The sequence below is a fragment of the Ranitomeya variabilis genome, chromosome 5 (assembly GCF_051348905.1).
Source record: "Ranitomeya variabilis isolate aRanVar5 chromosome 5, aRanVar5.hap1, whole genome shotgun sequence".
Taxonomy (NCBI): Eukaryota; Metazoa; Chordata; class Amphibia; order Anura; family Dendrobatidae; genus Ranitomeya; species Ranitomeya variabilis.
The window spans coordinates 357,505,485-357,577,573 of NC_135236.1; positions in this window are offsets into that span (position 1 = coordinate 357,505,485).

The following is a 72,089-nucleotide window of genomic DNA, read 5'->3' on the forward strand; positions in this document are numbered from 1 at the left end:
TCTCTGCCTTTCTGATGTTTTTCTTGGCCTGCCACTTCTGGCCTTAACAAGAACTGTACCTGTGTTCTTCCATTTCCTTACTATGTTCCTCACAGTGGAAATTGACAGGTTAAATCTCTGAGACAGCTTTTTGTATCCTTCCCCTGAACAACTATGTTGAATAATCTTTGTTTTCAGATCATTTGACAGTTGATTTGAGGAGCCCATGATGTCACTCTTCAGAGGAGATTCAAACAGGAGAACAACTTGCAAGTGGCCACTTTAAGTAGCTTTTCTCATGATTGCATACACCTGGCTATGAAGTTCAAAGCTCAATGAGGTTACAAAACCAAAAAAAGTGCTTTAGTAAGTCAGTAAAAAGTGGGTAGGAGTATTTAAAACAAGAAAATGATAAGGGTGCCCATACTTATGCACCTGTCAAATTTTGTTTGAATGCAAATTGCACATTTTCTGTTAGTACAATAAACTTCATTTCAAGGCAGAAACATTACTGTGTCCAACAGTTATTAGATATATGAAACTGAAATAACTGTTGCAAAAAAAGCAATTTTTATAAAACATTAAGCTTAAGATTAATAGGGGTGCCCAAACTTTTTAATATAACTGTATTTATTTGCTGCACATGTATTCATATTATTAAGTTTGGTTATCTGTGATTTCCTTGCACATTCTGTTTGGAACACAGAAGAAAAAAGTATTAAAAGGAATCTGTCTGGTGGTAATAGACTTCTCCCTCCATTACTACACTATTCTGCTCCTGTATTTTCCAAAGTTGAGCTTAATATCCCAATCAGATGCCTTATTTTCATCATAAAATGTTTAAAGGGGTCCTTCTCTGGATCTAATTGTTTCATTTCCATCTATTGCTTGCTGAAGTCCAACCTGTGTGTTGGCTCTCTCACGTGTGTTTAAATTTCTACAGTACATGACTAATAATAATAAATAATAATTTTTATTTATATAGCGCCAACATATTCCGCAGCGCTTTACAACTTATAGAGGGGACTTGTACAGACAATAGACATTACAGCATAACAGAAATCACAGTTCAAAACAGATACCAGTATGAGGGCCCTGCTCGCAAGCTTACAAACTATGAGGAAAAGGGGAGACACGAGAGGTGGATGGTAACAATTGCTTTAGTTATTCGGACCAGCCATAGTGTAAGGCTCGGGTGTTCATGTAAAGCTGCATGAACCAGTTAACAGCCTAAGTATGTAGCAGTACAGACACAGAGGCTATTGACTGCATAAAGTGTATGAGAACATGATGCGAGGAACCTGATTATGTTTTGGTTTTTTTTGTTTGTTTGTTTTTTATTAGGCCACACAGGGATAGTTAGGTTAATGCGTTGAGGTGGTAGGCCAGTCTGAACAAATGCGTTTTTAGGGCACGCTTAAAACTGTGGGGATTGGGGATTAATCGTATTAACCTGGGTAGTGCATTCCAAAGAATCGGCGCAGCACGTGTAAAGTCTTGGAGACGGGAATGGGAGGTTCTGATTATTGAGGATGCTAACCTGAGGTCATTAGCGGAGCGGAGGGCACGGGTAGGGTGGTAGACTGTTACCAGAGAGGAGATGTAGGGTGGTGCTGAGCCATGGAGTGCTTTGTGGATGAGGGTAGTAGTTTTGTACTGGATTCTGGAGTGGATGGGTAGCCAGTGTAATAACTGGCACAAGGTAGAGGCATCGGTGTAACGGTTGGTGAGGAATATGATCCTGGCAGCAGCATTCAGGACAGATTGGAGCAGGGAGAGTTTGGTAAGAGGGAGGCCGATGACTATCCTCATGTTGGAACACATTGCTCCGTTGAGGTAGGTTACACCTTTTTTATCATTAATACTTGTTTCTATATATGTTATGTTTATATCATTATTTTTGTACTATTTTATGTAGTACATAAAACAGAAAAAGAGAACTCATGCAATAAACAAATCAGTCAAGCACCAGATATACAGTAAATGGAGCCCATTGATCAAGGTGACGTACCATTAAAACAATGTGAAAATATAGTAACATCCCACTAATTAAAAAGTTTTGATTACTATATTACATACAGTGGGGGGAAATAAGTATTTGATCTCTTGCTGATTTTGAAAGTTTCCAAATGGGCACTGGAGATGGGTCCAGTATAATTTAGACCAATGACCCATCTCCAGTGCCCATTTTTTTAGTTTTTTTAATCTATTATCTTTCAGAAAAGGCTAACAGAGACCTTTTCAATGCCTATAACGAATCAACCAAAATTATAATTTTGTGGAATGTCCCATAGATTATCTTGGCTAAGAAACCCACTTTTTCTATATGTAATACATGTTCATTTTTTAAAACTACCTGGTTAAAAAAAAAACCACTACTACGGCTAGTACAGGGATTAAGAGCAATAATTGGGGCAATAAATAACATATTGGTTCTATTGTCACAATTATTTAAGTCCCGTGCCACACATTGCGTCCACAGTTGTGCCCAGAATGTACCTGTAACTCTGGATAGGTCTTTCAGCTGTGCAGATATGGTCAATGTATGTTTAACCTCAGAGTATCTATATTTCTATATAAAGATACTTTCATATGTCTAAAAGTGGCTATACTCAAAGGACACATGAAATCAGACAGGCTTTCTTTTAGAAGTACAATCATGTTGGATCATTTCTTCTGCATTGTCTTAAGGCCATTATATCTGTCAGAAGGAACAGTAGCTCCAACATCATTATCCAGTGTTTCAATCTTTTGCCTAAGCAATTTATGAAACAAGATAAGGTCACGCTGTGCAAAATCTCAACAATACATCTCAGCCTAAAGCAAAATAATAGCCACCTTGACTACTAACAAGCAACCTTATCAAACTAGTAGGAAATAATTTTCAAAGCCTAATTGCCCTATTGCTGGTGGATAATCGCAAACCGATGATGAAAGGAAAAGATTAAATTTACAGAAGGATAACGACATTACTTTTTTATCTTTAATTTTGTGATCAGTAACATTAAATGCAATCTAGAATGCTATCCTTGGACCAGTAAGGATGAAAATACCTTCACAGCTAAAACACTTTTTTTTATTATTTTATATGGTGTCAACATAATTTATTCTGCATTTCCATAGATATACTTAGACTTTATCTACTGCGCTCCTCATATTTGATATTTGAGGTTTCATTCGAAGAGTCTCCGTTAACGGGGCTTCCATAATGCATTTGTGCCAACAAAATGTAGACATCGCCTTAACAGTAATGTTCATACAGGGAGTCCAAAAATTCAATGGGCGGCAGATGTCACTGTATGCCGCTACAACATAATTTATTCTGCATTTCCATAGATATACTTAGACTTTATCTACTGCGCTCCTCATATTTGATATTTGAGGTTTCATTCGAAGAGTCTCCATTAACGGGGCTTCCATAATGCATTTGTGCCAACAAAATGTAGACATCGCCTTAACAGTAATGTTCATACAGGGAGTCCAAAAATTCAATGGGCGGCAGATGTCACTGTATGCCGCTAGAAAGCTATGCATTGCAGCTTCCCTACGAAGGCATAGGTAAGGCAATGTTTCTGTCATATCTCTAACTGACGGCAAAAACACATGATGTGAATAGAGACTTACTCATTTCACTGTATAATGTGCTCTCTTGCAGAATGGGAAACTGTTTCTACATGTTACCTAAACAGGAAAACAGACAATTGAAGACAGAAATTCAACCAATCAATTGCAAAGGGAAATTTCTTTTTAATTTTTATGGAATGCACTAGAACTAGGCCTGATGCTATTGCATCGGGAGTGCGGTGAAATGAGCGTCCCCCTGGCGCTCAGCCAATAAGTGGCGCAAGCATACGAGCAGCCATGGTGCCGTCGAACTTCCGATGTAATAGCGGTGCCATTTTTGTCACAGCTTCTGGCCAAATTCTGGTGAATTGTGGGATAGCGACACAATCACCGGAAGCTGTGACAGAGCAGATTGGCAATTATATATTAGACAAGGTAAATTGTCAATGCCTACTATATATACTGACAATTGTCAAGTTGAACTCCCTGCTGTAGCATCTTAATAAAAGGGATGATATTCCATACTGATCCTGAACAAAGCTTTCGCTGGACTGTGTTCACACATTAAGGATTTATTGTATGCATATAAAGTCTGTTCAAAAATGTTAAGAAAGTGTAGATGTACAATAACAAATTGTATTGTGGTACCGTGTTAGCCAGAAAAATCGATGTGAATACTTTTCTGCCCAATGATGACAGAAGTATTCTAGGAGTGATACCTTTATTGGCTAACCATTTTCTGGTTAGCCAATAAAGGTATCACTCCTAGAATACTTCTGTCATCATTGGGCAGAAAAGTATTCACAAGAAAGTGTAGAAAAAGGTTGCAACGTAGAAATACAAAACCAAAGTCTTAATAGTTTATTTTTATAAATTAGTAAAATTTCTGTTGCTATGTTACTATATCAAATCAATGTTTGCTGTGACCACTCTCAGACTTTAAAACATCATCAATTCTACTAGATATACTTGCCCAAAGTCACAGAATTTGTAATATTAGTTTAAGGTGCCACAATAAGATCTTGACGCTGTGTATTTTCACTGCACAAAAAGTTCAGCGTCTTACAGCTCCAGCAAAGTGAATGGGATTTATAAAAATCTCATGCCCACTTCATTTTTTTTACACATCAAAAAGCTGACCTCCAGTGTATAATTAAAAAATACAACATGTCAATGTCTTTTGCAGATATGCTGAATTTTATATGTGAGCATTCCCCATGAAATTGCATTAGATGTGGAGAATTCACAGGTAAAAAGTTCATTTTCGTTTTTAGTGTGTTTCTGCTGTGGATGTACCCTAAAAAGTGGGGTTAATCCAAACATGGCTGTATTAACAAAAGTTTTTTCAAAGCCAAATACCAGAAATATAAAAATAAGATTAATATCAAACATGACACAAAAAAACACAGCATTAAAAACACAATGAAAATCCATGAAATAAAGCACTTAATTTAGGTGATAGTGGCAGAAATGCTGCAGAAAGTCTGAAACATCAAGAACACATTAAAAACTCATTGTGGGAAGTTAGGATTATAGTTAGATATACTGGTAACCAATTATAGCAAGCAAGTGATAAGTGAAGTATGGTGGAGGCTTCTTTGGGATTTGGTCTAAAATAAAGGAGTCTTACATGCTGAGAAATAAAGGTAGATTCATATCCATTATGCAATACAATCAAGAAGGCGTCTGTTTGGCTCCAACTTTGTTCTCCAGTCAAACATCTCATTAATGAGGACCTTTCGCTACATTTTACATGCTAAACTAGCCACATGATGAAGTTGCTGAAAATCTGAATAAAATATATTTTCACATTTCTCAACTCTATTTTGGAGATATAAGCTTGTGAAGTTTATATGCTAATTTCCACTTTAGCCAAGTTTGCAAGTAGCAGAGATTCTTCACTGGGGCATTTACGTTTTCCCTTGTATGACGTTGGCCAATCATAAGCAGAAGACCTCATGCAGGGATAAAAAACAGAAAACAACCTAGGGGAAAGTGAGAACCAGCTTTCTTTGTGTGATAAGACTCATGTCCAACCTGGTATCACAGATCTAACTTCCAGTGATTACTGTGCAGGGTGAGGTGTCATGTAAAACACTGCTCTATGTCTATCCCTGGTATCAGGGAATAATGCCTATGTACCTGAGATAGATGCACAGTGCTGTATGTGACAAAAGCTGCTCGCACACTAGAGCTGCTTCTATCCCAGGCACAGGAGCATTAATCCCCGATACCTCCGACTGATTCCGAGCACTGTTTTTGACATGTGCTGCTCACACATTTCAGCTCTCATCTCACAGTGCTGTCCTGCTGTGAGATGAGAGAGGTAGTTTGCGAACAGCGCTTGCTGCATTTATCCCAGGTATTGAGCCATTATTCCTTGATACCTGGGATAGATGCAGAGGGTTGTTTGTAATGGTACACAGCTCTGATCTTTTCACCTACACAATAACTGTCAGCTTTTAGATCTGTGTGACAAAGAAAGATGGTTCTCATATTCTACGGGGTTCGATTTCTTTATTTTTTTCCTCTGAAAGACACCTCCTGCTTATGATTGGGCAATGTCATATACGGGGGAAAGTAAATGCCCCCAATGAATAATCTATGCTAACACCCACTATATTATAGTGGAAATTTACATATAAAGTTTACAAACTAAGATCTTTGCAATGGAGATCAGAAATAAGAAAATAAGACACGTTTTATTCAAATCTTCAACCATTTTATTATCATATGGCCAGTTTAGCATGTAAAATTTGATGAAAGGTCCCCCTTATCTTTAGTCTGAAGAAGAACCAGGAGTTTTTTAAGTGAAGATATGGCCCCCACCCAGCACTGAGCTAATTATAATCTAGTCTCTTTGGGGTTACATGAAAAGACAGAAGGGTTTACACAAGCCTACATCCACAGAAGATCTAGTGTTAATTATCCAAAGTATCTGGAACAATCTCCCTGACTAGAGATGATCAAATTTATTTGAGTGGAATTTAATTCTAGGCTAATATACAAAAAAATCCACATTTTTTGGGAAAACATATTTTTACTAATTCAATTTACAGTGATTCAGCAAAATGTCAGCTGGCTAACTACCATTTTGTTGAATCATAGATGGACAGCAACAGTAAAAGAAAAAATATACTAATCTCACTGCTCACCTGTCCAGCCCCTTTCCTGCTTGCTGCCTGGTGTCTGGTCCTCAGAGCTGCATCTGCTATCTCTCATCATGAACTGCTTGTGCACTCCAGGAGGGGATTCCTGGCTACAACCAAGTCTCGGAGGTCACCACATGTTACACATTGTGACATCATGGACATGTGACATGCAGTGAGCTCTAAGGTGTGGGAGCAGTATTGGCAGAGATTGTTTACATTGAAGATGCAACAGCGGAAATAGGACCATATGGCGGGTAGAGCAGCTTATTGACTGCTCGGCTCATCAGAGCTTCTTCTTGCTGCCGTCTTTTGTTCACTTTAGACCGGTTCTTCCGGCCGTGACCATGCCTAAGAGGTCAAATCACATGTCCTGCTGGAAGTCTTAAGCTAGACGTTAACAGACCCAAAAATATGTGGCTTGTGATGGGGGAAAGAAAAAGCTCTGAGGACTGTACGATGGGCAGAGAGTGAAGAGGTGAGTATAATTTGTTGTTGTTTTTTAGTCTTACGTTTATTCTCTGCAAATTGAATGTCTGTGTAGACCCCAAAGCATAATAACGTCACTGCAAACCAAATTCCCCAGTAAAATCCATGCATCTCTATATCTGAGGAATTCCTTCAAAAACTGTGTGCAAGTGTACCTAGAAAAATTGATTTTTGTTATGCTTTTTTGAAACAAAGAGTGATCACACCGAATATTGTTCTGATTTAGATTTCTCTTTTGTTCAATTAACTTTGCATTTTGTTCATTGTTAAAAATATACTATTTGACACTTCTATTTTTGAGAACTTTCTTAATTTATGTATTTTTTCCGCATCTGCCTAAAAAAAATCATATTATACAGTATATTATACAGTATATTGTAATTGAATTATGTTTAAAATAATCTTGAAAAGCATAGCTGTAAGTTCATATCCAAAGCATGCCTATCTATTGCCTTGATTTAAAATAGACTGCAGATATAGCATTCTTTTACCTAACACACAATGAGTCTACTATACCATGATGCACAAAGAAATTTTGCTCCAGAATATGGAAATGCTGAATCTGTAAATTCTCTGCCACATACACAACAAATCTGGATGTAAGACATATATCTTTAGTTTGAGATTTGAAGTGGTTTAAATCACTTCTCAGTTACAGTTATAGCAGCGGGTTTCAAAAATTCACAATTCTCACTTTCCCTGCTTCGCCTTTTTCGGCCTCAAGTATGTGCCCGGGTCGTACCTCTTCCTGTGGTAATGCAGTGTTCTCCCTGTCCACACTCACTGTGCCTGGGGTCTCCTCAGCCATTTCACCCCAGTTCTGAGGGCATCAGCCCATACAACAAGTTGCCACATCATGGAGCCACCAGCGTCCCCGTACTGTCCGGGCCCTGCTTTCATCTTCCGATTCTTCACTTCTGCCAGCTCACTGCACTGCTGTATCTCTAGCCGGTGATCCCTGGATGGATAGGCACTGCACTCTAACGTTGCGCAGCTGCTGGGTAACTTGGGCTTTGGCGCCCGACCAAGCTACCTGGGCACCCTGGCCCTAGTGACTCAAACTAGGAAGCTGTTCCTCGCTTATTGTTTTATGTAGCCGTAAAAGCGCTAATATATGTATTACCTAAGGCTGAACCTTCTGTAGTATATCATAGGCCCCGTATAGCCACTGCTGACGGGGGAGTTGAGTGTCCACACTGAGGGTGGATGCGGGAAGCAGGTAGAAAGCCCCCTTGTGGGTACTAGACCCATGAGACAGTAGCTCCTTTGTGGACATCAGATGACCCTATAGCAAAGGTTATACCATTTACAAAAGGGGGAAATTGTTATAGAAGGGTTAATAGTTTGCCTTTAAGTGCCTCTTGCCTTTAAGTGTTAGAATTACTAGAATCTGTTGACGCAGTAGTCTGATGGTCTCCTCTTCAAGAAGACTATACTTCTTATCATGTATGCTTTCAATAGTCAGCCACCACATGCTCTGAGTTATGGTAAATAAAGTATGACCCTGGGTGATGGTGGGGGCTACATGAGTTACATTGAAATGCATTTGTTGTAAATGGTATAAAAACATTGCTTTGGCTTTTAATATATCAGATAAAAGAGACTTGCTCACAGGATATGTGTGAGGTGTCTTTTGTCTCCAAGCGCTTGTCAATTAAGGGCGTAATTCAACAATTAGGCCTCACTGGTGATCTGACGTATTGACTCTGGGTCAGAGCGAAAACAGCTACGACAGTAGCTAGCTCCTCCTATGCTGAACTATTTCTTAAACTACTATCCATTACTACGGTTGCTATAGTGGTGCCCCATCTAGTGGCCAAAATTGGGTCCTACGCTTTCCCTAACACACATATACATTATATAGCAAATATATATATATATAAAATTATTATTATTATTATTATTATAAATATATATCTTACAGTACATACATAGCAGAATAATATACAATGTCAAATACACGGTACATATACATACGTGCACATAGCAACATTAAATACGCTTAAATATGGGTTTGTCATATAAGGAAAGGAGTAGAGCATAAACCAGTCCCGGTACACTCCTTACACTCCCCCTTCCTTTTAAGATAGTTGTCCCTGACCATTAAACACTTTGCATTTTATTGCATACAGACACGTACTCCATGCAGGGAGAAATACGTTAAATACAGTTATATTGACTCAAGGTAAGCCGAGTCCATACTAAGTCGCATAAGAATCCATGCTCCAAAAATTAACCACCTGGCTCACAGTCCTCCGGGCGAAGTCTATTAAACTATGACTCATATACATGATGACCCTTCTGTTGGGTCTTACAGTTCTTAATGGGGGAAAAGTACATCCCCCTCCCTTTGAAGATAACACTGCCCTTAAAGGCTACATAAACTGCCTGTTCAAAAACAGTCTGTTGCTGCAGTTGCACAAAGTTCATTGCACATATCCCTACTTTCCAGCAGAAATGGCGCAACAAAACACAAAGGGAAAAAAAACAAACAATTTTACTGACATGTCCTTAGTGTCCCCTTCCGGTCACATTACCCCTACCCTTTGGGGTGATGAGGGCTCCTTCTGCCCACAGGGATGCAGAACAGTCCCGAAATTAAGTAAGGTGCAACGAGCATGATGTCTATTATCCACACCAGTAACAGTTCAGTGACACGCATCCCGTGCCACTGTATCGGTAGTGGAATCCCATGGCCCAGGTTCGGACTGGGGACAACTCTGCAGCCACAGAAGTCAAGGGGTGCCAAGATGTGTCAGGTGCAGGGTCCGGCCTAGCAATGGCCCGGGAACAAGGTGCTGACTGTGCCTGTTCTAGCCTGTATTTGTGTCCAGGTCATCCCCATAGGACAAAGTGACAGCCACTGCAAAGTAGCCTTGTGGGCTGTCTTTCTTGTAGAAGGAGACCCAATCCCCTTCTTCATGTAAGGGTCTCCTGTTCTTCATGGAGGCAGCATTAAGGTAGATCTTATTATCTATGCTGACCTCCCAGATAAAGCCAAAACCGCATTCAACATTGGTTTAAACAAATTGGCCTCAAATGCGGTGGCCGGCCATAGTGCCCCCTCCTGGCCAATGCAGCTCTACCCAGACTTCCCTCTCTCACTGCTTCTTCCCTTGTATCACATTCTCTATCCAGGTGGCTTGCCCTGGAGAGGAGTAGGAGTAGGGACCAACCACTGCATTATGGAACCTGGACGCACCAAGGGCCGACCCATTACTGGACATGGGTCTGGGTCCCGGGATCTAAGAACATAAGGTGGACTGATCTTCTGAGGTGAGGGGTCACACATGAGCTTCTGAAGTAAGGGGCCGAGGTTTGGACCATCCTTCAGGGGTTAAGGGCCATGGCTCACTCACCCTCACTTGCGCTTGGACACTGATCGCTCCCGTGTCAGCATCGCTGTATCTCTCCGCGGCTGTGCACTGCAGTGCTTGGGGGTAAAGTTCCAACTCTGAATCCATCTCCTCCTCTGGTTCCTCTAGGGCAGGCACCACTTCTGGCTCTCTGGCCTCCAGCTCTTGACGGGAAGGTTCTGGCTAACGCTGTAGCAGTTCTGGCTCTTAAGGATGTTGAGATTCCGACTCCTGTGGAAAGCGTTCTGACTCGGTCTTCATCGTGGGTTCCTCCTTTAGCCGCAGGCACCGCTCCACCAACTCCACTGGGATCTGGTGAGTCCAGAACTCATCCTCGACTCCGCGTATCGGTCCAGGTCAGGTCCTCTCTTCCTCCTGCCACCATTTTAGCTCCACGCTGTGTATGCCTCTGCAATGATGAGTGCAAGAGTGATCCATGGCTGCCGGTGCCATGTCTCATAATGGCACCACGCAGCAGCACGCAGGGTCCTCCTGTGGTCCCCGCCCATTCCAAGGTGGGGTCAAGTCCGGCCATTCCACCCATTTCCTAGCTATCTGTTATAGAGGGCAGGATCTTCATCTTCTCCAGCACACCCACCAAGGGCGGGCGCCATGATTAGGCCACAGTCTTTGCCAGACAGTTTCTCATGCCATTTCTCCATTAGGATGCCCACAAAGGGTGGGATCAGAGCTGTCTTCGTCCATTTGCGCGCCAACCTCCACCATCTGCAAAGCCTCCATTTTGGCCACCACCATATCGGTCACATTCAAAGTATTAGTCAAGTCCAGCATTTGAAGCACGTCCACATTCTCTTCATACTTTCTTTCCACATCAGCGATATCTTTCGCTGTGTTTCCTGCAGCACAATTGCGGCATCCTGCTGACAATGCCAAGTGTGAGAGAGGAACAGGGGTGTAGTCATGGCTGAGGACAGCATTGTATCTGTACCCTGGCCTCCCATCATATACATACGGTGTCCATTACTCAGCATACCTGTGACTTCAGGGTTAGCGCCATCCAGGTCTCCTCTCTAGTGTTGAGCGATACCGTCCGATACTTGAAAGTATCGGTATCGGAAAGTATCAGCCAATACCGGCAAAGTATCGGATCTAATCCGATACCGATACCCGATACCAATACAAGTCAATGGGACTCATGTATCGGACGGTATTCCTGATGGTTCCCAGGGTCTGAAGGAGAGGAAACTCTCCTTCAGGCCCTGGGAACCATATTAATGTGTAAAATTAAGAATTAAAATAAAAAATATTGCTATACTCACCTCTCCGACGCAGCCTGGACCTCACCGAGGGAACCGGCAGCATTCTTTGCTTAAAATGCGCGCTTTTCCTTCCTTCCGTGACGTCACGGCTTCTGATTGGTCGCGTGCCGCCCATGTGACCGCGACGCGACCAATCACAGCAAGCCGTGACGTAATTTCAGGTCCTGATGCCTATTTCTGCATTGAGGACCTGAAATTACGTCACGGCTTGCTGTGATTGGTCGCGTCGCGGTCACATGGGCGGCACGCAACCAATCACAAGCCGCGACGTAATTTTAAAAATGCGCGCATTTCCAGCCTCCCGAGACGTCACGGTTTGTGATTGGTCGCGTCGCCCATGTGACCGCGACGCGACCAATCACAAAGCCGGAACGTAATTTTAAAATACTGAATGCCTAGAAGGACCTGAAAATTACATCACGGCTTGCTGTGATTGGTCGCGTCGTGGCCACATGGGCGGCACGCGACCAATCAGAAGCCGTGACGTCACGGAAGGAAGGAAAAGCACGCATTTTAAGCAAAGAACGCTGCCGGTTCCCTCGGTGAGGTCCAGGCTGCGTCGGAGAGGTGAGTATAGCAATATTTTTTATTTTAATTCTTTATTTTACACATTAATGTTGTATTTTACACATTAATGTTGTTTCGATACCGATACCCGATACCACAAAAGTATCGGATCTCGGTATCGGAATTCCGATACAGCAAATATCGGCCGATACCCGATACTTGCGGTATCGGAATGCTCAACACTACTCCTCTCTGTTTCAGGAGACTTTCTTCAGACGGTTTCGCATAAACGGAGACACAGTCCAGCTTTAACTTCAAACAACAAACTTTACTTTTTACGGTTCGCAGAGCATCCTTCTCAGTTACAGTTATAGCAGAGGGTTTCAAACAATTCACAATTCTCACCTTCCCTGCTTCTCCTATTTTGGCCTCGAGTAAGTGCCCGGGTTGTACCACTTCCTGCGGTAATGCAGTGTTTTCCCTGTCCACACTCACTGTGCCTGGGGTGTTTGTGAACTCTGTTTTCAGGCTCCCTCTTGTGGTCACAGGTGGTATTGTGTGACTTTTGTTTTGGGCTCCCCCTGGTGGCTTTGTTTGTTATCCTGCGGGTCTGTGGCTGATCAGCTGCCTCGTTATTCACTTGGGAGTTTCCTATTTAGCTCTGTTTCACTTCCACTTGTTGCCAGCTGTCAATGTATTCAGTGCTATTCTGATTACTCCTGATTATCTTTGGTTTCAGTCTCTTCAGGAGAAGCTAAGTTCTGTTTAATTATTTTTTGCTCATCAGTCTGCAATATGATTTCTATGTATGATGAGTTTAGTCCAGTTTGCTAATATGTAATTTCTTGCTCTGGTTTGCTCTGGGATAAAGAGTTGCTTCCCTCGCACCGTTAGTTGGTGCGGGGGCTCGAGCAATCTCTGTGTGGATATTTTGAATAGGGTTTTTAATTGACCGCACAGTTCCCTTTCTATTTTCTGCTATCTAGTGTTAGCGGGCCTCATTTGCTAAATCTAATTTCATCTCTGCGTTTTTGCTTTCCCCTTAACTCACCGTTAATATTTGTGGGGGGCTATTCTATATCTTTGGGGTCATTTCACTGAGGCAAGTGAGGACTTTCGTTCCCTCTAGGAATAGTCAGTTTCTCAGGCCGTGACGAGACGTCTAGGATTTTCAGGTAACGTTCCACGGCTGCCTATAGTTGTTTGCGGATAGGATCAGGTTGTGGTCAATTCAGTTACCACTTCCCAGAGTTTGTAGTCGGTTTAGTTACTTAGCTAGTCCTACTTGCGATCCTTGCCACTAGGATCATAACAGTACAGCCGGCCAGTAAAGTGTTAATTGCATGGCAGAAGCAGGAGAAAAGAAGCCTTGAGAATTTTTTTTTTTTTGCTGTGTGTCTAGCTGCTGTGTCTAGCTTCACTCCAACTCTTAATCTTGGTGTGGCTCTGAACTCAGCTGCTGATATGGATATTCAGAGTTTGGCCTCCAGTGTAGATCATCTTGCTGCAAGGGTACAAAGTATTCAGGATTTTGTTGTTCACAGTCCTATGTCAGAGCCTAGAATACCTATTCCGGAGTTGTTTTCTGGAGATAGATCTAGGTTCCTGAATTTTAAGAACAATTGTAAATTGTTTCTTTCTTTGAAACCTCGTTCCTCTGGTGATTCCGTTCAGCAAGTTAAAATTATAATTTCTTTCTTGCGTGGTGACCCTCAAGATTGGGCCTTCGCATTGGCGCCAGGGGATCCTGCATTGCTCAGTGTGGATGCGTTTTTTCTGGCCCTTGGATTGCTCTATGAGGAACCTAATCTTGAGAACCAGGCTGAAAAAGCGTTGTTGGCCCTCTCTCAGGGGCAAGATGAAGCAGAGGTGTACTGCCAGAAATTTCGGAAATGGTCGGTGCTTACTCAGTGGAATGAGTGTGCCCTGGCTGCAAATTTCAGAAAAGGTCTTTCTGAGGCCATTAAGAATGTCATGGTGGGGTTCCCTACGCCTGCAGGTCTGAATGAGTCAATGACTCTGGTCATTCAGATTGATCGGCGTTTGCGGGAGCGCAAACCTGCGCACCATTTGGCGGTGTCTTCTGAACAGACACCTGAGTCTATGCAATGTGATAGAATTCTGACCAGAAGTGAACGGCAAAATTATAGACGGCAAAATGGGTTGTGCTTTTACTGTGGTGACTCAGCTCATGTTATCTCAGCATGCTCTAAGCGCAAAAAAAAGGTTGATAAATCTGTCACCATCGGTACTTTACAGCCTAAGTTCATTTTGTCTGTTACCCTGATTTGTTCCCTGTCATCTTACCCGGTTATGGCTTTTGTAGATTCAGGTGCTGCCCTGAGTCTGATGGACTTGTCATTTGCCAGGCGCTGTGGTTTTGTTTTGGAGCCTTTAAAATTCCCTATTCCACTAAGGGGAATTGATGCTACACCATTGGCTACGAATAAACCTCAGTACTGGACACAAGTGACCATGTGCATGACTCCTGTTCATCAGGAGGTGATTCGCTTTCTTGTACTGCATAATTTGCATGATGTTGTCGTGTTGGGTCTGCCATGGTTGCAGACTCATAATCCAGTCCTGGATTGGAAAGCAATGTCTGTGTCAAGTTGGGGTTGTCAGGGAATTCATGGCGACGCTCCTGTGGTGTCAATTGCTTCATCCACTCCTTCTGAAGTCCCTGCGTTTTTGTCAGACTACCAGGATGTATTTGATGAGCCCAAACTCAGTTCTCTACCTCCTCATAGGGATTGTGATTGTGCTATAAATTTGATTCCTGGTAGTAAGTTTCCTAAGGGACGACTTTTCAATTTGTCAGTGCCGGAGCATGCTGCCATGCGGAGTTATATAAAGGAGTCTTTGGAGAAAGGACTTATTCGCCCCTCCTCCTCCCCTCTTGGTGCGGGGTTCTTTTTTGTGGCTAAGAAGGATGGTTCTCTGAGACCTTGTATTGATTATCGCCTTTTAAATAAAATCACGGTCAAATTTCAGTATCCTTTGCCATTGTTATCTGATCTGTTTGCTCGCATTAAGGGGTCTAGTTGGTTCACCAAGATAGATCTTCGTGGTGCGTATAACCTTGTGCGTATTAAGTAGGGTGATGAATGGAAAACTGCATTTAATGCGCCCGAAGGCCATTTTGAGTACTTGGTGATGCCTTTTGGACTTTCTAACGCTCCTTCTGTCTTTCAGTCCTTTATGCACGACATCTTCCGCGAATATCTGGATAAATTTATGATTGTGTATCTGGATGATATTCTGGTTTTTTCTGATGATTGGGAGTCCCATGTTAAGCAGGTCAGGATGGTGTTTCAGGTCCTGCGTGCCAATGCTTTATTTGTGAAGGGCTAAAAATGTCTTTTTGGAGTCCAGAAGGTTTCTTTTTTGGGTTTCATTTTTTCTCCTTCTACTATTGAGATGGACCCAGTCAAGGTTCAGGCTATTCATGACTGGACGCAGCCTACATCTGTTAAGAGTCTTCAGAAGTTCTTGAGTTTTGCTAATTTTTACCGTCGCTTCATCGCTAATTTTTCTGGTGTTGTTAAGCCTTTGACGGATTTGACCAAGAAAGGTTCTGATGTTACTAACTGGTCTCCTGTGGCTGTGGAGGCCTTTCGGGAGCTGAAGCGCCGGTTTTCTTCGGCTCCGGTCTTATGTCAGCCAGATGTCTCTCTTCCTTTCCAGGTCGAGGTTGATGCTTCCGAGATTGGAGCGGGGGCTGTTTTGTCGCAGAGAAGCTCCGATGGCTCTGTGATGAAGCCATGTGCTTTCTTTTCAAGAAAGTTTTCGCCTGCCGAGCGGAATTATGATGTCGGTAATCGGTAGTTGTTGGCTATGAAGTGGGCATTTGAGGAGTGGCGACATTGGCTCGAGGGAGCTAAGCATCGTGTGGTGGTCTTGACTGATCACAAGAATCTGATTTATCTCGAGTCGGCCAAGCGGCTGAATCCTAGACAGGCTCGTTGGTCGTTGTTTTTCTCTCGTTTTGATTTCGTGGTCTCGTACCTGCCTGGTTCGAAGAATGTAAAGGCTGATGCTCTTTCTAGGAGTTTTGTGCCTGACTCTCCTGGAGATTCAGAGCCGGCTGGTATTCTCAGAGAAGGGGTGATTTTGTCTGCCATCTCCCCAGATTTGCGACGAGTGCTGCAGGAGTTTCAGGCGGATAGACCTGACCGTTGTCCACCAGAGAGACTGTTTGTCCCAGATAGATGGACCAGCAGAGTTATTTCCGAGGTTCATTCTTCGGTGTTGGCGGGCCATCCTGGAATATTTGGTACCAGAGATTTGGTGGCCAGGTCCTTTTGGTGGCCTTCCTTGTCGCGGGATGTGCGTTCCTTTGTGCAGTCTTGTGGAATTTGTGCTCGGGCTAAGCCTTGCTGTTCTCGTGCCAGTGGTTTGCTGTTACCTTTGCCTGTCCCGAAGAGGCCTTGGACGCACATTTCCATGGATTTTATTTCGGATCTCCCTGTCTCTCAGAGAATGTCTGTCATCTGGGTGGTGTGTGATCGTTTTTCTAAGATGGTCCATTTGGTGCCCTTGCCTAAGTTGCCTTCCTCCTCCGAGTTGGTTCCGCTGTCTTTTCAAAATGTGGTTCATTTGCATGGGATCCCTGAAAATATTGTTTCCGACAGAGGATCCCAGTTTGTGTCTAGATTTTGGCGGACCTTTTGCGCTAAGATGGGCATTGATTTGTCTTTTTCGTCGGCCTTCCATCCTCAGACGAATGGCCAAACCGAGCGAACTAATCAGACCTTGGAAACCTATTTGAGATGTTTTGTTTCTGCTGATCAGGACAACTGGGTTACTTTTTTGCCATTGGCCGAGTTTGCCCTTAATAATCGGGCTAGTTCTGCTACTTTGGTTTCTCCTTTTTTTTGTAATTCGGGGTTTCATCCTCGTTTTTCCTCGGGTCAGGTGGAGCCTTCTGACTGTCCTGGAGTGGATGTTGTGGTGGATAGGTTGCATCAGATTTGGAATCATGTTGTGGACAATTTGAAGCTGTCACAAGAGAAGGCTCAGCGCTTTGCCAACCGCCGTCGCTGTGTGGGTCCCCGACTTCGCGTTGGGGACTTGGTGTGGTTGTCTTCTCGCTTTGTTCCTATGAAGGTCTCCTCTCCTAAGTTCAAGCCTCGGTTTATCGGTCCTTATAAGATTTTGGAAGTCCTTAACCCGGTGTCATTTCGTTTGGACCTCCCAGCATCGTTTGCTATTCAGAATGTGTTTCATCGGTCGTTGTTGCGGAGGTATGTGGTGCCTGTGGGTCCTCCGGTTGAGCCTCCTGCTCCTGTGCTGGTTGAGGGAGAATTGGAATACGTGGTGGAGAAGATCTTGGATTCTCGTATTTCTAGATGGAGGCTTCAGTATTTGGTTAAATGGAAGGGCTATGGTCAGGAGGATAATTCCTGGGTTGTCGCCTCTGATGTTCATGCGGCCGATTTGGTTCGTGCCTTCCATGTGGCTCACCCTGATCGACCTGGGGTTTTTTATGAGGGTTCGGTGACCCCTCCTCAAGGGGGGGGTACTGTTGTGAACTCTGTTTTCAGGCTTCCTCTTGTGGTCACAGGTGGTATTGTGTGACTTTTGTTTTGGGCTCCCCCTGGTGGCTTTGTTTGTTATCCTGCGGGTCTGTGGCTGATCAGCTGCCTCGTTATTCACTTGGGAGTTTCCTATTTAGCTCTGTTTCACTTCCACTTGTTGCCGGCTGTCAATGTATTCAGTGCTATTCTGATTACTCCTGATTATCTTCGGTTTCAGTCTCTTCAAGAGAAGCTAAGTTCTGTTTAATTATTTTTTGCTCATCAGTCTGCAATATGATTTCTGTGTATGATGAGTTTAGTCCAGTTTGCTAATATGTAATTTCTTGCTCTGGTTTGCTCTGGGATACAGAGTTGCTTCCCTCGCACCGTTAGTTGGTGCGGGGGCTCGAGCAATCTCTGCGTGGATATTTTGAATAGGGTTTTTAATTGACCGCACAGTTCCCTTTCTATTTTCTGCTATCTAGTGTTAGCGGGCCTCATTTGCTAAATCTAATTTCATCTCTGCGTTTTTGCTTTCCCCTTAACTCACCGTTAATATTTGTGGGGGGCTATTCTATATCTTTGGGGTCATTTCACTGAGGCAAGTGAGGACTTTCGTTCCCTCTAGGAATAGTCAGTTTCTCAGGCCGTGACGAGACGTCTAGGATTTTCAGGTAACGTTCCACGGCTGCCTATAGTTGTTTGCGGATAGGATCAGGTTGTGGTCAATTCAGTTACCACTTCCCAGAGTTTGTAGTCGGTTTAGTTACTCAGCTAGTCCTACTTGCGATCCTTGCCACTAGGATCATAACACTGGGGTCTCCTCATTTCACCACGGTTCTGAGGGCATCAGCCCATACAACGAGTTGCCACATCATGAAGCCACCTGCATCCCCGTACTGTCCTGGTCCTGCTTTCCTCTCCCAATTCTTCACTGCTGCCGGCTCAATGCACTGCTATATCTCTAGCCGGTGATCCCTGGATGGCTGGTCACTGCACTTTAATGTTGCGCAGCTGCTCGGAAACCTGGGTTCTGGCGCCCAACCAAGCTGCCTGTGCACCCTGGCCCCTACTGACTCAAACTAGGAAGCTGTACTTACCTTATCCTAGCTAGCTCTTCCTATGATTAACTATTTCCTATGCTAAACCCCTATCCATTACTATGGTTGCTATAGTGCCCCTTCTAGTGGCCAAAAATGGGTCCTACTCTTTACCTAACACGCATATACATTGTATAGCAAATATATATATTACAGTATATACATTGCAGCATAATATACAACGTCAAATATGCAGTAAATATACATATGTGCAAATAACATTAAACACACTTAAATACGGGTTTGTCATATACTGTAAGTAAAGGGTTAGAGCATAAACCAGCCTCGGTACACTACTTACATGGTGGAGGGATATCACATGAGCACTGCAACCAATTAGTGGCCAATGAACTACCTTGATATTTCAAGTGGCTGCTTATTGGCTGCATGGTCATGTGACATGCTGTGCCTCAAAAAGTGGTGAGGTGACTGGCAGTGTGACAGTGGGGAGTCGGTAAATGGGTTTATGTTCTTTTTCATTTATGAACACTTCAAGCCTATTTTTATTATTTAAATATATAGTGATCAATCCCATAGAATTCTGTTGTCCAGATTATTATATACAGTAAGCTATGGGTGAACTCAACCTCATAATTAATTCAATCAGGATACTGCTTTACGTAATTTAATTATATTAAACAGGAGTAAAATCAGTTTTTGGACCCATAGTTAAAGGGGTTATTTCCTTTCAGAAAACCCCAGCCACTGGGTGCAATTTCTTTAAAACAAAAAAGTGTTCTTTACTCCCCATCCCTGGGTCCAGTACTGAGTCTCTGCCACTGATCCCGCTTTTAATGATTGGCTACCATGCTGTCAAAATTATGTCAGTGCCCCAGCCAATATTAGACACTAGACCCCCAGTGGATGCTCAGCTTTGGCTGCAGGAACAGTGAGCAATGCATGCTTTTTTTGGGGGGAGGGGTTTAAGAAACTGGGAGTAACGACTAAGATTTTCTGAAAGGGGAAAGCCCCTTTAAAGGACAAAAAGTTATGCGTACATGGTGAATTAAGCACAGTTTTTAGCCTGTAAATATAAAAGAATATTTTTTTCTATTCACTGATTGCAAGCAGAAATGTTTAAATGGTGAATAATTGAAATAAAATATATTAGCTCATTCCACGTTTTTACACATTTATTAATATTTAATCAAGTAAGACTATTAAATGGCTGAAAATTGAAGTTTGTTATACCTGTACCTATAAAATAGCAGCATCAATAATTTCACTCCAAGCAGTCTAGGCATTTTTTTTTATTAATTTTACCGCTGATCTAGGAGTTACATATAAATTACTCATTGATCTTTCTTTATGCATCAGATTATTACCATAGGACAAACAATTGCCTTCCTATTGTCCCAGGAAACAATAGTTGTATCTGTATTTCAATTTTCTGTCCATGTTGCATAGAGCCCTTCTTTTCATTTATATGATAATGTTGTTTTCACCATCTCACCCACCATATGCTAACAAACCTGAAAGGGCAGGAGTGACCCAAATGTTAAAAATAATATGTAGACGTTACTGGGACCTGATCTCAGCTCCATTTGTATCCTTTCTAATCCAGATCATTCTGTAATGGTAAATTGATATTTAGACTAGCATCATGCACGAATGAGGTGACAAAGGCTTTATAGCGACAAGAAACATCACTACAAACCCATCATCAAGTAATATCTTCTGCAGAAAAATATAGATATACAGTACATATACCAATATGGGTAAGGTTATTTTACAAATAGGTAAAGCAAATAAATCATTTATTACTTTTATATGGATGTTAAACTTTTATATGTATTTTCAGTATTAAGCCACGTTCACATGTTTAGTATTTGGTCAGTAGTAAAATCAGTAATGAATATTAGAGTTTCTTATTGAGGAAAATGATCTAATACCACGTGTCTGAGTGACTAAAGTAAGTGAAGTATCTAATCTGTTTTCGTATTTAAAGTCAGTTAGAAATTGAATATCCTAATATGAAACAGTGACCTAATATAGCTTGGTGCGGAGTACCCGTACTACAGCCTGGTGGTCAGTCACTTAATACAACTTGGTGTGGAGTACCCGTAACACAGCCTGGTGGTCAGTCACTTAATACAACTTGGTGCGGAGTACCCGTAATACAGCCTGGTGCACAGTGACCTAATACAGCCTGGTGGTCAGTCACTTAATGCAAACTGGTGCCGAGTACCCATAATACAGCCTGGTGCACAGTGACCTAATACAGTCTGATACAAAGTACTCATAATACAACTTGGTGCATAGCACCCGTAATTCAGCCTGGTGCACAGGGACCTTATACAGCCTGGTGGTCAGTCACTTAATGCAAACTGGTGCCGAGTACCAATACAAACTGGTGCAGAGTACCAATGAGTAGTCAATCACATGACTACTAAATAAAACCAATGAATTATAAGAAAATAAAGACACAAAAGAAAAGCCAAAGCAAAAACAAAAAACACATGAACAGCAAATCAAAGTATGTTAACTGTCTCAATAATGAAAGATAAGTTCTTTGCACATGTTCAGTCCATTTGGGTTGCATGTGTCAAGGCTATACATCCAATATGCTTGAAAATTAGAGATGAGCTAACTTGTTCGGAAAACGTTCACCAATCTCAAATTTGGCACGAACGTTTCTTATTCGGATTCATGTTCAGATTCTCGAGCTTTTTCACTAAAATGGGCAAAAGTCGGCCAAAGTTCGGTAAATAATCAAGTTCACTAAGGGCTCTTTCAGACGGCAGTGTTTCCGGTAGCAGCACGGACCGTAAAACATCCAACCCACATGCACACTGATGACACACAGATGACATTTATTCTGGATGTCTGTTTATTTACCACACAGCTATAGGATTAGTAATGGATAGGTGTCTTATAAACGCCTCTCCATTACCAAGCCGTGGGCATGATGTCACCGGTCAATACACAGGTGACATCAACCTCACAAATATGAATACCTCTTCCCCAGATCAAAATGTTCAAATTGGATAACCAATTGGAATCACACCAAACAGAAATGCCTCTGGAATTTTTTATTCAAGCACGACCACTTGGACTTGTGGCCACTCCAGGACCAGCACAGCTCCATGCATTACAGATGGGCGGCATATCGCAGTGGAGGATCCCATTCATTTGCTAAAGGCAATCTGCACATTTGCACTATGCTTCCAGGTGATCACATGCACATATATCACTCACACATCTATATATATACATGTTTTAACTGTGCTTAGGTAGCGCTCCTTTGTTTTCTCTCTCCAGTTTCCTGCAAAAAAAATCTCATATTATAACTGTGACCAGCGCTAAATAACAACCATGTAATGCAACCCTTCTAACTAGGGAATTTTTTTCACTTTTGCTTTTTCTTTGCATTCTTTCAACAGCTATAACGAACATTTTCCATTAACACAGCTTGTTTTTATGTATTTTAACATACTGACTAGATAGCTATTAAACTATACTAAATCAAAAAAGTGTCTCTGCTTTTTAGATAAAAAGTTACAACTTTATTTAAACACACATAAAATGAATACACACCAATAAAATAGTGCCTCTAAACCAAACACAATGCTATACAGGGGGCCAGCTGAAGCATGTACATATAGAAATTCAAATAAATACAAATTCCTCAGATTAGATATGGAATGCCAGCTGAAAAATTTCAAAGTAATACTCACACCATATCCTCACCCTACCAATCAAAATTTAACGGGAATTCCTTGTTGGATGAGTAAAATGGTGTTTTTAAAGTGCAAAGTGCATCCCAACCTCAATATCCAAGTTATATTCTGCCATAGTGGCACATATGGGAGCATGTATAAGGTGCATATAGTATAGGTAAAAATAACTAATAGCTGTGTCAAGTGAGATATACTCACAACGTCTCAAATCACCGCACCATTATCCGCAATATACACTTCGTGAAGTTAGCAATACTAAAGAGTTGCAGTCCCTGATGAACACATATTACCTGGCTCTATATGTGGCTTCCAAAGACATAATGCTGTGTGGCACGCTGTGCCTCCGAGATCCCCGACGCGCGTTTCACGATTGCTTCTTCCTGGGGGAGTGCACTTTTGCTTTTTCTTTCCTTTCCAACAGCTATAACTAACATTTTCCATTAACACAGTTTGTTTTTATGTATGACAAGTTGTAGTTTAGAATTATACTAAATTATACTAATTTATTTTCCTATACAATGTTCTAGAAAACAAGAAAAAATTTCCAAGTGTGGTGAAATGTTGAAAAAAAATGCAATTCTGCCATTGTATTTTGTGACTTGTTTTATGGCAATCATTGTGCAGTAAAAATTATTTTTAAATATGATTATCGGAGTCAGTGTGATTTTAGTGATGCCATAATCATTTTTTTATTTTAAAAAAAATTCTTTGTGTTGCCGTTTTACAAAATCCTTACCTTTTTGTTATTTTTTTGTTGATGAAGCCAAGTGAAAGCTTGTTTATTGTGTAGTGATACAACATTTTTACTGCTACCAGTCTCGGGTACATATAACGTTTTAATCACTTTTTTTGTATTTTTGTATGGAGGTGAGGTGACTAAACAAATGCATTTTTTTCCTTTTTATGAAAGAAACACATACAGGTGCATCTCACAAAATTAGAATATCATCAAAAAGTTAATTTATTTCAGTTCTTCAGTACAAAAAGTGAAACTCATATTAGATAGTCATTACAAACAGAGTGATCTATTTCAGGTGTTTATTTCTGTTAATATTGATGATTATGGCTTGCAGCCAATTAAAACCCAACAGTCATTATCTCAGTAAATTAGAATGCTTTATAACACCAGCTTGAAAAATGATTTTAACATCCGAAATGATGGCCTACTGAAATGTATGTTCAGTAAATGCACTCAATACTTGGTCGGGGCTTCTTTTGCATCAGTTACTGCATTGATGCAGTGTGGCATGGAGGCGATCAGCCTGTGGCTAGTGTTGAGCGATACCGTCCGATACTTGAAAGTATCGGTATCGGATAGTATCGGCCGATACCCGAATAGTATTGGATATCGCCGATACCGATACCCGATACCAATACAAGTCAATGGGACACCAAGTATCGGAAGGTATCCTGATGGTTCCCAGGGTCTGAAGGAGAGGAAACTCTCCTTCAGGCCCTGGGATCCATATTACTGTGTAAAATAAAGAATTAAAATAAAAAATATTGATATACTCACCTCTCCGGAGGCCCCTGGACATCACCGCTGGTAACCGGCAGCCTGCCATAAGAACCAATACCTGGTTTACAAACAACAGTATCACTGTGCTTGATTGGCCAGCAAACTCACCTGACCTTAATCCCATAGAGAATCTATGGGGTATTCTAGAAAGGAAGATAAGAGACACCAGACCCCACAATGCAGACGAGCTGAAGGTTGCTATCAAAGCAACCTGGGCTTCCATAACACCTCAGCAGTGCTACAGTCTGATCGTCTCCATGCCACGCCGCATTGATGCAATAACTGATGCGAAAGGAGCCCCGACCAAGTATTGAGTGCATTTATTGAACTTACATTTCAGTAGGCCAACATTTCGGATTTTAAAATAATTTTTTCAAGCTGGTGTTATAAAGTATTTTAATTTACTGAGATAATGACTTTTGGGTTTTCATTGGCTGTAAGCCATAATCATCAACATTAAGAGAAATAAACACTTGAAATATATCGCTCTATTTGTAATGACTATCTAAAATATGAGTTTTACTTTTTGTACTGAGGAACTGAAATAAATTAATTTTTTGATGATATTCTAATTTTGTGAGATCCACCTGTAAGTACAAAAGTCAACATATAGAAGTCCATTCCTCCTCGCTTACTGAAAATAGACCTCTGGTTAATAAAGATAAAATGCTGTGTCATCACATTGCTCCCCTATCTTAATTAGCCAGACGTGAAGGATTCCAATCATCGTTCTCCACTTATAGGGGACAGTCCACAGCATGTCTTTAAGCACAGACAAGAATGTAAGAGGTCTCACCTTCATGACCACAAATCTTTGTATCATCCAGTTTGCTCAGAGCATATTCCATTTCTTTCTTGCGAATAAACTCCAAGTAATTGAAGAGAAACGACTCATATCGATTGTGTCCACATATGGCATCCTCTGCGTTCCTGAATTAAATCCAATTCAATCCATCAAAGCTGGCACAGCTCCTGTAGTTGCAGTTTCTTGTTGAGGTTATACATTCACTCTGGCCCTCTTCCCAAGGCAGAGCTGGTGGGGTTGGACATAGTGGCATAGAAAACCTGCTGTGTGTGCCTTATCAATGGTCTGCTGGGTCTTTCTGTATACCTCCCTGGTTGTGAAGCACTGGATGGTGTCTGAGAACAGCAGTCCCTTGCAGCTCTCCTGAATCTGCCAGGCTGAGAAGTATCCCACTTCTGCCACCATAACGTGGTGACATGAGGGGTCAGCGGGTGCTCTAGTCCGCTAGCCGAAACCGCATGGACCAGGGCACATCAAACCTAACGCCTGTTTTCCTTTTACCCTGTGTCGTCACTCCATACAAGTTAATTAATTTTATATTTTGGTATATTTTTACAGCTGTACCCCCTCACACACAGTATGATGCCCCAAAAGCCCCCCACATAGTAAAATGCATGCATCAACCCCTACTTAATATGATGCTCCCAACAGCCCCCCACATAGTATGATGCCTACTGTACAGTAGGAGTTCGCCAACAGCCCCATATACATTATGATATAACCAACAGCTCCCTACACAGTATGATGTCCCTAACAGACCTCCACAGTATTTTGTTCCCAACTGCCTCACACACAGTATGAAGCCCACAACAGGCCCCCACACAGTATGATGTCTCCAACATATACCCTTACAGTATAATGCTTTCCAAAGCCATTACGCCCATAAAATATGATGGCCCAACAACCTAACAGTTTCATGACTCTTTAGTGCCCTAAATACAGTATAGTGCATCAAACATCTTTTAACACAGTATGATGCCTCCAACAGTCCTACACATAAGGCTACTTTCACACTAGCATCGTACGACGCACGTCGCACGTCGCAATGCATCGTTATGTAGAAAAAACGCATCCTGCAAAGTTGCCCGCAGGATGCGTTTTTTCTCCATAGACTTATACATAGCGAAGCATTGCGACGGAGTGCCACACGTCGCAACCGTCGTGCGACGGTTGCGTCGTGTTTTGGCGGACCGTTTGCACAAAAAAATGTTACATGTAACTTTTTTTGTGCGTCGTGTCCACCATTTCCGACCGTGCATGCGTGGCCGGAACTCCGCCCCTCCTCCCCGGACATTACAATGTGGCAGCGGATGCGTTGAAAAACTGCATCCGCTGCCCCCGTGCATAATTAATACACTGTCCGTCGGTACGTCGCCCGACGGTTTGTGACGGCCCGCACCGACGGACTAGTTTGAAAGTAGCCTAATATGATGCCCCCAACACTCCCCCATACACACATTATGATGCTCCCACTGGAGAAGTAGAAGAACAGAGCTGAGTAGTGAACTCCTGACCTCTGCTGGCAAAATTAGGCTGCAGATAACATTAAGCAGAATGGTGCTTCTGTTCAAGCAATGCAGGAGCATGGGGAGAGATGCATGTATCTTTGTCACTTCTACCGGAGCTGGGATGTCCAGTGTCTGCAGCGCAAATGTGTCGGCAGAGATCAGGATTGCACTGTCCATCTCTGCTCTCCCACTTCTTTTGCCTGGGTGCTGGCTATTCTGAAGGTACAGGAGAACAAGTTTTTTGATTAAATGTTCATCATTGAAAGCCGCCCACTTGCCTGATATTTTTATAATTAGGTGAGAACATGGCAGAGGAGCCTGTTTGAGATGGGGGCCCTGGGTCCAGTCTGCTCTTTTCATAATGCCATCCCTGCTTGTGGCAGCAACAGTATGACAGATTAATATAAAAGATGTGGCACACGGTATTATTTGTGTGAATGCCTGCTCACATTATCATATTGGGCTTGAGAGTGACTGACAAATAAGCTGAAACACCTGGCAAATGTTTCAAATGATTGAGCTGTCATTTGCTACTGGAATACAATTTATTTATCATGCAATCCCCATACAGCTTTAGACATTTCAAACCTAGCATAAGAAGGGGAGCAAAAATAACATGGAAATTATTCCCCTTTAATACAAAAGCTAAATAAAATTATCATTAAAGCTAATTCAATTACAAATGCAGTGTAATAGAGGACATGTAAGTAGCATGTCTATAGGATCACATTATAATGCAATGTAGTTATTCTACTAATAGGAACAAATGCATATAATCAAAGGTAGTAAATTGGAACAAATAAATAAGCAGGTAGATAAATGATCTAGGAGATATGTCGCTCTACACAAGAGTAACTAGACATAAAAAATCATAAAAAAAGAGAAGAAAATAAATTGAAAATTTGTGCATATCAGAAAAATTCAAAAATTTTGAAGCTTTTAAAAGTAACAAGGTCCCTAAAATGTGAACACTTAAAGGGAACCTGTCACCCCCAAAATCGAAGGTGAGCTAAGCCCACCAGCATTAGGGGCTTATCTACAGCATTCTATAATGCTGTAGATAAGTCCCCGATGTATCCTGAAAGATGAGAAAAAGAGGTTATATTATGCTCACCCGCGCGGTCCCGGTCCGGTTCTGGTCCGATGGACGTCACGGTCCGGTCCGGGGCCTCCCATCTTCATAGGATGACATCCTCTTCTAGTCTTCACGCTGCGGCTCTGGCACAGGCGTACTTTGTCTGCCCTGTTGAGGGCAGAGCAAAGTACGCCTGCGCCGGAGCCGCAGCGTGAAGACAAGAAGAGGACGTCATCGTAAGAAGATGGGATGCCCCGGACCGGACGGAACGCCCATTGGACCAGAACCGGACCGGGACCGCCCCCCAGGTGAGTATAATCTAACCTCTTTTTCTTACCTTTCAGGATACATCGGGGGCTTATCTACAGCATTACAGAATGCATTACAGAATGCTGTAGATAAGCCCCTGATTACGGTGGGCTTAGCTCACCTTCGATTTTGGGGGTGACAGGTTCCCTTTAAAGGATGCTTCACATCTCTGCCATTCATTGCTGAAATAGGAATATCTGCCTCCAGAGCAGGAGTTACAAAAATAGTGAAGTGCAACTGCAGCTGTTTACTTAACTTCCATGGAAATTATGGAAAAAGTGTAGTAAAGCGAGCTTCACTGTGGGGGTAACTCCGAATTTACTGGTTACAGACAGTTTGTTGTGCTATATGGTTTCCATAACTCCTATTAAGTTTGTCTGTTGCCATTTTGCTACGGAAATGTGTAAAACTTACAGTGATAGGGAGTTTAGATTGTGAGCACTAATGGGGACGGTGATGCTGTAAAATGCTGTGGAATTTAATGGAGCTACATAAATAAGTAAAATAAATAAAAAAAAGTACATATCCATGTGTTTCTTTCTATCCTTTGCGAAGTTATCATAATAGAGACATAATTATTACAGAAAATAAGCAATGGCCACATAGATATCTATAATAGATCAAGAACATAGGTAAAAATAATTGTATTTAGTTAATACTGTATATATAGTGTAGTTCAACAATTGAATAAAACACGTACTGGACCTCAACCCAAAGTGAGAATAACTAATGTGTCAGTGATATATATTGGCAAAAAAATTAATGCACCAATAGAAGAAAAAAACGAACATATGGACCAAAAGTATATGGGACAAATAATATTAATTTAAAATACCTTTATTAATGCAAAAATATATGGTAACAAATGACACCATCACACAAGGGTGTCGGCACAGAAATAAAATAGAATAATTATACAAAAAAAAATTGAACTCAGCCAAAACGGGAACCACCAGGTAACCATATAAATCCTAAAGTGGAAAAAAAAACAAACAAAAAAAAACATATATATATATATATAGAATACACCAGCAAATATATACTGTAATATCGGAAAGAGATGATTTAAAATACAATTATTTGCTATAGTTTCATAGAATAGTGGCATCGTGTAAATATTCAAATCACCTGTATATATAGCTACAATAGCCAATAATGAAAGGCCTACACTGTCATACGGTCATATAATCGCCAAACCTGGTGCAAAATAAGAAAGAGGCAATATTGATGCAAAAAATACCCGGTGGATGATGGCTGGCTGTGCGAGACACTGCCCAAACAGTTCAACAATGTCTCCACAGATAAGTGGAGTGAAGGAAAATAGCACAAAAGAGTATGTGTAATGTGTATACATGTGTGTAATGTGCATACTGTATATTTATGTGTTTATTGTATCCGTATGTGTTTAATGTGTATAATTTTGCTGCAGAATCAACGGGAATGACTATATACCACAAAGATATCTCAAGTCTTCTATGTTGCATATAGTATAATTACGCTTTGTGGCTATGTTTACAGTGACATATGATGATGATGATGAACCTGAAAAACTTCTCAATTTAAAAAGTTGGAAGGATTTAAATAACTATAAACAAGATCTTCTAAATAAATATATATATAAATATATATATATAAAATTTATTTTTTTCAAGAGTTGGCACCCTTGAAAATGTTCCAGAAAATGAAGGATATCTCCCATAAAATGATGGCAATTACACGTTTTGTTATACACATGTTCATTTTCTTTGTTGCATATACATAATATATATATATATATATATATATATATATATATATATATATATTATTACTTTATGATGAACAAAAACATTTCAGCCCCATAAAAAAAATTGTCACGGGTGTGTCAGGTGTGACAGTCAGTCATTCTGGATCAGGCTGTAGAAAGTCATTGTGCTTAGTTCTGCAGGCACTTTCTGGATCTTGCATCTCTGCTGTTGAGTAATATCCTTCTCCCTCTAGGACCTAGCAGTGATCTCCACTGTCTGCTACTGATTAACACACCCTTGCTGGATGTTTAAATACCTTTAGTCGCTTCAGCAAGGCGCTGGTGATAGTTTTATTTCCCTCAGTCTGGTTAGAAGTACCAGTAGTCTTCTAGTTCCTTCTTGGAGATCCCTTGGAGGATAGCTGGTGTAATCTCTTTTGGTGTCCTCTTAAGCTAAATGTATTCGCTCTTTTGTTTACCTTATATGTCTTTAGTTGTAGTGGGGGCTTACTAATGGCCACCCTGTCCCCTCCCTATCCAGGTCTTATCGCTAGAGGTAGTCAGTGACTAGGCTTCTGCTAGGTAATAGGTGTGGAACCTATTTAGGGATGTAAGAGGAGACAGATTTTATTCTGATCTGCTTAGGGGTCTCCACTTCCCCCTTTCCTAGGGTTTGAGCTTCCCAACCTCTTTCCTGCTGTTGTGCACCTAGTTTCTCAGTCACCCAGGGTGATAAATTTTCTGAATATTACTACTACAGTCAATTGAATTAGAATTTCTTAAATTAGTGACGATAAGATAATGATTCAAAGGCTTTGTTGGTGTAATATTGCATTTGGCAGGGCACAATTCCATCTAAGATATTCAAGACAATATATAAGACAATTAAATTGTTACATCATTCACAGTTGTTCAATTTATACTACTTGTTTTGAATTTTCATGATTGCTTGGTCAGTGTCAGTTTTATCACCAGTTTTTCATGTGGTTAACATAGAAGAAAATTTCAAGAAACATCATAGAAAAAGATACAGCTTACTTCTTATGGCTAAAATATCGACCACTACCTCATGTAATGTAGTTATCTTATACATTATTCATCTTTTTGTTTGTCTTGTGAGGTGCACTTATATAGTGCTGGGCAGGACAGCTGAACTACAGTAAGCGTATGGACGTTATCAATAGGTTGTAAGCCAGACACTAAATATCACATGTATCTGTGTGACTGGCGTCCTGTGCAAGCTCCATCTGGGTGCTTGTTTATTAGTACACAGTCACCCCCTCCATGAATAGGTAGGTCTGTAAGTGGCTGTTTGCATCGTTACTTTGCACCTGTGCTGCCCTCGCCTTTATCATGGGGTCTACTTCATCTTGCTAGTACGTTAGTAATCTCACCTCACCAAGTGTTGGTAAGGCTGTATCTTGCCTCTGTAATGTTTTTGAAATTTTGTTCTGTTAGCCAATTTTAATTTTAGTATAAGGACCCAAAACTTTGAGAACTGTATATTTTTCTGTGACAGTTTTTCATGTGTACAAATACATAAAAGATGATGAGTTTCTTTTGCAAACAGTCAGTGCAAAAGTGCAAAGAAGATAGGACTAGAATGCAATTAGCATAGTATCAGTATTGTTGTGAATTTGGATTCTGGGCTCCCCCGGTGGCCGCTTGTGGAATTGGACTTGTCATCCTCTTTCCTGTTTCACCTGATTCCATCAGTAGTGGGTGTCGCTATTTAAGCTCATTTCTCTGGTGGTTTCTTGCCGGTCAACAATGTTATCTGATGCCTCTCAGTGCTTGTTCCTGCTTCTAGACAACTACTGATAAGTTGGACTTTTGTCCATGTTTTGTTTTGCCTATTTGTTCCAGTTCGCAGCTGAAGTTTTGTTACTGTGTCTGGAAAGCTCTCGTCGATCAGGGATTGCTACTCTGGCGTTATGAGTTAATGCCAGAGTTTAAGGTAATCTCTGGATGGTGTTTTGTTAGTATTTTTCTGCTGACCATGAAAGTATACTATCTGTCTTCTGCTATCTAGTAAGCGGACCTCAAATTTGCTAAGACTATTTTCCTGCTGCGTTTGTTGTTTCATCTGAACTCACCGTCATTATATGTGGGGGGCTACTGTCTTCTTTGGAATATTTCTCTAGAGGTGAGCCAGGTCTTATATTTCCCTCTGCTAGCTATTTAGGTCTTAGGCCAGAGCTGGGCATCTAGCGATAAATAGGAAATGCTACCTGGCTATTTCTAGTTGCGCGGCAGGCTTAGTTCATGGTCAGTATAGTTCCATCTTCCGAGAGCTTGTCCCTCTATAGGCTTGCTATGATCTCTGCCTGCAGAGATCATGACAGTTTGACCGGCCCATAAAGTGTTAAAGACCCAGGTTGAGAAAGGAGAGTTATAAGAAGTCTGCTGGAATTTTTTTTTTTTTTTTTTTTTTTTTTTTCCTCCAGTCTGCCTTGCTGCAGTCTTTTTTCTCTCTCTCCTCCTAATCTCTGTATGCTCTGTGTGCACCTGACAATAATGGATCTCCAGAGTGTAACTGCGGGTTTGAATAATCTCATCACGAAAGTACAAAATTTACAAGATTTTGTAGTACATGCTCCGGTATCTGAGCCGAGAATTCCTTTGCCGGAGTTCTTCACAGGGAATAGAGCTAGCTTCCAGAATTTCCGAAATAATTGTAAGCTTTATTTGTCCCTGAAGTCTCGTTCAGCTGGAGACCCTGCTCTGCAGGTTAGGATTGTGATTTCCTTGCTCAGGGGTGACCCTCAAGATTGGGCCTTCTCATTGCCAGCAGGGGATCCTGCGTTACGCGATGTGGATGCGTTTTTTCTGGCCTTGGGCTTGCTTTATGAGGAACCTCATTTGGAACTTCAGGCAGAAAAAACTTTGATGGCACTATCTCAGGGGCAAGACGAAGCTGAAGTTTTCTGCCAAAAATTCCGTAAATGGTCTGTGCTTACTCAGTGGAATGAGTGCGCCTTGGCGGCAACTTTCAGAGAAGGTCTCTCTGATGCCGTTAAGGATGTTATGGTGGGGTTCCCTTTGCCTGCAGGTCTGAATGAGTCCATGACAATGGCTATTCAGATTGATAGGCGTCTGCGGGAGCGCAAACCGATGCACCATCTGGCGGTGTCTATGGAAAAGACGCCAGAAAGTATGCAGTGTGATAGAATTCTGTCCAGGAGCGAGCGACAGAATTTTAGACGGAAGAATGGATTGTGTTTCTATTGTGGGGATTCTACTCATGTTATATCGGCATGCTCTAGGCGTACAAAGAAGCTTGATAAGTCTGTTTCCATTGGCACCATTCAGTCTAAGTTTATTTTGTCTGTAACCCTGATTTGCTCTTTGTCATCCATTGCCACGGACGCCTATGTTGACTCTGGCGCCGCTCTGAGTCTTATGGATTGGTCCTTTGCCAATCGTTGTGGTTTTGATTTAGAGCCTTTGGAGACTCTTATTCCTCTGAAGGGGATTGACTCCACCCCATTGGCTAATAATAAACCACAATACTGGACACAAGTAACCATGCGTATCAATCCGGATCACCAGGAGATTATTCGTTTCCTGGTGCTGTATAATTTACATGACGATTTGGTACTGGGATTGCCATGGTTGCAGTCTCACAACCCAGTCTTGGACTGGAGAGCTATGTCTGTGTTGAGCTGGGGATGTAAGGGTATTCATGGGGACGTACCTTTGGTTTCTATTTCGTCGTCCATTCCCTCTGAAGTCCCTGAGTTCCTCTCTGATTATCAAGACGTCTTTGACGAACCCAAGCTTGGGTCGTTACCTCCGCACCGTGAGTGCGATTGTGCCATAGATTTGATACCGGGTTGTAAATATCCAAAGGGTCGTTTGTTTAATTTGTCTGTGCCGGAACATGCTGCTATGCGGGAATATATAAAGGAGTCTTTGGAAAAGGGACATATTCGTCCATCTTCTTCTCCCTTGGGAGCTGGGTTTTTCTTTGTCTCAAAAAAAGACGGCTCTTTGAGACCATGTATTGATTATCGGCTTCTGAATAAGATCACTGTTAAGTATCAATACCCATTGCCATTGCTTACTGATTTGTTTGCTCGTATAGAGGGTGCTAAGTGGTTCTCTAAAATTGATCTTCGTGGGGCGTATAATTTGGTGCGGATCAGGCAGGGGGATGAGTGGAAGACCGCATTTAATACGCCCGAGGGCCACTTTGAGTATTTGGTCATGCCTTTTGGTCTTTCTAATGCCCCTTCAGTTTTCCAGTCTTTTATGCATGATATTTTCCGCGATTTTCTGGATAAATTTATGATAATATATCTGGATGATATTCTGATTTTTTCTGATGACTGGGACTCTCATGTCCAGCAGGTCAGGAGAGTTTTTCAGGTTCTGCGGTCTAATTCTTTATGTGTGAAGGGGTCTAAGTGCGTTTTTGGGGTCCAGAAAATTTCCTTTTTGGGGTATATTTTTTCTCCCTCTTCCATTGAGATGGATCCCGTCAAGGTGCAAGCTATTTGTGACTGGACTCAGCCCTCCTCTCTTAAGGGTCTTCAGAGATTTTTGGGCTTTGCCAACTTTTACCGCCGATTTATTGCTGGTTTTTCGGATGTCGTTAAACCACTGACTGATTTGACCAGACAAGGCGCTGATGTTGCTAATTGGTCCCCTCATGCTGTAGAGGCCTTTCAGGAGCTTAAGCGCCGTTTTGCCTCTGCCCCTGTGTTGCGTCAGCCTGATGTGAATCTGCCTTTTCAGGTTGAGGTTGACGCTTCGGAGATCGGAGCTGGGGCAGTGTTGTCGCAGAAAGGTTCCGACTGCTCCGTCATTAGGCCTTGTGCCTTTTTTTTCTCGCAAATTTTCGCCCGCAGAGCGGAATTATGATGTTGGGAATCGGGAGCTTTTGGCCATGAAGTGGGCGTTTGAGGAGTGGCGCCATTGGCTCGAGGGGGCTAGGCATCAGGTGGTGGTATTGACTGACCACAAAAATTTGATTTATCTTGAGACTGCCAGACGCCTGAATCCTAGACAGGCGCGCTGGTCTTTATTTTTTTCTCGCTTTAATTTTGTGGTGTCATACCTACCGGGTTCTAAGAATGTTAAGGCAGATGCCCTTTCTAGGAGTTTTGACCCGGACTCTCCTGGTAATTCTGAACCCACAGGTATCCTTAGGGAGGGAGTAATTTTGTCGGCCGTTTCTCCTGATCTGCGGCGGTCCTTGCAAGAGTTTCAGGCGGATAGACCGGATCGTTGTCCGCCTGATAGACTGTTTGTTCCGGATGATTGGACCAGCAGAGTCATCTCTGAGGTACATTCTTCTGCATTGGCAGGTCATCCCGGAATTTTTGGTACCAGGGATTTGGTGGCAAGATCCTTCTGGTGGCCTTCTCTGTCACGAGATGTGCGAGTCTTTGTGCAGTCATGTGACGTTTGTGCTCGGGCCAAGTCTTGTAGTTCTCGGGCTAGCGGACTGCTGTTGCCCTTGCCTATTCCTAAGAGGCCTTGGACACACATCTCGATGGATTTTATTTCAGATCTGCCTGTTTCCCAGAAGATGTCTGTCATCTGGGTGGTCTGTGACCGTTTCTCTAAAATGGTCCATTTGGTTCCTCTGCCCAAGTTGCCTTCTTCTTCTGAGTTGGTTCCTCTGTTTTTTCAGAATGTTGTCCGATTGCACGGTATTCCTGAGAATATTGTTTCTGACAGAGGTACCCAATTTGTGTCTAGATTTTGGCGGGCATTCTGTGCTAGGATGGGCATAGATTTGTCTTTTTCATCTGCTTTTCACCCTCAGACTAATGGCCAGACCGAGCGGACTAATCAGACCCTTGAGACATATCTGAGGTGTTTTGTCTCTGCTGACCAGGATGATTGGGTTGCTTTTTTGCCATTGGCAGAGTTCGCCCTCAATAATCGGGCCAGTTCTTCCACCTTGGTGTCCCCGTTTTTCTGTAATTCGGGGTTTCACCCTCGATTTTCCTCCGGTCAGGTGGAATCCTCGGATTGTCCTGGAGTGGATGCGGTGGTGGAGAGATTGCATTACATCTGGGGGCAGGTTATGGACAATTTGAAGTTGTCACAGGAGAAGACTCAGCGTTTTGCCAACCGTCATCGTCGTGTTGGTTCTCGGCTTTGTGTTGGAGATTTAGTGTGGCTGTCTTCTCGTTTTGTCCCTATGAGGGTCTCTTCTCCTAAGTTTAAACCTCGGTTCATCGGCCCTTATAGAATATTGGAGATTCTTAATCCTGTTTCTTTCCGTTTGGACCTTCCTGCGTCCTTTTCCATTCATAACGTTTTTCATCGGTCGTTATTGCGCAGGTATGAGGTACCTGTTGTACCTTCTGTTGAGCCTCCTGCTCCGGTGTTGGTTGAGGGTGAGTTGGAGTACGTTGTGGAGAAAATTTTGGACTCTCGTGTTTCCAGACGGAAACTCCAGTATCTGGTCAACTGGAAGGGTTACGGCCAGGAGGATAATTCTTGGGTCAATGCATCTGATGTTCATGCTTCTGATCTTGTTCGTGCCTTCCATAGGGCTCATCCTGGTCGCCCTGGTGGATCTGGTGAGGGTTCGGTGCCCCCTCCTTGAGGGGGGGGTACTGTTGTGAATTTGGATTCTGGGCTCCCCCGGTGGCCGCTTGTGGAATTGGACTTGTCATCCTCTTTCCTGTTTCACCTGATTCCATCAGTAGTGGGTGTCGCTATTTAAGCTCATTTCTCTGGTGGTTTCTTGCCGGTCAACAATGTTATCTGATGCCTCTCAGTGCTTGTTCCTGCTTCTAGACAACTACTGATAAGTTGGACTTTTGTCCATGTTTTGTTTTGCCTATTTGTTCCAGTTCGCAGCTGAAGTTTTGTTACTGTGTCTGGAAAGCTCTCGTCGATCAGGGATTGCTACTCTGGCGTTATGAGTTAATGCCAGAGTTTAAGGTAATCTCTGGATGGTGTTTTGTTAGTATTTTTCTGCTGACCATGAAAGTATACTATCTGTCTTCTGCTATCTAGTAAGCGGACCTCAAATTTGCTAAGACTATTTTCCTGCTGCGTTTGTTGTTTCATCTGAACTCACCGTCATTATATGTGGGGGGCTACTGTCTTCTTTGGAATATTTCTCTAGAGGTGAGCCAGGTCTTATATTTCCCTCTGCTAGCTATTTAGGTCTTAGGCCAGAGCTGGGCATCTAGCGATAAATAGGAAATGCTACCTGGCTATTTCTAGTTGCGCGGCAGGCTTAGTTCATGGTCAGTATAGTTCCATCTTCCGAGAGCTTGTCCCTCTATAGGCTTGCTATGATCTCTGCCTGCAGAGATCATGACACAGTATGTTGAGTTTTTAATGGACTCAAAGACTTCACTGTGCAATTTTGATCAGTGACTTGAATAAAAATTTCAGATGTCTTCATTATTTTCTTTTTTTTTTCATATAGAACAAGGAACACGATCATCAGAATTAACCTAAATATTAATTGTATTTAAATATATTCTTAGGCTTTGGAGGATTGATTTTTTCACTTTTTCCTATTTTTCCTTTTATGATGACTGATCACCACGCACACAAAAAAAAAATCAATTTTGGTAGATTCATATTGATTGAAATAACATTTATGTTCAATATATGAATAAACTAAAACTAAGATATGAAACTTTCAATAAACTTATTTTTAACTGTAAATTAAAATAATGAAAAGATAATAATTAACCCTTCAGAGAAACCTCTAAGTTTTAATAATTGCCTCTCAAATTCCATGCTGTCAGGTTGAGGCCTTTGACCTGAGGGTGGAAGAAGGGGCCTTGAGAGAGTAGATCTCTGGTTTCTGGAAGAATCTAGGGGTCGGACACTGACATTGCTTTTAGCCACGAAATCCGTGGCCTCTTGGGCCAAAACGGAGCTATTAAAGTACCCTTGCCCCTTCCTCTCTTATCTTCCTGATGACTATTGGAAGAAGATTCCACAGAGGAAAGGCATAGGCCAGATGGAATGTCCATGGTATCTGCAGGGCATCGACTATGTCTGGATTGTCCTGCCTGTACAACGATGCGAATGTTTTGAGTTGCCGGTTTTGTCTTGTTGGAAACAAGTCTATTTGAGGCACTCCCCATCTGGCAGTTATCATCCTGAAGATTCGTTTGTTGAGCACCCACTCCCCCTGATGCAGGGTGTGGCAGCTGAGAAAATCTGCTCAGGTGTTTTCTATGCCCCGACATGTACTGCTGAAAGAGATAAGAGATGTTTCTCGGCTATAATCATAATATCTGCTGTAATGGCCATGAGGGTGTTTGATCGCGTACCTCCTTGATGGTTTATGTAAGCTACTGAGGTTGTGTTGTCTGACTGTATCCTTGTATGAGAGCCTTGTAGCTACGGAAGAAAGTTAAACACAGCATGATATATCTCCTTCAACTCCTTCACATTAGAAGACTCATTAGCTTGTGCTCTAGACCATCGACCTTGGACTACTTCGTCCCTAAAATGTGCGTGCCCCAGCCAAATGGACTAGCATCTGTGGTGACTATGTTTGAGGGAACCACCAGCCAAGGAACCCCGTCTGAGATATTCTTTGGATTTAACCACCATCTAAGGGATTGGATTACCTCTGCTGGCAGAAATATAGAACGATCCAGCTGCCCCTGTAGCCTACTATCTTCCTGTAATATAAAATTCTGTAATTCTCTAGTATGCAGTTGAGCCCACTGCACTGCAGGAATTCAAGAGGTTAATGAACCCAATGAAGACATGCCTTTTCTTAAAGACATACTACTGATCGCTTGGTCTACTTTATCAATTATAGATGACTTTTTTGCATCAGGGAGGAGACATTTCTGGGTCACTGAGTCCAGATGAAGACCTAGAAACATCTGGCAGGTGACAGGCCGTAATCTAGATTTCTCCCAATTAATCAACCAGCCGAGCTTCTGCAAGGAAGATACTATAACCCCCAGTCTTTGTTCACATTGAAGGGAAGAATTGCCCAGTGCCCACTATTAAGAGGTCATCTAAGTATGGAATAATTAAGGTATCCTTTACCCTTAAAAACGACATTACTTCTGACATTAGTAAATACGCGGGGTGCCATAGATAAACCAAAGGGCATAGCTTTGAACTGCAGCTGACGTATGTGACCTCCCATTGTGACTGCTACGCGGAGAAATTGTTGAGGCGATATATGTATGGGCAGATGATGGTACGCATCTTTAAGATCTAATACCGCCATATAACAATCGGGAATCAGCATTTTTATGGCTGAACTTATAGATTCCATCTTAAAGGTGTCAGATCTTAGGAAGGAATTTAATTTTTTTAAATTAATTATGGTTCAAAATGACCCATCAGGTTTGGGAATTAGAAATAAGGGAGAGTAAAACCCTTTCCCTTTTTGGTCTGCCAAGACTTCAACTAACACCTGTTTAGATAAAAGGGTCTTAATTTCCATCTCCAATGCCTCCTGTTGCATTTGGGATTTTAAGGAAGTCAATAGAAAGAAGTCCGGAGGTATCCGGACAAAGTCTAAAAATAGGCCTGATGTTATGATGTTAATGGCCCAAGAGTTAACAGTTATCTTTCTCCACTGATGACTGAAACTAAGCAATCTGCCTCCTACAGGTAAAGCAGAACTAGCAGAACCTATCTGCTGGCTTGAAGGGATGTCTGTTAAAGAGGTTTCCCTTCTGCCTGAAATCTTTATTGTTCCATCGGTCCTTATAGTCCCACCTCCTGCAAAATGTCGGCTTCCTGAATGCTCTTCTATAGGAAGGAATGAATGGATTAGGAAACCCTTTTTTCCTTTGTCCTGCTTTAGTTAGAATATCATCTAACACTTTCCCAAAAAAGTACTCACCCTCATAGAGCAGAGTTTACTGGATCGGGCAAGACCTTTCCAATTTTTTAACCAAATTGCTGCTGCTCCTTTAATTGAGGAAATGGAGGAACGTAACCTGTCCCTCGACATGCCATTTTTTATATTTTGGTCTAGCTGGTCCAGCCAAACTAGCATCGATCTTCCTGTGCAAGTGGCTGAAATTGCTGGTTTGAATGTAGGCATGCAAGATTCCCAAGATCTTTTTAACAGTGCATCTGATTTACGATGCATCGGATGGGATAGCGATCCAGCATCTTCTACTGGCAAGGAGGATCAACGCGAGGTGGAAGCCACAGCTGCATCAACCTTGGGTACTTTAGTCCAGGAGGTTAAATCGTCATCATCAAATGGGTATCATCTTTTTGATGTTACGGGCACAAACCCTTTTTGCCCCTGTTTGCTCCACTCTTTTTTTAACCAGATCTTTGATTGTTTGAATTACTGGAAAACCTCTTCCCTTCTTTTGGGAAAGACCCCTGAACATGATCTCTTGAGGAGTCTGGGATTCTTTAGATTCAGATAGGCCCATTGTGTCTCTCACTGACTTAGGGTACTGTCTCACAGTGGCACTTTTGTCGCTACGACGGTACGATCCGTGACGTTCCAGCGATATCCATACGATATCACTGTGTCTGACACGCAGCAGCGATCAGGGACCCTGCTGAGAATCGTACGTCATAGCAGATCGTTTGGAACTTTCTTTCATCGCTGGATCTCCCGCTGTCATCGTTGGATTGGTGTGTGTGACACCGATCCAACGATGCGTTCGCTTGTAACCAGGGTAAACATCGGGTTACTAAGCACAGGGCCGCGCTTAGTAACCCGATGTTTACCCTGGTTACCATCGTAAAAGTAAAAAAAAACAAACAGTACATACTCACATTCCGGTGTCCGTCAGGTCCCTTGCAGTCTGCTTCCCGCTCTAACTGACTGCCGGCCGGCAAGTAAGACCAGAGCACAGCGGTGACGTCACCGCTGTGATCTGCTTTCACTTTACGGACGGGAGTCAGTCAGAGCGGGAAGCAGACTGCAAGGGACCTGATGGACACCGGAATGTGAGTATGTACTGTTTTTTTTTTTTTACTTTTACGGCCCTGCGCTTAGTAACCCGATGTTTACCCTGTTTACCCGGGGCCTTCGGCATCGTTGGTCGCTGGAGAGCGGTCTGTGTGACAGCTCTCCAGCGACCACACAACGACTTTCCAACGATCACGGCCAGGTTGTATCGCTGGTCGTGATCGTTGGAAAGTTGCAGAGTGTGACAGTACCCTTAACTAGATTGCTGATACCATCAGTAGGGAAACATAAATATTCCTCCTCCTCCGAGGATATGGACCCCTGTGAATTATCTGAGTTAATTTCACCACTTTCGGAAGAGGTTTATGCTCTTGGAGAGGCCATTCTCCTACTGGAATTCTTCTCTATGTTATTACTAGAATGTACTAACGATTGAAGCTCTTCACGGATTATTAAACGAATATCTTCCATTTTAACCGAACCCTCTTCCTGGAGGGTAGAAGCGACACAAAATGGGCACAACTTTTTAACATAAGTATCTGGAAAGGGTTCAGAGCACAAAGCACACTGTTTGTGTTTGTTTTTCCCACCTTTCTTAGCCTATGAATATAAAAAAACAAGAAAAATAGGCATTCGTTTAGTTCCTAGAAATCTTATTAATCACTCACCCCCGGTGAAAGATCATCATAAAATATCAGCTGAAGGGATAGCCGCTGGGATTGAGGTGTGGGACGGGTTGATCTTCTATCCTTCCCAATTTTATCTCCTTTCTTGCTGCTTTCATGAACAGGAGACTCTAGCCCTTCCAGTGGGTGCACAATACTGTCACTTGGGGATGACATGGTAGCGCGCCCATACTCCTTCAACCTGTGCCTTATATAGCACTGATTATCAGTGGCAACGTCTCTCCTTCCTCCCCCTTTTTTTTTTCACTGTGGACAGGGAGGAGCCACACCCTCTATAAAGTATGTGAAAAACCAGCCGCTGCACTTACCCAGGAGCTCCCAGCACATTGGTCTGACCTTTACTTCAGGGCGACCGAAACCTGCCGGTGCTGTGTTTGGGGAATCGCGGCCGCTGCAGGATGCGTCCTCCACCTCATGTGTGCACCATACGCTACTTATCGGCGTGTCTCTCCCATGCCGGCCGGCAATACAGGTAGATGTTCTGCCTCACCTCCTCCTCGGTGTGTGACCGGATGTATCTACAACCAGTGCCCCAACAGAGATCCTGTTGAGTAAGTGAAAGGATGACTCCTGTCATCTTATACAGAGGAGGGGGGAGCCATATAGGAACTTTCCCCCGACCCTGTCACCCGCTCTGGAGCCCCTGCCGCTCTACCAGAAACTGCACAGGTGGCTACCAGGCAGGCATTCCTCTTCATAGAATCCAATTTCAGAGAACACTCTCTGCACGTCTCCCATCTAGGAACAGGAAACCAACTGAGGAGCGAGGAGGGGGCCGCCCCTTTTATCTCTCTGTAGGTTTCCTGTTCCTAGGGGCGGATCCCCTCTCTCAGTGGGTACTGTCGTGGCGAAGAGAAAAAAATCATTGTATATAAAGGTTCTCATGGATTGCTAAATGTTTTGCCTCAATAGGTGAAACATTTTACTATTATATTATACCTGTGTTAGCACTTCTATTTAAGTACGTTTTTTAAAAAGACCTACCAAAGCAAAACTAAATTTTTTTTAAAGAGAAAAATATTAAAAAACATTATTTCCTTCATAATTACATGAATATAATGCAAAATAATAATTATACCACCCCTTTAGCATATGTTCACACGGAGCATTTTAGGTTTAATTTTTACTTTAACATTTGTGAGGGCTCTCACTCCTACATTTGGGAGGACCCTCCCTCATGCCAAATAGTTAGCAAGATAGTGGAATACATATTCCCCATCCCTTTACAATGCCATTTCAAACATGTCCATTTGAATTTTGGGTATCGCCCGCCACCACAGCCATGTCATTATGTGGCCCTCGCTGACAATTAGCAGTGCCAGCAGGCGCCGTGAAACCTCATTTGGGTAAGGTCCTTCAGGTGGCCCTGTATCATATATTTGGGAGAGCTCTTACTCTTACATTCAGGAGGTCCCTCCCTCATGCCAAATAGTTAGCCAGATAGTGGAATACATATTCTCCATCACTTTACAATGCCAGCTAAAACATGCCCATTTGAATTTTGGGCTGTGCCCGCCACCACCACCATGTCCTCCGCCATGTCAGTATGTGGTCTTCGCTGACAATTAGCAGAGTCCAGCAGGTGTCGTGAAACCTGAGTTTGGTAAGGACCTTCAGGTGGCCCTGTATCATACATTTGGGAGAGCTCTCACTCTTACATTCAGGAGGTCCCCCCTCATGCCAAATAGTTCGCCAGATAGTGGAATACATATTCCCCATCCCATTACAATGCCATTTCAAACATGCCATTTGAATTTTGGGCTTTGCCTGCCATCACTTTCATGTCCACCGCCATTTCATTATGCAGCTCTTGCTGGCAATTAGTAGAGTGCCAAATAGAAAAAGCAAAACAGGGTATAGCAGGTCTGATATGAATGTGAAAATGAAAATAAATCAGACCTATAAGATAACCTTTAATTAAATTCCTGTCCCCAGCCAATTGATGAGAAGCAGCTCCTATATAAAGTTCCCCTGCCCTATGGGTGGGGCCTGAGCTACTCACAAAGCTCATGAACTTTGCTATGTGTGTTTTGTGTTCCTGCACCTTTCCTGTCTATGTTTTGATACCAAAGTCCTTGCCTTGATTCCTGTCCTGTCCTGTTCTGGTGCCTGTCCTGGAGGCGGTATATCCAGGCCCAAGTCCTTGATCCTGTACCTGTCCCTGTCTGAACTGTGTCTGCTGTGTTATGTTTCTGGAATCCCTTTGCGTCTGGAGCCTTGCACCCAGTGACTTTGAGTCTCTTGTAACCGGTGTTTCTGCTGAGCATCTACTACTCTGTGCTCTGACTACCATGCGGTGCTAGCTCCTGGCAGGCCCAGTAATCCTGCGGTTCTAACACCATCCCGCTTGAGTTCCTTCCTAGGTCCAATTCCCGGAGCCTGAAAACCGCAGTCTGGAACCTGATGGCCGCTGCCTGGAGCTTGGAGCCTGATGACTTTGGTGGTGCCTGTAGGTCGCGTCGGATGTCCGGAACCGCACGACTCCTGTCTGATGTCTGCCGGTGACCATGGGTCCAGATGTCCTGATGTCTTGTCTGTGTCCGGATGTCCTGCCTGCATCCTCATGACCTTGTGTACCCTGATGTCCTGATGACCTTGTGTACCCTGATGTCCTGATGACCTCGTGTACCTTGATGTCCTGACGTTCTCTTGTACCCTGATGTCCTGCCTGTGTTCTGATGTCTCGATGTCCCGCCTATGTATGCCTTGGTGATCCGTTGGTGCCTTGGGGTCCACTGTGTGGTACCCTTCTGGGAGGTGTGGAATTGGGAGCCTGGCATAGTCATGTTTGGTTTATGTACTGTGTGACTTTACTTTAGTAAACTTTACTTTCTCTATACCTGAAGTTGTGCGGTGTAATCAAGTCCTACATGTCTTTTCCTTGTCCACATGCTCAGCTGCCACAGAACCCCGGTCTCTGCTCTCCCCTAGTTCAGGTAGGCCCGGGTCCCCCTCTGCGGTATAGAGGGTCATGGTCAGTCGGTGTGTGGGAGTTTATGGGCTGGGTTGCATCTGTGGCTGCAGCTTACCGTGACAATATGTACACAAGACACATGCGGATCGGTACGCAGATATATGCTGCGCACACATACGCAAATGTGAACCCGGCCTTAGTTGTGACAGTTTCAGCAAATGTGCTTGTAATGAGACAAACTTCAGCTCTACTGTATTGTGTTAGTTACTTGTCTCATAGTGGTATCTCCCCCTTTCTTTAAAATAATCTCTGGAGGTATATTCTGACGGAGATCAATGTCTGGTCCATAGATCTTAACAGCTAATTTACATATAAGAAAAACATGAATTTCTCTGGAATGAGACATGTGATCACAGATATCAATACATCATTGTGTTCAGCTTTCCTTGACTGACATGCATATAGATGACTTAGAAGACTTAATTCTACTGACAGATTCTCTTTATCCCCTTCCCAACGTGGCTATTTTCTGTTTTTGTGTTTTCGGTTTTTCCTTTTCTTCCAAAAATTATAGCTTTTTTATTTTTCTGTTGAAATAGCCATATGAGGGTTTGTTTTTTGCCAGACTAGTTGTACTTTGAGAGATACTATAAATATTATCATGTGATAGAATATTAAACAGGAAGAAAATTCCAGATGAGGCAAAATTGTGAAAAAAGTTCAAAGTAATTTCACAATATATATATATTTTTTTATTTACCATGTTCACTATGCAGTAAAAATGGCCTGACAATATTATTCTCCAGGTTGCTACATTAACAGAGAAACCAAATATGTTATTGTTTTTAAGTGGAGATAAAAATAATTGTATTAAAAAAAATTGTTGCTTGTGTTGCCATTTTCCGAGTTGCTTAGCATTTTCAATTTTTGTTTGATAGTGTTCTGTGAGTGCTTATCTTTTTGACCCTGAACTGACATTTTTATTGAGGGAGATGTGAGGTTTTGATTGTCTCTTATTGCATTTTATTTTTTTCGCAGTCTTGTGACATTAAAAAAAAAAAGTAATTCTAACATTTACTTTTTTGTGATTATGTTTACCAATCACTTTAATTTAATATTAATATTTTTATAGATTGGACTTTTATCGAAGTAGTGATACCAAATATGTTTATTTTTTATTTATATTTCTTTATTTCAAATGTGTGAAAAAGAGGGTAATTTGAAAATTTATGTTTCTACTATTTTAATATTTTTAAAACCTTTTTTATTTTTTCACTTTCTATTGTATTTGTAAGTTCTTTTAGTGGACTTGAACATGCAATCATCTAATCGTTTGTGCTGTATATCGCCATTTTAAAGTCCTTCTGTGTCTTGCAAAAATAAGGGATCTGTCAGCAGTCATAGAATGACGCGCCCCCTCTGCTGACACCCAGTAAATGCCTCTATCAGAGATTGACAGTGGCATCGAATAGGTTAATAGCTATGCTCCACCCTTGGCTGTTAGAGGCAGATAATGGATGATTATCATAGCCACATCTGCTGGGAAAGATGTGGGCTCAGCATGTGAGCCCGCATCAAGGTCAGGGAGCCAACAAATGACGTAACTGAAAGTCACATGTTGGTAACAGGTTAAAGTAAGACTTTATGGGCATCATGTGTTTTTATGTTTATTTACATGTATATATCAACTACCCAAGTAAACAGATATTGACTCTTTCCAATACAAAAAAAACATTTTTGCGTGGATTTTTTTCCTGCTGAAAGTTCCTTCTCTCTGTGCTTTCTGCTTGTAAGATTGCATTTTAGATGCAGTCAGAAAAGATTATTCTTTTAAGCAGTAGTTTTCCAGAAAGATTTGTAAAAAAAAATTGAAAGGAAACTTTATTATAATTACTGCAAGCCTTTCAGAAAGAAAGAATAAGTAGTGCAAATTATTCTGAACTATAGAGTTCTCGGTAGCAGAAATGCTGTGATCGAAAGGTACTTTCAGTAGTACAATGGGCAGGATTTGGGAAGCAATATAAAAGCTCTGTTGTAGTATTTTTACATTTAGGATTGCAGAGCAGGAAATAAAATGTGATTATAACCCTCAGGCTGAAAAATTGCAATTTATTATTAGGTCTGTTCTGAGTAACTTAAAATTAGAAACTCTGATAACCTATGCTATGAATTTTCACATTTGAGGACATGAAACAATTTAGCTCCCAATTTTCTATTAAAATTGCTAAAGAGAATGAATATTTACAGTGCTACCTTGTAAAGAATTGAATGGTCAGAATACAATTTCTTGTTAGCTAGTGAAATATTAATTACCCTTGCTGACCTTATTCTTGACTGCAGACAAGTCATTTTTTCAATCCAAAAGAATGCATAGGAAACTACTATTATTACTATTAGGTTTCATGTCAAGATATAGTATGTGCACAGATTATTTTTCTTTAGGCATCTCCTATAAAGAAAATAAACTAAAATGCATAATAATATCGATTGCGGTAGAAACCCTGGCAAAAATTAATGAATCACTCAGCTTTTTTACTACATAGACGTTCCCAGTCAACTCTGTTCATATGCTCATAAGAATACCTTAGTACCCTCTCTTTGCATCGGGAGATTTTAGAAAAAGATCCAAATAAAAATTCTAAACTTGCCCTTCTATTGGTTAACTTGAACATCCACATTATACTTTCCTCTTCTAACTATGACCTAACTTGAACATTCACATTATACTTTCCCCTAATAACTATTACCTTTTAATCATCTTCATTAGTGATGAGCTAGTATACTCGTTGCTCCGGTCTCCCCAAGCATGTTTGGGTGATCTCCGAGTATTTGGATGTGCTCGGAGATTTAGTTTTCCTCGCCTCAGCTGCATGATTTACAGCTGCTAGACAGGCTGAATACATGTGAGGAATGCCTGTTAGGGAATTCCCACATGTATTCAGGCTGTCCAGCAGCCATAAATCATGCAGATGAGGCAGCGAAAACTAATTCTCTGAGCACTAACAAATACTCAGAGATCACCCGAGCATGCTCGGGGACACACGAGCAACAATGCTATTTGCTCATCACTAATATTAATAATTCAATTGGCAGCATATTTTGGCACTGTACCTATTATAGTTAAAAAAAAATACCTGTCACCAAGTTAAAAGTAGTCACTTCTTGGTTTCATTTTATTTCCAATGGTACCTTGAGTAATCCTGTTCATCCTGTGGATAAATACTTAAAGTTGGAATTCTTCTTTTTCAGTTCTCCACTGGGAAACTGGATAAATAAAAAGGAGTGGGGAGAAAACAGAAGGCAATATCTAAGCATAGTGAGTGTGTACTGATATCTTTAGAGAATGAGATTGATTCATTCACCTGCATAGGTTGTGCAGCTAGGAGTTAGGGTTGGCAGATTGCTCTAAATTAAAATAAACTATAAAGTGCAATCGCAACCCAGGGTCCACCGTACAGAGATTTAAAACTGCTGCTAATGTAAATAATGACAGATAAAAAAAACTATCAAACATTCCTCCTTAAACACGCTGAGTTAACTCCACTCAGTGTGAATGGAACACAGAAAACCAAACCCAGGTACTACTCAGAGATGTACAGGGAGAGGAGTGCCTACTCAGCTAACCACCAAGAGGTACAGGAATAGCAAGAACCAGCTCAACTAACCACCGAGAGGTACAGGAATAGCAAGTACCAGCTCAGCTAACCACCAAGGTGTACAGGGAAGGTAAGTTCCAGCTCAGCTAACCACCAAGAGGTACAGGGAAGGTAAGTACCAGGTCAGCTAACCACCGAGGGATACAGGGACAATGGGAAATGTACAACTTGCTCTGTGATGATGCAGTAGCTTGTTAACCCCACAGGGAAGTATAGCATACACATGGAATGGAAAACAGCAAAAACTCACAGTTAGCAAGAACATGCAGCAAATCTCCTCTCAGGAGGAGCCAGAATTCTAATGACTTGATGCCAGGCCTGAACTCACACAGCCAATCTCCTCTCTGGAGATGCCGGAATTCTAATTGCACAAGGCCAGCCCTGAACACTTGCTGACACAGATCACTGACGTCCCACTGGTAGCTGATACGGTGCAAAACACACAAAACGCACAGACAGAGTGGTAGCATATACACACACACATGACACCAGCATGCCTGGAGCCTAAGCAAGATGCTGGGACCAATATCTACACTAAACAGCAGACCCAGCAGCTGGACCTGAATGGGAGTCCAGAGCAACAAACAGTGCCTGCGATACATCCCACCAGGTAGGGAAGTCCCGGCCTCTAACAATAGGCACAACACTAAACGTCACTTGGTTAAAACATGGATTCCTTCGTCAGCATGCTGCTATTCCAGTTGACCATGGAGCAAAGGTTTCCTTTCCCAATTATTTCCTTGCCGTGTGGATGGAGAATCCTGGAAGGAGATTCCATGTACGTGAAGGAAATTCCAAGAGGAGTCAACAGAGTGTCATCATGGATAAAAAAATATTATTTTTATTTCATATATAAAAAAACAGTGCTCAGCTGTGATCGAAGGTATAAGGTTTTCCTCCTGTCACTGGTGTCACTGATGGGACTACAGGTGTCACTGGTGTCAGCAGTCTGGGGTCATTTAAAAGGGATTATCCAGCAATGGTTAACCACTATAAGGATGCCTTTACAGATTATGGCTATATAATTGATGTACTTGTACATTATTCAACTTCTAAAAGATATCTGAGCCTTTTGCACTTTTAATATGTGGATCCATTCACCTGGAATTAATTTAAGTCTTAGACTTGAGTCAGACAAGCATGTGAAAAATTGTCCAATTTTCCTCCAGGAGACTTGCACAATTTAATTGTATTGCTATCCATGTGTCTGGATTTTATGACCAAGGGATATCCATGAAATATGTGTTTATACATCAACACTTTAAAATGTACAGGATCAAAATAATTCCTAGGTAGTGATGGGCGAACCCCCGATGATCGGGATCGGCGGGTTCACCCGAGCTTTTTTGTAAAGTTCGAGCTCTGGGCCGGAAATGACGCGAACTTGCGTCCGAACCCCGAGCTTGGACTTTACAGATATGGGATGGGGCGGGGGGGCTGTAAACTAAAGCTTTAAATTAATAATAAACATTATAATTATACTTACCTGTCCAGCGATGCGTCTTCCCGTCCCACTGTCTCCAGGCCGCATCTGCTTCCGGGGCTGCTCATTAACTTCCAGTGGTATTCACTGCACTCAGCAGTCTTTGGCTTTTTCCGGCAGTGTTCATGCGGTTACGTGCGGTGATGTCAGGGTTAATTTTATGCTTTTACAAGTAGTGATAGGCAAACCCCCTGATGTTCGGGATCGGTGAGTTCGCTCAAATTTTTTGTAAAGTTCGAGTTCGGGGCCAGACATGACACGAACTTGCATCCGCACTCTGAACTCAGACTTTACATAGATGGGATGGGGCGGGAGGTGTAAAAAAAGCTTAAAATTAATAATAAAAATTAGAATTATACCTACCTGTCCAGCAACACGTCCTCCCATCCCGCTGTCTTGCTGCCACATCTGCTTCCGGGGCCACTCATTAACTGCCGGCAGTATTCACTGCACTTGGCAGTCTTCGGCTTTTTCAAGCAGTGTTTGTGCGATGACGTCACTGCACAAACACTGTTGGAAAAAGCCAAAGACTGCCGAGTGCAGTGAATACCGGCAGAAGGTAATGAGCGGCCATGGAAGCAGATGTGGCTGGGAGACAATGGGACAGGAGGACGCATCGCTGGACAGGTAAGTATAATTATAATGTTTATTAATAATTTTCTGGTTTTTTTTTACAGCCCGAACTGTAACAAGGGTTTCCCATGGATACCCGTTTTCAGGACCATGTGACCAAACACAATGTGTTCGGTACGGTCCCGAACTTTACAGTTCGGGTTCACCCATCCCTATTTACAAGCCCTGGACTCAAACAGTAACACTGGTTTCCCATGGAAACCCATGTTCGGGACCTTGTGACCCAACAATATGTGTTCGGTACGGGGCCAGAACGTTACAGTTCGGGTTCGCCCATCCCTATTCCTAGGTTAAAAATGGGAATGTATCACTAAAAATTGGATGCAATACAGATGATTTGTATGGAATCTGATTTTTTGTACACATGAACTTTAATTGTTGAGTCTCATCTGAAATATGGAAGAGAATAGTGTGGAAAAACTCATCTAAACAGTCCTGTTGAATTACATTAGTTAGTGTGCTGTCAGATTTTTATAATGGATAGCATACTTACATGTAATTATTCATCTGATTGAGCACTTATATCCACACCACGAGCATCAAATATGCTCATATATGATTTCATCAGGCCTACAGTGTGCTTCTGGAATAGAATGAGCCTTATTTTGTTCCAGAATCATATTTTAGACCCTGGTGAAAAAAATATTGGGCTATTCAAGGTGCTTAAAATTGAAAGGGATTTTCCAGTTTCAGAAAACCTTTGTAACCAGGCTTAGTTTACTTAAAAAAACGAAATGTGCATTACTCACCATCAGTCCAGTGCCGAGTCTCATCAACTTCTTCATGCTTTTCGCATTAGCATTGATCTGATAGTGCTATAACAGCCAATCAGTGAGCATGTGAGGTGACCAGGGTGGTAGTCATGGTGAGTGACTGTTGAGCCAGCACATCCTGGTACCCCGCAAAGAAAAGATAATATCCTGTCTGTCGTGTGGTTTGTGTGTAGTGTACATCACTCACTTTTGAATTGGTTATCTCCTCAGGTTGCACGGTCCCGGCTACGGATGCCACCACACATTGACTGACAAACTCTGAGTCCATTTTAACATATCAACTTTACTCAACAAGTTCAGTTCAGTCACAGATACTGCACAGTAATTCTTACTGATCACAGTTCCTTCCATATGTGCTGTCCCTTGCCCTCCTGGCAATCTTTGTCCCTGAAACGTACCATCCGGTACCGCAGCTTCCCGAACTAGTTCTTGGGATCTGGGGATCCCAGCCCGTTTTCCCCTCCAAGGGCGAAATAAAGGATAGCTATTCCATACCCTTTCCAGACCGTTGGTCTTGAACGTTCCGGGATATACCAATGTACCTAGTCACGGCAGTGCTCATGCTGCTCCTGTATCTTCGTACTCGCTTGACTTTCAGCGCTATGACCCTGAACTGTTGGTTCTTCCTTGACATTGTTTCTGGATCAACCTCACAGATCTCCATCCAACTCTTGAACTGCACTAAACTAGTTAGTGTCCCTACTACACTTACTCCTACTCCTCCCAACTTGGAAATCCCCTATTTCCTTAAGTACTTCTGTCCTGAAGTTATCTAGCTTCCTAATCTACAGCGCCCCCCACTGTACTAAACCCAATTCTAACCATTATTACTACTTTAACTAAATCCTACACTTATGCTATAGTTTCCAAACTCTATCCCTAGTCTTCTTACACAACTATACAGTACACATATGTCATCAAATAATAAACCATGTTACACAAAAATGTACCCGTTTTACTAGGAAGGGATGGAGGGCATGATTTGACCCCAACACACTCTTCCAAGAAGAGCAGCTCTGCCAGAGTAGATGGAACAAAAGGCTCAGAGCCATGGAACTCACTTTTTGGCATTGTTGTTGTGACCTAAATAATGCAGAAAAAATAGAGACTGAGAGCAACAGCAAAAACTGAGCACTGTCTCCATGGAAGATGAGTAAAACACAGTTTATTTTTATGAAACAAAACTGCTTACCATGGACCTGGCACAAGGTCCTTAAATAAATTGTTAGTCAGGGGGCAGCAGCGCAGCTGGAATTTCACTATGTTTTGCTCCTATAATTTGTGGATGCATTGTTTTGGTGTGAGGCAGGAAACAGCAAATAGACACAAACACAAGAACAAACGCTGGCACACAGTGAGGAGTGTGTGCACAACTCTACGTTTTCTGAGCTGTCTTTCAGGTTAGGTGCACAATGTGCCAAAGAGCTCCCTATAGCCCCCACCTCCCACCAACACTTACAAAATTTGCTAAAGATCAATCCAACCAATATATTTTCATAAAATACACATTATAAATCCAACACTATCTAGTTTCTGCAAAAAAATAATAATAATAATAGTAAGTAGTGTGAGAGTATTGAACAACAAATATAACATTCACCTTCGTGGCACTGGATTTAAACTTGGCAATAAAAAGATAAGCTATGAAAACAATTGTACATTATATTTAAAAAATATAATATAAAACAAAATTACAATTATACGTTGCAAACAAGTAAAATTCTATTATTTTATGTAGTGAATACATTTCTGCATAATTGTTTCACTGAAGAACTCAAAGGAAGTTTTAACTGGGCAAAATGCCAATAAAATATTTTCATATGTAATTATGTTCTGAAAAATAAAAAGAAAGGTTTGTTGGAATCTTTATGTTGCTTTTAAATGTTATACTTATATAATACAGTAACTTTTGTTGGATTTTTATTTTAAAAAAATTATCTGTAAATGTAATAGAAAAAATGAAAGTTATGGAGCTATTACAAATTATTTTGCTATAAAATATCATGTTTTAATTATTTATGAAACTATTACACTGCAAAAAAATTACTATTTATGTTTTCAATAGTTTTTTTTTTTCAAGCGCCCTTAAAGTGCTATAGCCACAGCTTTTCACTGGTTCATTTAAAAAAAATTATTCAAATAACCTAGGGGTTTTTTTTGCTAACCTTACTTTAAAGATGTTTAGTGATGTTTTAGTTTTATTTTCCAAGACAGTATTTATGTTAAGCAATAGACCTAAAATTAAATCGTTTTAATACTGACTATTGAGCCTCAAAACAGTCTACCACTTTTGAGCAATTATCTCATTATTATTGACAGCAAGATTTCAATGAATGGTAAAATCTCAGTTATAAAGCTGTATAGATAATATTGGATTCAGTATTATTAACAGGTGATGAGAAAGCTCCCCTTCCCTGACGAATGATTTCTGCACACAAGCATGCCTAGGAAACTCTCCTGTAGAAGTTAATGACAGGAAAAAAAATACCAAGCGCAAAAATTGTAAAGCTCGTTTTGAGTTTGCGAAAAGACGTGTGGGAGGCACCCCAAACATATGGAGGAAGGTGCTGTGGTCAGTGAAACCCAAATTAAACTTTTTGGACACCAAGGTGAACGCTATGTCTAGCTCCAAGCAAACAGAGCTCATCACCCCAAGAACACCATCTCACAGTGAAATATGGGCTTAGCTGTAATGCAGTTATATTGTCATATAGTGTCTATCTAATAATTAGACATCAAGTTTTATAGGAAGGCTACAGAATATTATCCGTACAACAGAAATTAGATGCAGTCATTAGCAGAATACATAACAATTTAATCCAGTGACTCACAATTAGTTTTTTTTTTATTGTTAATGTTTTTTAATCAATGTCTTTCTCAGACTGCTTTGACTACTTTTAATGATGATTGTAGAGTTTGCTTCTTTAGCGCCATCACTTTTGCTGCTCATCCCCAGCTTATACCAACACAAATACATTCAGACCTCAGATAGGACACAGAAAAAAAATTCAGATCCCAGATCAGTCCCCAAAAATAAATTCAGACCTCAGTCAACCCCAAAATATATGGTGGGAGAAGATTAAGCTGGCTGTGTTGGTTGTCAGATGATAGCACCTGCCCAGGATGTACCACAGCTATTGTGTTCTGTATTTAGCATCATAATATATGTTCCTTTAATGGTACCTTCACACTAAATGATATCGCTAGCGATCCGTGACGTTGCAGCGTCCTGGATAGCGATATCGTTTAGTTTGACACGCAGCAGCGATCAGGATCCTGCTGTGATATCGCTGGTCGTTGAACAAAGTTCAGAACTTTATTTGGTCGTCAGACCGGCGTGTATCGTCGTGTTTGACACCAAAAGCAACAATACCAGCGATGTTTTACACTGGTAACCAGGGTAAACATCGGGTTACTAAGCGCAGAGCCGTGCTTAGTAACCCGAAGTTTACCCTGGTTACCAGTGTAAAATGTAAAAAAACAAACACTACATACTCACCTTCACGTCCCCCGGCGTCCGCTTCCCACACTGACTGAGCGCCGTAAAGTGAAAGTGAAAGTACAGCACAGCGGTGACGTCACCGCTCTGCTGTTAGGGCCGGCGCTCAGTCAGTGCAGGAAGAGGACGCCGGGGGACGCGAATGTAAGTATGTACTGTTTGTTTTTTTTACATTTTACGCTAGTAACCAGGGTAAACATCGGGTTACTAAGCGCGGCCCGCGCTTAGTAACCCGATGTTTACCCTGGTTACCCGGGGACCTCGGCATCATTGGTCGCTGGAGAGCGGTCTGTGTGACAGCTCTCCAGCGATCAAACAGCGACGCTGCAGCGATCGGCATCGTTGTCGCTATCGCTGCAGCGTCGCTTAGTGTGACGGTACCTTAACACTCTCTGTAATTATTTTAGCCAATATCAGACTATTACAATACAACAAATTGAAAAAAAAAACAGACTTATCCCTCCTTAAACCCATGATTCAGCATATACACCCAAAGCAGCATCTCCTCCACCTATTCATTTGTTATTCCTGCATCATTGAACACAAAAAGAATGTCTCTTAATATTCCATCCATTTTCTTTCCTCAAACACAACTAAGAAAACAAATAATCACTATTCCTTCCCCTCAAATCAGTTTGCATTCTTACAGTATGTGCAGCTGTAGCGGGATTGGAGATACTGGCTACCTACTACAAATAGGTACAGGAAGTTCGGGTTCGGCATCGTCAGTGTGAGAAACATTGGTGGCTCTGATTGGTGGTAAGATTACTAATGTCGCAATATGCATGTGTTATAAATTAATTACAAAAACAGGTTAGGGTCTCTTCTATTTTTGATAATCAGCTGTCAGCCTTATCATGGATGGTAATCAAGAAGATGCTGCTATTTTTTTTAATTATTTAACCCCTTCACGACCTTGCCCTTTTCTGTTTTTGCGTTCTCGTTTTTCACTCCCCTCCTTCCCAGAGCCATAACTTTTTTAATTTTCCATCAATATGGCCATGTGAGAGCTTGCTTTTTGCGGGACAAGTTGCACTTTTCAACATCATCATTGGTTTTAGCATGTCGTGTACTAGAAAACGGGAAAAAAATTCCAAGTGCGGTGAAATTGCAAAAAAAATGCAATCCCACACTTGTTTTTTGTTTGGCTTTTTTGCTAGGTTCACTAAATGCTAAAACTGACCTGCCATTTTGATTCTCCAGGTTATTACAAGTTCATAGACACCAAACATGTTTAGGTTACATTTTATCTAAGTGGTAAAAAAAAAAATCCAAACTTTGCTAAAAAAAAAAAAAAAAATTGTGCATTTTTCTGTTATCCGTAGCTTCTCCATTTTTCGTGATCTGGGGTCAGGTGAGGGCTTATTTTTTGCATGTCGAGCTGGCATTTTTAATGATACCACTTTTGTGCAGATACATTCTTTTGATCGCCCGTTATTACATTTTAATGCAATGTCGCGGCGACCAAAAAAACATAATTCTGGCGTTTCTATTTTTTTTCTCACTACGCCATTTAGCGATCAGGTTAATCCTTTTTTTATTGATAGATCGGGCGATTCTGAATGAAGCGAAACCAAATGTGTAGGTTTGATTTTTTTTTTATTGTTTTAATTTGAATGGGGCGAAAGGGGGGTGATTTAAACTTTTTTTTTTTTTTACATATTTTTTAAAACTTTTTTTAACTTTTGCCATGCTTCAGTAGCCTCCATGGGAGGCTAGAAGGTGGCACAACTCGATTGGCTCTGCTACTTAGCAGCAATCATCAGATCGCTGCTATGTAGCTGAAATGCAGGCTTGCTATGAGCGCCTAGAAACAGTATAATAGGCCTCTGACACACCTGTCACCGCAGGCAATGTACCTGATGGGAACCCAACTTGGAGTCTCCACATTTCAAAAAATGTTTGTAACATCAGCAGCAGTAGCAGCAGCAGGCACAGAAGACACCACAAAGATGGCACAGACTGCAATAATGTGAGATCAATGCATGACAATAAAAACAACACCATCGCCATGTCTGCGACTGGGGCAAAAGTCATTGCAGATTCATAACTTGTTCATTTTGATGAAAGATAGACAGTCTACACTTTCAGAGGACAACTTTCAGGGGGCTTATCCATCAGGACATCACTAGCAGTGCTGAAAACATGTTTTGAGAGAACACTGGCTGCCGGACATGACAAAACCTCCAAGGCATGGCAGGTGGGGTCAGGCCACTCTTCCATTTTTGAAGACCAAAATTCATAGGGTCTAAACCCCACCTGATGGCATTGATATTGAGCTTTAGATACTCCTGCACCTTGCTCTCCAGTTGTTCACAACGTGTCAAACTTGTAATCTGTTCTGCTGGTGCATGGGCTGGTCAAAAAAATGTGTGAAACGACTCACAGAAATTGCTTACGCCACTTACACTGCTGCTGCTGTTAATATTTTTTTTTGCAATGAAGCTTTGACGTTCCCTGGGTTGAACGTCTAGAACTGAGATGTACACTGTGTGCCTCACTTGCATCTTGAGGAAAACCAGTCTTAGGCCGGGGACACACTTAACGTATAAAAAAGCGGTCCGTTTTTCACGGCCGAGAATCGCACAAATGTTTCAAAAACAGTGATCCGTGTGCAGTGCGAGGATGCGATTTCCTCGCATCAAATGATCCGTGTGACATCCGTATGGCATCCGTATGCCGAGATTTTCTCGCAAGCTTGCAAAACCGACATCTAATGGATTTATGTGCTCAAATGTTCGGGAAAACATATATACAGTATATATATATATATAGATATGTAATTGAGACACATATATATATTCTGTATTTATATTTCATTCAGCGCGATATCTGTGAAAAGCCGGTAATTCAATTGCCGGCTTTGCATTTCTCCTTCACAAACCCGACAGGATATGAGACATGGTTTACATACAGTAAACAATCTTATATCCCCTTTTTTTTTGCATATTCCACACTACTAATGTTAGTAGTGTGTATGTGCAAAATTTGGCCGCTGTAGCTGCTAAAATAAAGGGTTAAATGGCGGAAAAAATTAGCGTGGGCTCCCGCGCAATTTTCTCCGCCAGAATGGTAAAGCCAGTGACTGAGGGCAGATATTAATAGCCAGGAGAGGGTCCATGGTTATTGGCCCCCCCGTGGCTAAAAACATCTGCCCCCAGCCACCCCAGAAAAGGCACATCTGGAAGATGCGCCTATTCTGGCACTTGGCCATTCTCTTCCCACTCCCTGTAGCGGTTGGCTATGGGGTAATGAAGGGTTAATGCCACCTTGCTATTGTAAGGTGACATTAAGCCAGATTAATAATGGAGATTGGAGAGGCGTCAATTATGTCACCTATCCATTATTAATCCAATTGTTTGAAAGGGTTAAAAAACACACACACACATGATTTAAAAGTATTTTAATGAAATAAACACAGCGGTTGTTTTAATAATTTATTGCTCTCTCAATCCATTTTCAGACCCTCGCTTGGCAAAACAATAAACACACAATATACATACCCTCTCTGATGTCCTATCACGTCCCACGAGGTAATCCATCTGGAGGGGTTAACTAATATTACAGGCACGAGCTGCGATAAACCACTCGCTCGTGCCTGTAATCCCCGGGTGCTGAAAGGAAAGCAGTGATCTATACTTACATTCAGTCGCGGTGATGCGCCCCTGCTGGATGTTCTCATGAACTGCAGCCTGGGAACTTTTTCCCACGCTCCAGGTCATATGAGGACATCCACCAGGGGGCGCATCACCGCGACTGAAGGAAATGTAGGTCAATGACTGAATGTAAGTATAGATCACTGCTTTCCTTTCAGCACCCGGGGATTACAGGCACGAGCGAGTGGTTTATCGCAGCTCGTGCCTGTAATATTAGTTAACCCCTCCAGATGGATTACCTCGTGGGACGTGATAGGACATCAGAGAGGGTATGTATATTGTGTGTTTATTGTTTTGCCAAGCGAGGGTCTGAAAATGGATTGAGAGAGCAATAAATTATTAATACAACCGCTGTGTTTATTTCATTAAAATACTTTTAAATCATGTGTGTGTGTGTTTTTTAACCCTTTCAAACAATTGGATTAATAATGGATAGGTGACATAATTGACGCCTCTCCATTATTAATCTGGCTTAATGTCACCTTCCAATAGCAAGGTGGCATTAACCCTTCATTACCCCATAGCCCACCGCTACAGGGAGTGGGAAGAGAGTGGCCAAGTGCCAGAATAGGCGCATCTTCCAGATGAGCCTTTTCTGGGGTGGCTGGGGGCAGATGTTTTTAGCCACGTGGGGGCCAATAACCATGGACCCTCTCCTGGCTATTAATATCTGCCCTCAGTCACTGGCTTTACCATTCTGGCGGAGAAAATTGCGCGGGAGCCCACGCCAATTTTTTCCGCCATTTAACCCTTTATTTTAGCAGCTACAGTGGCCAAATTTTGCACATACACACTACTAACATTAGTAGTGTGGAATATGCAAAAAAAAGGGGGATATGAGATGGTTTACTGTATGTAAACCATGTCTCATATCCTGTCGGGTTTGTGAAGGAGAAATGCAAAGCCGGCAATTGAATTACCGGCTTTTATATAGAACACCGCTGCGTATTTCTCGCAATGCACACGCATGGTCCGTGTGTAATCCGATTTTTTCTCGCACCCATAGACTTTCATTGGCGAGTCTCGGCCGAGATACGCTGACAATCGCAGCCTGCTGCGAGTTCCCTCGGATCCGAAATACGGTGGAGAAAATATCGGATGATGGGAGCTGCACCATAGATTAACATTGGGCCGAGTGCTATGCGATTTTTTATCGCATAGCACTCATCCGTATTACGGTCTAGTGTGACCCCGGCCTTAAAATGATCTACAAGCAAGTTTGGAAACTTCAGCATGACTGAATCCCTTTGCAGGGGGAAGCATCTGGTTACATTTACTGCTGTGCTGTGGATCTAACAGAGTGGCAACTGTTGTGAATTTACCTTTTTGGCTCCCTCTAGTGGTTACTAGTGATTTGACTCTGGGAATGTCTGCCATCCCTTGTATGCTCACCTGGGTCGTTAGGTCAGGGGTGTTGCTATATAAGCTCCCTGGACCTTCAGTTCAATGCCTGGCAACGTTGTAATCAGAGCTAATCTGTTGTGCTCTTGTCTACTGATCCTGGTTCCTGCTAGATTAAGCTAAGTCTGCTTTCTTGCTTTTTGCTATTTGTTTTTGTTTGCATTTTTGTCCAGCTTGTACATAATCTGTATCCTATCCTTGCTGGAAGCTCTAGGGAGGCTGGAGTTCTCCCCCCGGGCCGTTAGACGGTTCGGGGGTTCTTGAATTTCCAGTGTGGATTTTGGATAGGGTTTTTGTTGACCATATAAGTTATCTTACTACATTCTGCTATTAGTAAGTGGGCCTCTCTTTGCTAAACCTAGTTCATCTCTGTGTTTGTCATTTCCTCTTACCTCACCGTTATTATTTGTGGGGGGCTTGTATCCAACTTTTGGGGTCTATTCTCTGGAGGCAAGAGAGGTCTTTGTTTTCCTCTTCTAGGGGTAGTTAGTCCTCCGGCTGGCGCGAGACATCTAGCGACCAACGTAGGCATGTTCCCCGGCTACTTCTAGTGTTGGCGTTAGGAGTAGATATATGGTCAACCCAGTTACCACTGCCCTATGAGCTGGATTTTTGTACTTCGCAGACTTACTTGTTCCTCTGAGACCCTCGCCATTGGGGTCATAACAGTTTGCCAGGCCAGTATTAAATGTTAAATGCATTGCAGAAGCGGGATTATAAGAAAGAAAATTCTGAGTTTTTTTTTTTTTTTTTTTCCCTTTCTCATTTTTTTTTTCTTTTCCCCTTTACCTCTGAGTGGCTTGTGTTTGCTGCAGACATGAATGTCCAGACCTTGATTACAGGTGTGGACCAGCTTACTGCTCGTGTGCAGGGCATACAAGATTATGTTATCAGAAATCCTATGTCAGAACCTAAGATACCGATTCCTGAACTGTTTTCCGGAGACCGATTTAAATTTAGAAATTTCAGGAATAATTGTAAATTGTTTTTGTCCCTGAGACCCTGTTCATCTGGAGACTCCGCTCAGCAGGTGAAAATTGTTATTTCTTTTTTACGGGGCGACCCTCAGGATTGGGCCTTCTCGCTGGCGCCAGGAGATCCGGCATTGGCTGATATTGATGCGTTTTTTCTGGCGCTCGGTTTGCTTTATGAGGAACCCAATCTTAAGATTCAGGCAGAAAAAGCCTTGCTGGCTATGTCTCAGGGCCAGGACGAGGCTGAAGTGTATTGCCAAAAATTTCGGAAATGGTCCGTGCTGACCCAGTGGAACGAGTGTGCATTGGCTGCAAATTTCAGAAATGGCCTTTCTGAAGCCATTAAGAATGTGATGGTGGGTTTTCCCATTCCCACAGGTCTGAATGATTCCATGGCCCTGGCAATTCAAATCGACCAGCGGTTGCGGGAGCGCAAAACCGCAAATTCCCTCATGGTGTTGTCTGAACAGGCACCTGATTTAATGCAATGTGATAGAATCCTGACTAGAAATGAGCGGAAAATTCATAGACGCCAGAATGGCTTGTGTTACTACTGTGGTGATTCTACACATGTTATCTCAGCATGCTCTAAACGTCTTACTAGGGTTGTTAGTCCTGTCGCCATTGGTAATTTGCAACCTAAATTTATTCTATCTGTAACTTTGATTTGCTCACTGTCATTGTATCCTGTCATGGCGTTTGTAGACTCAGGTGCTGCCCTGAGTCTGATGGATCTGTCATTTGCCAAGCGCTGCGGTTTTGTTCTGGAGCCATTAGAAAATCCTATCCCTCTTAGGGGTATTGATGCTACGCCTTTGGCAAAAAATAAACCGCAGTTTTGGACACAGGTTACCATGTGCATGACTCCCGAACATCGGGAGGTGATACGTTTTCTTGTTCTGCATAAGATGCATGATTTAGTTGTTTTGGGTTTGCCATGGTTACAGACCCATAATCCAGTCTTGGACTGGAAGGCAATGTCGGTGTCAAGTTGGGGCTGCCATGGAATTCATGGAGATTCCCTGCCCTTGTCTATTGCTTCTTCTACGCCTTCGGAAGTTCCGGCGTATTTGTCTGATTATCAGGATGTCTTCAGCGAGTCTAAGTCCAGTGCACTGCCTCCTCATAGGGAATGTGACTGTGCAATAGATTTGATTCCTGGCAGTAAGTTTCCTAAGGGGAGACTGTTTAATTTGTCGGTACCTGAACATACCGCGATGCGTTCATATATCAAGGAGTCTCTTGAGAAGGGGCATATCCGTCCTTCTTCTTCCCCTCTTGGTGCGGGATTCTTTTTTGTGGCCAAAAAGGACGGATCTTTGAGGCCTTGTATTGACTATCGGCTTTTAAACAAGATCACTGTCAAATATCAGTATCCTTTGCCGCTGTTGTCAGACTTGTTTGCCTGGATTAAAGGTGCCAAGTGGTTCACCAAGATAGACCTTCGTGGTGCGTACAACCTTGTGCGCATTAAGCAAGGCGATGAATGGAAAACCGCATTCAATACACCCGAAGGTCATTTTGAGTACTTGGTGATGCCATTTGGGCTCTCTAATGCACCTTCAGTTTTTCAGTCCTTCATGCATGACATTTTCCGGAAGTATCTGGATAAATTTTTGATTGTTTATCTGGATGATATTCTGGTTTTTTCTGATGATTGGGACTCGCATGTGGAGCAGGTCAGGATGGTTTTTAAGATTTTTGCGTGAAAATTCTTTGTTTGTTAAAGGCTCAAAGTGTCTCTTTGGTGTACAGAGGGTTCCCTTTTTGGGGTTCATTTTTTCCCCTTCTGCTGTGGAGATGGACCCAGTCAAGGTCCGAGCTATTCATGATTGGACTCAACCCTCGTCAGTTAAGAGTCTTCAGAAGTTCTTGGGTTTTGCTAACTTCTACCGTCGTTTTATCGCAAATTTTTCTAGCGTTGTTAAACCATTGACGGATATGACCAAGAAAGGCTCTGATGTAGCTAACTGGGCTCCTGCTGCCGTGGAGGCTTTCCAGGAGTTGAAACGCCAGTTTACTTCGGCGCCTGTTTTGTGCCAACCTGACAGAGAGGCCCTGGTTGCTCTACTATGAGACCTTGTGCCTTTTTCTCCAGGAAGTTTTCGCCGGCAGAGCGAAATTATGATGTGGGCAATCGGGAGTTGTTGGCCATGAAGTGGGCATTTGAGGAGTGGCGTCATTGGCTCGAGGGTGCTAAGCATCGTGTGGTGGTCTTGACTGATCACAAAAATCTGATGTATCTCGAGTCTGCTAAACGCCTGAATCCTAGACAGGCCCGCTGGTCATTGTTTTTCTCCCGTTTTGACTTTGTGGTCTCGTATTTACCAGGTTCTAAGAATGTGAAGGCCGATGCTCTGTCTAGGAGCTTTGTGCCTGATGCTCCTGGAGTCGCTGAACCTGTGGGTATTCTTAAGGAAGGAGTTATCTTGTCAGCTATTTCTCCTGATCTGCGGCGTGTGTTGCAGAGATTTCAGGCTGGTAGGCCTGACTCTTGTCCATCTGACAGATTGTTTGTGCCTGCTAAATGGACCAGCAGAGTCATTTCCGAGGTTCATTCCTCAGTGTTGGCAGGGCACCCGGGAATTTTTGGCACCAGAGATCTGGTGGCCAGGTCCTTTTGGTGGCCTTCCTTGTCAAGGGATGTGCGGTCATTTGTGCAGTCCTGTGGAACTTGTGCTCGAGCTAAGCCTTGCTGTTCTCGTGCCAGCGGGTTGCTCTTGCCCTTGCCTGTCCCGAAGAGACCTTGGACACACATCTCTATGGATTTCATTTCTGATCTTCCGGTGTCTCAGGGCATGTCTGTCATCTGGGTGATATGTGATCGTTTCTCCAAGATGGTCCATTTGGTTCCTTTGCCTAAGCTGCCCTCCTCTTCTGATCTGGTTCCTGTGTTCTTCCAGAACGTGGTTCGTTTGCACGGCATTCCTGAGAATATTGTGTCGGACAGAGGATCCCAGTTTGTTTCCAGGTTCTGGCGATCCTTTTGTGGTAGGATGGGCATTGATTTGTCGTTTTCGTCCGCTTTTCATCCCCAGACTAACGGACAAACGGAGCGAACTAATCAGACTCTGGAGGCTTATTTGAGGTGTTTTGTCTCTTCTGATCAGGATGATTGGGTGACCTTCTTGCCGTTGGCTGAATTTGCCCTTAATAATCGGGCTAGTTCCGCCACCTTGGTTTCGCCATTTTTCTGCAACTCTGGTTTCCATCCTCGTTTTTCCTCGGGACATGTGGAGCCTTCTGACTGTCCTGGGGTGGATTCTGTGGTGGATAGGTTGCAGCGGATCTGGAGTCATGTGGTGGACAACTTGAAGTTGTCACAGGAGAAGGCTCAGCGTTTTGCCAACCGCCGCCGCGGTGTGGGTCCCCGACTTCGCGTTGGGGATTTGGTATGGCTGTCTTCTCGATTTGTTCCTATGAAGGTCTCCTCTCCCAAATTTAAGCCTCGCTTCATTGGTCCTTACAAGATATTGGAAATCCTTAATCCTGTATCCTTTCGCCTGGATCTTCCGGTGTCGTTTGCCATTCACAACGTATTTCATAGGTCCTTGTTGCGGCGGTACGTTGTGCCTGTGGTCCCTTCTGCTGAGCCTCCTGCTCCGGTGTTGGTTGAGGGCGAGTTGGAGTACGTGGTGGAGAAGATCATAGATTCTTGTCTCTCCAGGCGGAGGCTTCAGTACCTGGTCAAGTGGAAGGGCTATGGTCAGGAGGATAATTCCTGGGTGGTCGCCTCTGATGTGCATGCGGCCGATTTGGTTCGTGCCTTTCACACCGCTCATCCTGATCGCCCTGGTGGTCTTGGTGAGGGTTCGGTGACCCCTCACTAAGGGGGGGGTACTGTTGTGAATTTACCTTTTTGGCTCCCTCTAGTGGTTACTAGTGATTTGACTCTGGGAATGTCTGCCATCCCTTGTATGCTCACCTGGGTCGTTAGGTCAGGGGTGTTGCTATATAAGCTCCCTGGACCTTCAGTTCAATGCCTGGCAACGTTGTAATCAGAGCTAATCTGTTGTGCTCTTGTCTACTGATCCTGGTTCCTGCTAGATTAAGCTAAGTCTGCTTTCTTGCTTTTTGCTATTTGTTTTTGTTTGCATTTTTGTCCAGCTTGTACATAATCTGTATCCTAACCTTGCTGGAAGCTCTAGGGAGGCTGGAGTTCTCCCCCCGGGCCGTTAGACGGTTCGGGGGTTCTTGATTTTCCAGTGTGGATTTTGGATAGGGTTTTTGTTGACCATATAAGTTATCTTACTACATTCTGCTATTAGTAAGTGGGCCTCTCTTTGCTAAACCTAGTTCATCTCTGTGTTTGTCATTTCCTCTTACCTCACCGTTATTATTTGTGGGGGGCTTGTATCCAACTTTTGGGGTCTATTCTCTGGAGGCAAGAGAGGTCTTTGTTTTCCTCTTCTAGGGGTAGTTAGTCCTCCGGCTGGCGCGAGACATCTAGCGACCAACGTAGGCATGTTCCCCGGCTACTTCTAGTGTTGGCGTTAGGAGTAGATATATGGTCAACCCAGTTACCACTGCCCTATGAGCTGGATTTTTGTACTTCGCAGACTTACTTGTTCCTCTGAGACCCTCGCCATTGGGGTCATAACAGGCAACCCAGCAGTGAGTACTATTTCTAATCCTAAGAATATGGTCACCATGTTGAAGATGTAGCAAAAATGTGCTCATGTGTTAGGCGCTTCCATGATGTCCAAGTCCATGGTGTGTTGGTGGCAGGGTAACACTCAAGTTTGCTTCCTCCTTACTCTTCCTTCAACCACGGAAAACAGAGAGGGGATCATGTTCCTCTTCATCTCCTGACTGTTACGCGTCCTTCACCTCGTCACTCCATTTGTTCCTCGGCTACTGAACCTTCACTAACAGTTTGTCTGGTACCATGAGCCTCGCTCGATTACTGTAAGACACCCTCCCATGGCACCTGCCTGTGTGACAAGAGTACGGAAATTTGAGATATTGTTATCCCTTCTGCATCCTCCTCTGCTTCCACTTCTTCCTCTGGGACCACATCCTCCTCTCCCAGAATAGTCTGCCTATTCAAAGTGTGCTCCAGTATATAGTTGACCAGATTAGTGATACTGATGACGGCATAGTCAGCGCTAACCATCTTAGTAGCCATTTCAAAACTGTGCAGAAGGGTGCAGAGGTCCTTCTTCTGTGCCCACTCTACAAACATGGTTTGCACCACATCTGGACTGCATTTGCCCAGGCTATGCAAAAGGACATACTGCACAAGGGCTCATTGCTGCTGCCACTGTTGCTGCAGCATGTGCAGAGCAGAATTCCACCATGTCGGAACATCACAAATCAAATTGGAAGTTAGCATGCAGCGACCATGCTTTCTGCATCAGCGCATCCAGGCTGAGATAGTGGTGGAGAAATTGCTGTACTGCCAGGTTGAGGACGTGAGCCATGCAAGGCATGTGTGTGAGGTTGCTCTGGTGTAGGGCCACCATAAGGTTTGCGCTGTTATCGCACATGGCCTTCCCTGGCTCCAGGTTCTGTGAAGACAGCCATTGCTCTAACTCAGCCTGGATAGCTGTTCACAACTCTTGAGCTGTGTAACTATGATCCCCAGTGTCATGTCGGACGCTGTTCAGACCAGGTCGTTCAACAGACAGCGGTAATTCCGCTTTTGACCACTATTTGCTCATTGGCTTCGGCTAGGTTTTGTCCAGCTGTTCCAGGGTTAATTTACCTGATCCTCGGATTGGAAGCTGGGCCATGCCCATGGCCTTTAAATAGTTCTCCGGATCATTGGGCGTTGCCGATTATAGCTTCTGTCTTGCGTTGTTATCTCGGTCTGGAGTGGAGAGCTGGTTGTTGGAGAATCGTTGCTGGTGGTGTATTTTCCTTTGTCTTATTTACTCCTTCCTATATTTGTGTTTATTTTGCCCTGCACAATTATAGTGTACTAGACTGTGGCCCGATTCTAACGCATCGGGTATTCTAGAATATGCATGTCCCCGTAGTATATGGATAATGATGATTCCAGAATTCGCGGCAGACTGTGCCCGTCGCTGATTGGTCGAGGCAACCTTTATGACATCATCGTCGCCATGGCAACCATTATGACATCTACGTCGATGCTGTGCCCTTCGCTGATTGGTCGAGGCCTGGCGGCCTCGACCAATCAGAGACGTGGGATTTCCATTATGACATCATCGTCGCCATGCTGTGCCTGTCTCTGATTGGTCGAGGCCTGGCGGCCTCGACCAATCAGAGATGTGGGATTTCCAAGACAGACAGACAGACAGACAGACAGACAGACAGACAGACAGATGGAAAAACCCTTAGACAATTATATATATAGATTCCTGAGTGACTGCGGCGTGGTGTATATTTTCCTTTATCCTTGTCTGTGCTTACTGTGGGTATTGGTGTATTACATTCACTGGGTGGAGGGAGGAGGTTTTCAGCTTAGGGTTGTAACAGGAGGCAGGGTGAGGTTCGAGGCCTGGACATGCACACCATCAGTGTAAACTTCAGGTAGAGGGTCAGTCAGCATTTCCCTAGTCTGAGGGAAATTGCAGAGGCCCGGGTTATTAGCTCTCACCCACCTAGTCTCCCCATGACACCCAGGGCATATTAATTTGAACACTGCCTAATTGTGGTGAGGAATGGCTGCACAATATGGAGGTGGTTGGATTCTATCTGCACTGTTGGAACACGTGTTGGTATAAGGGAGAGGTTAAAGGCACAGGTGGAGGCTCTAGAGGAGGTGGATGAGACAGAAGCAGTGGAGGAAGTGTTAGATACAGAGGTTTGTCCCGCAAGCCTTGTGAATTCCAAGACTTGTGGAACAGCTACTTAACCACTTGCCCCAAAGCAACCAGAGTCACCCAGGGCCAAGTCAGTGAGATGTAATGCCCCTGTCCATGTTTGCTCATCCAGGTGTCAGTGGTGAAATTCACCCTGACAGACATAGATTTTTTTAGGGAATGGGCGATGTTGTCGGAGACATGCTGGTATAGCGCAGGCACAACTTTCTTAGAGACTTAGTGGTGTCTGGGAAACTGGTACTGGCCATCAACTTTTTGAAACTGTATCCATCAGGCGCAAAGGCAGCATTTCCGTGGCCAACAGATTGGAGCTAGCGGAGTTCAACATCTTAGCTTTGGCATGTATAGGAGGAAACATCTTTTACATAACCACAACTGCAGGACCGAGGGCTGGCTGCTGTGCTGAGAAAAGTATTCTAAGCGTGGTGTACTTATCCAACGAATATATTATGTATTAGCAACTGGATAAAAAATAACCTTTATTAGGTACTACTAAAAACCAATTTTGGCACAAAATGTAGACAAAACAACACCTAAGTGATTGATGCCCTAAATACTTCACAAAAGGGGGGACAACACACAACAATTAACCATAAACATATAAAAATAAGCCGACACTGACAGTATTACAATCTGCAATTGTATTGTAACTCACACAGGTACGTAGTCCTTATACCGTGGAGTTAACCAAATTGAAAAGACCTGCAATATATTGGACAACAAATGTGTTAGGTCACTCTCAGTGCTTGTGTCCACCTAACTACACAATATATGCGGTACTATTCTCTTATATTTTGTTCACTGGCCTTTCAAACACAGAGATGCATAATGCTTAATGTATTCCAAATACCGAAACACAGCATATTAACATTACATGTAAATGTGCACACTGGAAAGTGCCATATCATAGATTGCAGCCATGTCAGTATATAGTGGCAGCACAAATACCCAGCCTATAAGGATGCCATATATAAAAAATATGTTATAAGTAGCATTTTTGTGAATTCTGCTCTTGGGCTTCCTCCTGTGGTTTTGAGTGGTATGGCTGCTTCTTGGATTTAGCATCAGCAGCTGTTCTCACTGATCGTCTTTCTGGCTCGGCTATATTAGTCTGGCCTTATCCCTAATTCAATGCCAGTTGTCAATTGTTGGAGCTTGGAGTCATGGCTCTCTGAGGATTTCCCTGCCACTCTGACCATTTCAGCAAAGCTAAGTCCTTGCTTGTCTTTTTGCAGTTCACTTGTTGTGGACTTTGGTGTTTGGCATTTTCTATGTTTTGCTCATTTGTCCAGCTTATCAGTATGGATCTATTCAGCTAAGCTGGAAGCTCTGGGCAGCAGAGTTTGCCCTCCACACCTTTAGTCAGGTGTGGAGATTTTTGCATTTCTCTGCGGTGGACTTTTTCTAGTTTTTATTACTGACCGCATAGTTTTCTGTTTTGTACTAATTCTGTCTAGCTAGTAGTGGCCTCCTTTGCTAAATCTTGTTTCATACTACGTATGTCATTTCCTTCTCCTCTCACAGTCATTATTTGTGGGGGGCTGTCCTATCCTTTGGGGATTTTCTCTGAGGCAAGATAGCTTTCCTGTTTCTACCTTTAGGGGTAGCTAGTTCTCCGGCTGTGATGAGGTGTCCAGGGAGTGACAGGAACATCCCACGGCTACTGCTAGTGTCTGTGTTAAGATTAGGAACTGCGGTCGGTATAGTTACCACCTGCTCAGAGCTAGTCGCATGTCGCTCCTTAATCACCAGACCATAACAGATTCCCACACTAAGCCATGTTGATCTCCCATGTGCCCGTTCATACATGTCGTTGGAAAATTATTGCAATTTTTGCCTCTATAATCTTTGCAAATTTGACAGATGTGTGCCGAGTCATCCTTTGCGGTCTCAAAAAATGCCCAGGCTATGCAACCCTTGCCGCCTCCCTGAACTGCACACTCATGACCAGTGCTGGCCACAGGGGCTGAGGATGCAGTGCTTGTCATGCTTGCATCACTTCGTTGTCTATGTGGGAAGCCACAATGTAACCTCCTCAACTTCTTCCTCCTCCACCTCCTCTGCTATGCTACTCAACTGTGTACCTCTGGGTTCACACCAAGTGGGATCTACAACCTCATCATCATCCTCTCTGTTCTTACACTCCTCACCTTGAGAGTCACCCTCCTCCTCCTGCCCTGACACCACAGTACAGTCCATGTGCACCTCTGGTATCTGAGTCTCATCAGGATCACCTCTACCCTTGGTGGTTAACGTCTGGTGATGAGGGTCTGGATTCTGCTCTCCTCTGGATTCTGTGATTCTTCGTAGCAGACCTCTGATGCCCATGGAATGGAATGTGTGAATTGCTCTGCTGAATGACCCATCTGTGGTTTCCCACAGTCAGTTGGGAATTTGGAAATTTTTGATACGGGGGAAAACAAGGGTGGTTGTGGTGCCACCTCTGAGGATTGTACTGTGTGTGATGTTAAGGTGGAGGTAGAGGAGGAGAGGCCACTTGGTGCAGCATTTGCCATCCACTGTAGCACATGCTCTTTCTGAGCCTCCTCTACAAAGCGTACCATTATGCAGCTGCCAAAGGACGGGAGTGGAGTAGCCTGTCCAGTAAAAGATGTTGTCAGTGATCTTTGGATAGAACGATACTGTGTTTGTTCAGTTGAGCTTTCATTCACATTAACAACTAACCCACGTACACGTCAAACACCAAGCCTATTACCCCTTTCACAATGACCTCGCTTTTTCCTACTCATGTTGAAAGTAGCCCTCCCCTCTTGTAACCTACTATTTTACAACCTTAGGCCCACAACTGTTAAGGTACCGTCACATTTTGCGACGCTGCAGCGATCTAGACAACGATGCCGATCGCTGCAGCGTCGCTGTGTGGTCGCTGGAGAGCTGTCACACAGACAGCTCTCCAGCGACCAACGATGCCGAAGTCCCCGGGTAACCAGGGTAAACATCGGGTTACTAAGCGCAGGGCCGCGCTTAGTAACCCGATGTTTACCCTGGTTACCAGTGTAAATGTAAAAAAAACAAACACTACATACTTACATTCCGGTGTCTGTCGGGTCCCCCGGCGTTCTGCTTCCCTGCACTGTAAGCGCCGGCCGTAAAGCAGAGTGGTGACGTCACCGCTGTACCCTGCTTTACGGCCAGCCGGCGCTGACACAGTGCAGGGAAGGAGAACGCCGGGTGACCCGACAGACACCAGAATGTAAGTATGTAGTGTTTGTTTTTTTTACATTTACACTGGTAACCAGGGTAAATATCGGGTTACTAAGCGCGGCCCTGCACTTAGTAACCCGATATTTACCCTGGTTACCAGTGAAGACATCGCTGAATGCGCGTCACACACGCCGACTCAGCGATGTCTGCGGGAGATCCAGCGACGAAATAAGGTGCTGGCCTTCTAGCTCCGACTAACGATGTCACAGCAGGATCCTGATCGCTGCTGCATGTCAAACACAACGATATCGCTATCCAGGACGCTGCAACATCACGGATCGCTAGCGATATCGTTGTTAAGTTGTTCAGTGTGAAGGTACCTTTAGTCACCTGTCACTAAATGAACAATCACTATTTACTTTCTTACAGAGTGTAAATGAATGACACTGTTATACCTAATGATTTTTAAGTGGAAATCAGGCCTTTTGATTTGCTGCTGAAACAGTTTATCACAAATGATTTGGAGAAGCTAATTGGGCCTCGTGGCTGCACCCCAATATTAGGCCTAATGATTTCTATGTGGAAATTTGGTCTCCTTATTTGCCATTGAAACATAGTTTTATCACAAACGATTTGGATTAGCTAATTCGGCCTCATGGCTGCACCCCAATATTAGGCCTAATGATTTTTAAGGGGAAATCTAGCCTTCTGATTTGTAAATGAAACAGTTTTATCACAAACAATTTGGAGTAGCTAATTGGGCCTCTTGGCTGCACCCCGATATTGGGCCTATTGATTTTTAAATGGACATCTGACCTTCTGATTTGCCAATGAAACAAAGTTTTATCACAAACAATTTGGATTAGCTAATTGGCCCTCCAGGATGCACTCCATTATTAGACTGATAAAGGATGAGTTTCCTGCCTAAAATACTAAATTATAGTTATTAGAGGGGAAATTCTCCCTGTGCCTCTATTGAGGTCCGATATTAACTATTTACGCCAAACTCAACTATTAATAATTAATAACCACTTTGTAATGTTTTAACGTTATCTGTTCCTTATAGTATATACTAACTAAGACACAACATTGTATTAATAAAGGATATTTATTACACACACAAGTCTACAGTCTATTACATACATATATTTTTATACCCAAGCTGGAGACTATAAATATATATATACACCTATACTGATACTACAACCCTAATACAGTAATATCACAACAATATCACACATTCAAATCCACTATTAACTTACCGAATTAACCAAATCACACATGACTAGTGTTGAGCATTCCGATACCGCAAGTATCGGGTATCGGCCGATACTTAGCGATATCGGAATTCCGATACCGAGATCCGATACTTGCCGCGTATCGGATACCGGAATCGGAAGTTCCCAGGATTCAAACTGCACAAATTTGCACGAAATCAGCCAATGAGAATGATTCCAAGTGTGGGCACATCCTGTTCAGCATGGAGGGCATGAAACTACTGACAAGGCTGTGATTGGCTGCTGAAATGATGTCATGATGCAGTTTAAAAGTCGCTGGCGCCATTTTTCGCTCACTCTGCTGTGAATTCAGTTAGTGACAGGACGCTGTTTGCTGACTGAGGGCCAGTTTAGAGATAGCGATTTGCTTCTTTGTGCTTTTCCAAGGCTAATTTAGCAACCGCTGTGTTCACCTACTAATCACCTTGCTTTTGCCTTGCAGCGCTGTTTTCACAGCGATCTGCAAGGTCTGTGTGTGTGTGTGTGTGTGTGTGTGTGTGAGTGCAGCCCACTCTCTAGTCTGTGTGCAGCCATAGGCCATCCATAGCTGGTTGTATTCAGTTCAGGGAGGGTGGTTCATTGCCTCATACTGTTCTTTTTTTTTTTTTTTTCAAGTAGTGTAGTCTGCTGCTCATTTTTTGTAATAATTCCTATCAGTGACTTTCCACCCGTATCCAGCTAACTTGTGGAAAAACACTACATAGGATAAAGTAGAGGAGGTTTTTTGGGCCTTGCAGCGCCTTTTACGGCTGTCTGCACGGTCT